The sequence below is a fragment of the Cynocephalus volans genome, chromosome 9 (genome assembly GCF_027409185.1).
Source record: "Cynocephalus volans isolate mCynVol1 chromosome 9, mCynVol1.pri, whole genome shotgun sequence".
Classification (NCBI taxonomy): Eukaryota; Metazoa; Chordata; class Mammalia; order Dermoptera; family Cynocephalidae; genus Cynocephalus; species Cynocephalus volans.
This window is the reverse complement of record NC_084468.1, coordinates 118,172,474-118,244,562: the sequence shown is the minus strand read 5'-3', so window position 1 is coordinate 118,244,562 and position 72,089 is coordinate 118,172,474.

The window sequence follows — 72,089 nt, the reverse complement described above, 5'->3', positions numbered from 1 at the left end:
TTTTGACACAGAGCTCCTAAAACCTTTATGATTTCTTGAGTAACGGGGGGTAATAGGAACAACTTACAAAGAGGTGCTTAATTTCTTTGAATTTCCTGGGTGATATGTTTTTTGTTCTAAGAGGCCACTCTTGAAGTGTTCTTTGGATAGCTTTAGGATGGGGGCTGAATATCTGAAAGACCAGGCCATGATTAGAACCTTGGAACTTTTAGCCCTTCTGTTTGGAAGAGAAAGGGGTTGGAGATTGACCTAATAGTAATCCATCATGCCTATGTCATGATGCCTCCAACAAAATTTCAAAACAAGGAATTTGGAGAGATTCTGGGTTGTAGAATGCATTCATTCACATTGTGAGAAAGTGCCACATCTCAACTACCCAGGAACAGAAGTTCCTGCACTAGGGACCCTTTTGGACCTCATCTTAAGAACCTCTTTATCAAGATGTTCATGTGCATCCTTTTATAATATCCTCTATTATAAACTGGTAAACATAAGTAAAATATTTCCCTAAGTTTTGAGAGGTATTATAGCATATTATCAAACATGAGGAAGGGGTTGTGGGAATACCTGATTTGTAACCAAGTCTGACAGAAGTTTAGGTATCCTAGGTACCCATGCTAGCAACCAGAATGTGAAGTGGGGGAAAGCCATGTGGGACTAAACATTTAACCTGTCGGATCTACACTAATTCTGGTAGTGCCTAAATTGAATTAACTTGTAGGACATCCAGTTGGTGTCCACAGAAAATTGAAGAATTACTTGGTGTGGAAAAATCACATATTTTGTGTTAGAAATATGAATAGAGTAACTGTTTTTCTTTACACATTTTTCCGTTTGAAAGTCAAGAATATATATATTTTCAAGTGAACCTACTACCTTTTCAATAATTTTTTTAAAAAATGAGTGGAGATATGGCAGGAGGATGCATCACTGAACACAGAGATAGATGATATGTTTAAGAGCTATTAAAAATAAAAACATCCCAGTATAGATATTATTTTCTTCTTTATGAACAAGAAATCAGGTCATATGACTTGAAATTCAGGTGAGCTAAAGTAATTTTACTTAAAAATGTAATAAGTAGAAAGATTATAGCTTTAGTTACATCTTATACAAATAGTAAAAAAAGAGAGAAACAGAGGACTTAACAACAACAAAAAGATAAAAAGAGCATACAAAATATTCTCCAGTACTAACCATACGTTAGGCTACAAAACAAGTATTGATAAATTTCAAAAGATTAAAATCATTCAAAGTATCCTGTGTGATCAAAATGGGATGAAAATAGAAATTAATAGCAGAAGAAAAACTGAAAAAAATGCAAATATGTGGAAATTAAACAACACCTTCTTAGACATCCAATGTGTCAAAGAAGAAAACACAATGAAAATTATAAAATAGGTTGAGACAAATAAAAATTAAAACACAACATATAATAACTTATGGGACACAGTAAAAGCAGTGTTGAGGGAATTTTTTTTACTTGAAAGCACTTACATTAAAAAAGAACAAAGTTCTGAAGTCAAAAATTGAACTTTACTCCTTCAGAAACTAGATTTAAAAAACCCACTAAGCTAGCAGAGGAAGGAAATAATAAAAATTAGAACACAGATAAATAAAATAGAGAAGAGAAAAACATTAGGGAAAATCAATGAAACCAAGAGCTTGTTCTTTAAGTAGATCAACATTGACAAATCTTTAGTTGGAGTGACTAAGAAAAAAAAAAGAGAGAAGGTAAAAAGAAAAAAAATTAAAATCAGAAATGAAAATGGGAATGTTATTGTTGATTTTACAGTAATAAAAAAGATTATAGGAGAATAATATGAACAGCTGTACACCAACAGAATGAATAACCTAGATGAAATGACCAAATTCCTAGAAACACAAAAACTATCCAAACAAAATCATGGAAAGGAAGAAATATAAAATCTAAATAGACTAATAACTAGTAAAGGAAATTGCATCAGTAATCGAAAATGTCCCAACAAGGAAAAATTCAGGACCAGATTGTATACTGGTGGATTCTACCAAACAGTTGAAGAAGAAATAACATAAATCCTGCTCAAACTTTTCTAAAAAATTAATATCAGGGAATACTTCCTAACTAATTTTATGAGGCCATCATTACCCTGATACCACAGCCAAACAAAGATACTACAAGAGAAGAAAACTAAAGGCCAGTGTTCCTGATGCATACTGATGCAATCATATTCAACAAAATATTAGCATACTGAATCCAACAGTACATTAAAAAAATTATATACCATGACCAAGTGCGATTTGTTCCCAGAAGGCAAGGATGGTTTAACATATAAAAATCAATGTAATACATAGCAATAACAGAATGAAGGGAAAATAATCCCACACAATCATCTCAATTAATGCAGAAAAGAATTTGGCAAAACACAACAACTCTTTCATGTTAAAAACACTCAACAAACCAAGAATGGAAGGAAACTGCCTTACACTTAATAAAGACAGTATATGAAGAACTCCATAGCTAACATGATGATACTCAGTGATGAAAGACTGATAGATTTTCCTCTAAGATGAAGAACAAGACAAGGATGCCTGCTGTTGCCACTTTTATTCAGCATAATACTGGAAATCCTAGTCAGAGCACCAGGACAAGAAAAAGAAATAAAAAGCACCTAAATTGGAAAGGAAGAAGTAAAAATACTTCCATTCACATGACAGCATCTTACATGTAGAAACCCTTTAAGATTCCACACAAAAAAGTTAGAAATAATAAATCCAGCAAAGTTGTAGAATATAAAATCAATACGCAAAAATCAATTGTTTCTATAAACTAACAATAAACAATCAGAGAAAGAAATTAAGAAAACAACTCCATTTACAGCAGTATTGAAAAGAATAAAATACTTAGGAATAAATTTAACCATGGAGGTGAAAGAATTGCACCCAGAAAAATAAATAATGTTGCTGAAAATAATCTAAAAAGACACCAATAAATGAAAAGATATCCCATGTTTTTGGCTTGAAAGATTTAATATTGCTAAAATTTCAGCACTACTCAAAATGCTGTACAAATGTATAATCTTTATCAAAATCAAAATGATGTTTTTTGTACAGAAAGAATAATTCATCTGAAAATCCATATCGTATTTCAAAGCAACAACAAATGCCCTAAACAATCTTGAAAGATGTTCAACCTCACTGAACTTTGGAAAAATGTTAATAAAAAGCACAATAAGATTCCACTTCACACCCATTAGGATGGCTGTTATCAAAAAAAGCAACAGAGTGACTTGTGCATATCCAGTGTGTGCCGCCCATGCCCTCCACACCATGCACATACCACCCCATCTCCTCATAGGCCCTCACTTGTGGTGTGCAGCTGGCTCTATCCCTCCCATGCTGTGCCCCGCCCAGTCATTTGGGGGCACACACACCTCCGTGAGTGGTGATTGGCCAAGGTTGTGGCTGTGCATCTGCCCTGAGAAACTCTGAGCAAGTGTGCAGAGTCCGCTTCCTGGATGGTGCTGGCCTGTGCAGGATCTGAACCATTGACCTTGGTGTTACAACACTGCATTCTAACCAACTGAGCTAACCGGCCCAGCGAAGTGCATGCAGAGCAGGGAGACATCCAGCAGGGGAGGCAGAAGCTCCACAGAGACCACATGCCCTGAGGTGCGGGCATGGAACCCAGGAAGTAGGCCTCACCACTGCCAAAAGACTCCATCCCTGGCCTGGCCAAGTGTGTGCTGACTAGAGAGGTGGCTCCACAGAGAGGCCCAAGACCTGAGGCAAACACACACACAAGGCACTAGTGGCCATCTGAGCAGACACTGAGGTAGCCATACCAAATTGGCAATCCCAACAACATCCTAGCCAGACAATAGTGTCAAACCAGTGGACTGTGAAACACCCTGCCATAATGACTAAACATCAAAGGAAAGATACCAGAAATATGAAAAATCAAGAAAGTACACCACCAAAGGGTAATAACTCTTAAACTCTAGATCCTATAGAACAAGAAACCCTTGAAATGTCTGACAAGGAATTTCGAGTGATAATTCTAAGGAAACTGAATGAGATACAAGAAAACCCAACAAGACAACATGATGATACAAGGAAAAATATACAGGACCTGAAAGAAGAAATGTACAAGGAAATCAATGCCCTGAAAAAGAATGTAGCAGAGCTTGCCGAACTGAAGAATTCATTCGACGAAATAAAAAACACAGCAGAGAGTCTAACCAGCAGGCTTGCAGAAGTAGAAGAGAGAACTTCTGACCTTGAAGATGGGCTGTTTGAAATAACACAGGCAGACAAAAAAAAAAAGAAAGAAAGAAAGAAAGAAAGAAAGAAAGAAAGAAAGAAAGAAAGAAAGAAAGAAAGAAAGAAAGAAAGAAAGAAAGAAAGAAAGAAAGAAAGAAAGAAAGAAAGAAGAATTAAAAGCATTGAAGAAAATCTAAGAGAGATATCAGACAACCTGAGGTACTCAAATATCTGAGTCATGGGTATTCCAGAAGGGGAGAAAAAGGAGACTGCATTGAAAATATATTCAACAATATAGTATCAGAAAACTTCCCAGTTATTTGAAAAGACACAGATCTTCAGATTCGGGAAGCTCAAAGATCCCCAAATGTATTCAACCCCAAAAGGTCTTCTCCAAGACATGTTATAGGCAAATTGTCAAAGCTCAAAGACAAAGAGAGAATCTTAAAAGCTGCAAGAGAGAAGCATCAAATCACCTATAAGGAAGCCCCAATCAGACTAACATCAGACTTTTCATCACAAACCCTAAAAGCCAGAAAGGAATGGGATGATATATTCAAAATAGTAAAAGACAAGGTTGCAAGCCAAGAATACTTTACACCACAAGGCTATTCTTCTGAAATGAAGGGCAAATAGTATATTTCTCAGAGAAACAAATATTGTGGGAGTTCACTATGACACGACCACCATTACAAGAAATTCTCAATGGACTACTGGGTTTTGTACCTGAAAAACAACTACCATTGCCATAAAAACCCAAGAAAAATCAAAACCCACTTGTATAATAAAAATGGCATTCATGAAGAGAAAACAAACAAACAAACAGGTTATCTAGAACCCAAGGAACCAACTAATACAGAAAACAAACAGTAAATCAGTTAGAAAGGAACAAAAGACACTTAAGACATCCAAACAAAAATCAATAAAATGCTAGGATTAAATCAACACTTTTCAATAACAACTCTTTATGTAAAAGGCTTAAATTCCCCAATCAAAAGACACAGACTGTCTGACTGGATTAAGAAGGAGGACCCAACTATATGCTGCCTACAAGAGACCCACCTCACCCATAAAGACTTACATAGACTAAGAGTGAAAGGATGGAAAAAGATTTACCATGCAAATAGAAATCAAAAACGAGCTGGAGTAGATATTCTTATATCTGATAAAATAGACTATAAACTAAAAATCATAAAAAGAGATAATGATGGCCACCACATCATTTTATCATTTACTGATAAAAGGATTCATCCCTCAAGAAGACATAACAATCATAATTATATATGCACCAAAAGTTGGAGCAGCCACATTTATAAAACAAACTCTATAAAACCTAAAGAAGGAAATAGATACTAATAACATAATAGCGGGGGACCCGAACAACCCACTGTCAATATTGGACAGATCATCTAAGCAAAGAATCAGCAGAGAAACACAAGATCTAAACAACATACTAGACCAATTGGACTTGGCAGATATCTACAGAACATTCCATCCAACAACCTCAGAATATTCATTCTTCTCATCTGCACATGGATCATTCTCCAGCATAGATCACATATTAGGTCACAAATCAAGTCTACACAAATTCAAAAAAATTGGAATTATCCCATGTATTTTTTCAGACGACTATGGATTAAAATTAGAAATCAATAACAAATGAAATTCTGGAAACTACAAACACATGGAAATTAAACAGCATTCTACTTAATGACATATGGGTAAAGAGAAAATCAAACAGGAAATCAAAGAATTCATTGAAACTAATGAAAATAATGATACATCATACCAAAACCTGTGGGATACTTCAAAAGCAGTACTAACGGGGAAATTTATTGCATTAAATGCTTACTTCAGAAAAATGGAAAGATGGCAAGTGAACAACCTAAAATATCACCTTAAAGAACTAGAAAAACAAGAATATTCCAAACCCAAATTTAGCAGACAGAAAGAAATCATTAAGATCAGAGCAAAACTTAATGAAATTGAAACCCCCCCAAAAATATAAAAGATCAACAAATCAAAAAGTTGGTTTTTTGAAAAGATAAATAAAAATGACAAACCATTAGCTTGGCTAAATAAACAAAGAAGAGAGAAGATCCAAATACCAAAAATCAGAAATAAAAAAGGTGATATTACAACTGATACATCTGAAATACAAGGAATCATTCAAGACTACCATAAACAACTATACGCCAACAAATTTGAAAATCGGGAGAAAATGGATAAATTTCTGGACACACACAAGCTACCAAAACTGAGCCAAAAAGATGTAGAAAGTCTGAACAGACCAGTAAAAATAAAGGAGATTGAAGCTGTTATCAGAAGGCTCCCCAAAAAAGAAAAGCCCAGGATCAGATGAATTCTTAGCAGAATTTTACCAAACATTCCAAGAGGAATTGGCATCCATTCTTCACAAACTATTCCAAAAGATTGAAACAGAGGCAAATCTCCCAAACTCATTCTATGAAGCAAACATCACCCTGATACCAAAACCATGTAAAGATACAACTAAAAAAGAAAAGTACAGGCCGATATCTTTGATGAATATAGATGCAAAAAATCTCAATAAAATACTAGCTAACAGAATACAGCAATGCATACGTAAAATTATGCACCACAATCAAGTGGGATTCATCCCAGGGATGCAAGGTTGGTTCAACATATGCAAGTCAATAAATGTGATACATCACATTAATAAAATCAAACACAAGGACCGTATGATCATCTCTGTAGATGCTCAAAAAGCATTTGATAAAATTCAACATTCAATCATGACAAAGACCCGCTATAAGTTAGGTATAGATGGAAAGTATCTCAACATAATTAAAGCCATATATGATAAACCCATTGCCAATATCATCCTGAGTGGGGATAAGCTGAAAGCTTTTCCTTTAAGAACAGGAACTAGACAACAATGCCCACTTTCTTCACTCCTATTCAACATAGTGTTGGAAGTATTAACCAGAGCAATCAGAGAAGAGAAGGAAATAAAGGGCATCCAGATTGGAAAAGGTAAAGTCATAGTGTCCCTGTTTGCCAATGACATGATCCTATATATCGAACAGCCTAAAGCCTCTACAAAAAAATGCTTGGAGTTGATAAATGATTTCAGCAAAGTAGCAGGATACAAAATCAACACACAAAAATCAGTATCATTTCTATTCTCCAATAGTGAATATGCAGAAAGAGAAATCAAGAAAGCTTGCCCATTTACAATAGCCACCCCAAATATAAAATACTGAGGAATAGAGTTCACTAAGGATGTGAAAAATCTCTATTATGAGAACTACAAACCACTGCTGAGAGAAAATAGAGAGGATAAGAGAAGATGGAAAGATATCCCATGCTCTTGGATTGGAAGAATCAACATTGTGAAAATGTCCTTACTACCCAAAGTGATATACAAATTCAATGCAATCCCCATCAAAATTCCAATGACATTTTTCACAGAAATGGAAAAAACTATCCAGAAATTTATATGGAACAACAAAAGACCACACATAGCCAAAGCAATGTTAAGCAAAAAAAATAAAGCTGGAGGTATAACACTACCTGACTTTAAACTATACTACAAAGCTATAATAACCAAAACAGCATAGTACTGGCATAAAAACAGACACACCAATCAATGGAATAGAATAGAGAATCCAGAAATCAACCCACACACCTACCTAGAGCCATCTGATCTTTGACACAGGCACCAAGCCTATACACTGGGGAAGAGACTGCCTGTTCAGCATTGGTGCTGAGATAACTGGATATCAATATGCAGGAGAATGAAACTAGACCCATACCTCTCACCATATACTAAAATCATCTCAAAATGGATTAAGGATTTAAATATACACCCTGGAACAATAAAACTTCTTAAAGAAAACATAGGAGAAAAGCTTCAGGAAGTAGGACTGGGCACAGACTTCATGAATACAACCCCCAAAGCATGGGCAACCAAAGGAAAAATAAACAAATGGGATTATATCAAATTAAAAAGCTTCTGCACAGCAAAAGAAACAATTAACAGAGTTAAAAGACAACCAACAGAGTGGGAGAAAATATTTGCAAAATATACATCTGACTAAGGATTAATATCCAGAATATACAAGGAACTGAAACAGGCAACCCAATTAAAAACTGGGCATAAGAGCTCAATAGGCATTTCTCAAAGGAAGATATACAAATGGCCAACAGACATATGAAAAAATGCTCAACATCACTCAGCATTCGGGAAATGCAAATCAAAACCACACTGAGATACCATCCCACCCCAGCTAGGATGGCTAATATCCAAAAGACTGTGAATGATAAATGCTGGTGAGGTTGCGGAGAAAAAGGATCTCTCATACATTGTTGGTAGGAGTGCAAAATGGTGCAGCCTCTATGGAAAATGGTATGGAGGTTCCTCAAACAATTGCAGATAGATCTACCATGTGACCCAGCTATCCCACTGCGGGGAATATACCTAGAGGAATGGAAATCATCAAGTCGAAGGTATACTTGTTCCCCAATGTTCATTCCAGCACTCTTCAATAGCTAAGAGTTGGAACCAGCCCAAATGTCCATCATTAGATGAGTGTATGTGGAAAATGTGGTATATCTACAGAATGGTATACTGCTCTGCTATAAAAAAGAATGAAATACTGCCATTTGCAATGACATGGATTGACCTAGAGAGAATTATATTAAGTGCAATGAGTCAGGCATAGAAAGAGAAATATCACATGTTCTCACTTATTTGTGGCAGCTAAAAATAAATAAATAAATACATTAAAAAACCGGGGGGAGGGGGGAGGGAAGAAGACATAATTACAATTCCTTGAAGTTGATACTGCAAGCAAACAGAAAGGACATTGTTGGGAGGGAGGGGGGAGAAGGAGGAGAGAGGGAGGTTTCAGTAATGGGCCACAATAATCAACCACACTGTATATTGACAAAATAAAATAAAATTTGGAAGAAAAAAAAAAGAAAGAAAAGCAGCAGAGACAATGTGGAGAAATTGGAACCCTTATGTTTTGCCAGTGAGATCTTAACATGGTGGAGTTGCTGTGGAAAACAGTATAGTAATTCCTAAAAAATAAATTAAAAATAAAATTCTACTTTTAGGTATATACCCAAAAAAGTTCAAAATAGGAACTTGATTAGATATTTACATGCCAATGTTCATAGCAGCATTATTCACAATAGACAAAAAGTATAAGTAACTCTGTTTCTATTGATAGATGAATGGATGAACCAAATGTGGCACAGTAGTCCTCCTTATCTTAGGGTATGTTCCAAGACATCCACGACCTTACCAAATCCTATATATGCTATGTTTCTTCCTACACATATATACTTACAATAAAGCTTAATTTATAAAGTGGGCACAGTAAGAGATTAACAACAATAACTAATAATAAAATAGAGCAACTATAACAATATACTCTAATATAAGTTATGTGAATGTGGTCACTCTCTCAAAATATCTTCTTTGCTATACCGCAGCTAACTCAAATCACAGAAAGCAAAACTGTAGATAAGGGGGGATTACTGTATGTACTTATAGTGGAATATTATTCAGCCTCAAAAAGGAAGACAATTTTGACACATTGTACAAAATGGATGAACATTGAAGACATGCTAAGTGAAATAAGCTAGACACAGAAGTACAAACATGGTCTCATTTCATTTAGATGAGGTATCTAGAGTAGTCAAATTCTAAGAGACAAAAAGTAGAATTGTGGTTTCTAGGGATGGGGTGGGGGAGAAAGGGAAATTAGTGTTTTGCAAGATGAAAAGAGTTAATGGAGATGGACTGTGGTGATGGCTACACAATAATGTGAATATACTTAATGCCACTGAACTGTACACTTAAAAATGGCTAAAAATGGTGTTATATTATACATATTTTAGCACATAAAATTTTAAATAGAAAAGAGAGAAAGAGATAAAAACGAAGTCAGAGCGAAATTATTATTTATAAAGATGAAGGGAGGGGAGCAGTAAGTTTAGCAGGAAAATGGAAAAGAAAAGCAAAATTAAGCCAGGGAGAAATGACAGGAGAGTGCATGAGTTAAGATTCATTTGGAAACAAATTACAGATAACAAAATCACAGTGATGTAAACAAAATAGTTTTCCCCCCACCTCTTAAAATTCGGAGGTAGGAATCTGGGACTAATACAAAATCTTTATTACACAACACACTCCGGGACCCAGGTTCCTTTCACTTTCAGTTCCAGCATCCCTGTGTGTGGCTGTAGCGCTCACGGTCCAAGATAAGTTCCATGCATTACACATTCAAGCAGCAGGACCAAAAAATTGGAGAAGATGAAAGGGACAATGTGCCTCAAATATCACTTCAGGAAGTTTCTCAGAAGTGCTACACAATTTCCACTTACATCAATTTGACCAGAAGTTAAATACATGTTCACACCCCTATGCAAAGGCTACTGGGAAAAGTATTTTTCTTCTAGTTGATCATGTGCCTACCTGACAATTCTGTTACTGTGAAAAAAAGAAAGAGCAAATTTCTGCCATATAGAAGTTTCAGAGATAAAGACAAAGAGGAAAGGATTCTAAGTAGCTTCAGAAACAGAGTTACTCTTGCTCAGTGTTACTCAGACACAAGGCTCTGCACAATGTGGCTTATTTTTTTTTCAGCTTCTCCTTCTTCGTTATCATCTAGCCCACTAACCTTCTTTCTGTTCCTTAAAGGTTACGAGTGCTGCACTCCTGTGAGCCCGTGCACACATGCATAATGCGTGCCATTGTCTTTCCTTGTTCTTTCCAGAGCTGGCTCAGGCCCATCTCTCAATTATCTGTTTCTCTGTGTCAGCTTCCTATTTTCTTTACATATTTTTTTTAAATGGGGTTGCCAGATTTAGCAAATAAAAATATAAGACAACCTGTTCATTCACATTTCAGATAAACAATGCATATATTGGGTCATACTTACACAAACAATTTTACAAAACTTAGCCAAAAAATTTTTTAAAAAACAAAACCTATTCATTGTGTATTTTGCTGGTTGTCCTTTATTTTATTTTATTTTATTTTATTTTTTAATTTTATTTTATCGATATACATTGTGGCTGATTATTGCTCCCCATCACCAAACCCTCCCTCCCTTCTCCCTCCCACCCCAACAATGTCCTTTCTGTTTGCTTGTCGTATCAACTTCAAGTAATTGTGGTTGTTATATCTTCTTCCCTCCCCCCCCCCGGTTTTGTATGTGTGTGTGTGTGTGTGTGTGTGTGTGTGAATTTATATATTAATTTTTAGCTCCCACCAATAAGTGAGAACATGTGGTATTTCTCTTTCTGTGCCTGACTTGTTTCACTTAATATAATTCTCTCAAGGTCCATCCATGTTGTTGCAAATGGCAGTATTTTATTTGTTTTTATAGCTGAGTAGTATTCCATTGTGTAGATGTACCACATTTTCCATATCCACTCATCTGATGATGGACATTTGGGCTGGTTCCAACTCTTGGCTATTGTAAAGAGTGCTGCGATGAACATTGGGGAACAGGTATACCTTCGACTTGATGATTTCCATTCCTCTGGGTATATTCCCAACAGTGGGATAGCTGGGTCGTATGGTAGATCTATCTGCAATTGTTTGAGGAACCTCCATACCATTTTCCATAGAGGCTGCCCCATTTTGCAGTCCCACCAACAATGTATGAGAGTTCCTTTTTCTCCGCAACCTCGCCAGCATTTATCGTTCAGAGTCTTTTGGATTTTAGCCATCCTAAGTGGGGTTAGATGGTATCTCAATGTGGTTTTGATTTGCATTTCCTGGATGCTGAGTGATGTTGAGCATTTTTTCATATGTCTGGCAACGATCTCTTTAGAGCACTGTTTTTTTCAATCTGCTATTATATTGTTTATCTATTGTCTGTCTTTCCTACTAAAGGCTTCATTTCCTAGGGGCTTGATCAATATAGCAACTCTTGGGCTTAATAAAAATAAACTTACTAAATACTTGTTGCATGGACAAAAAAAGCCCGTGCATATTACCACCATTGTATAACATTGCTCAGTAAGTTATAGTCAACATAATAAGACAATATAACAGAAGAAAAAATAATACTGAAAGATGATATTAATATTCTGTAAGAGAAAAATACAACTGAGGATGGCATTTATGTAGAAATCCAAGGGATTCAAAAATATTCAACAATTAATATATCACTTGCACTGATCACCGGCAAAGGAACAGGTAACCTTTATCTGATGTGAAGTCATCTTTAGATTTACTTCAAGTTACTTCCTCCCCCAGATTACTTGATTTTTAAGTAAAATGTACTCAAATACTTCTATTAAGGATTTCATGTGTAGAATGATAATATTTTCCCCTCAAAGTCTTTCTTCTGTTTGCTGTTTCTATCTAATGTTTTCTGTAGTAAGGTATCTAAAAGTGTTTCTGCAAAATTTTGGTAAGGATCATCTTGAAATAAATTTATTATTTTATTTTACTGAGTAGGATCATTTAAATATAATATACATTCAATATTCTAAATAGAATAATGGCTATGTGCATGGCCTGAATGAAGAAAACTATTTCACTTATCAGGATATGAAGGGAACTATTTTATCACATTCTACTTCAAATTATACGTGTCTATGAAAAATATACAGGATTATTAGGACTTTATTTTTGCCAGTTTTACCTTTTCTGTGAATTTTACTTATGCCAATTAAATAAAATTCAACTCAATGGGAAGCTACATTACGGTCATGTATTGGAAGAAAATTATTATATAATTTAAACTTATCTTAATTTTGTTTATTAAGTTAATATAATTTCCCCGAAACTCCAAGAGGATATTTATTAAACTCGAAAAGTATTTTCAAAATCCATCTGAAACAATGAACAAGTAACAATTACAAAGCAATTTATGCAGCAGAATAATGACCGAACTGGTACAATAAGTTCCACCAAGTAATTGTAAAGGTGTAATCATCATGATTTATTTATAGATACAGAATAGATAGATCAATGAAAGCAAATAGAAATTTCAGAAAGCAATGTTAGCAATGATATGAAATAAAGAAAAGATGTTTATTATGTATGACTTTTTAGGAGAAAATTTATGAGAGTAAGTAATGATTTATTAATTTTTTTGGAAAACCTGCATGCTTCCCTAGTCAAATAGAGAAGGAAGAATGAGTGTTCAGAAACTGTCATTAGGCCGATGAATGATGTTCTGAAAAGAAGCTCGAGGACATAAGGTGGGGATGCAGAGCAGAGAATAATGGAAAACATGAGAGATATTTTAGCCTCTACCATGAGGGGAAACATTTAGAAAACAAAAGAGCTAAATAAATAGAATGTTCTTTGAGAGTCCATAAAAAACATCTCTTTAAGATTTAGAGTAAACCTCTACATTCTTCATCAAGTTTTCTAGTTTTTATTGTGGTATATTTGAAACAACATAGAGATTGGATCATGAGGGGCTGAAAGTTTATTTATATTATATGTATTTAAAATACCACTATTAAAAAAGATCGTTTTCAAACAATGTGAGAAAATTAAGTATTCCTCAGGTGGCCCAAACATTGGGCAATCGTGAGGAAAAAATGAATTCAAATTTATACTTCATACCATCAATAACCACAAATTCCAGAAGAGTTAAATACAGGATGGGACATAAAGAGACAAAACCAAAAGTAAACACAAGTGAATTCTTAAAAGTTGTAACATAAGGCAATTTTTTCTAAGCATCACCAAAAGAAAATATAAGGTGGGAATGGAAGTGATTGATAGATTTGAGTAGGTACAAACTTAAATTGGCATTATTTAAATATATATAAATACCAAAATCAAAGAGTAATAGTACAGTGGGAAACAGTTTAGAACATGTGACTCTAACATTAAATATGTAACAAATAACCTCAATATATAAAACAATGAGAAAAGCTCTATGTTTCAATATAAAATTTGGCCAGAGAAAGAATGAGCATTCTATAAAAGAAGAAATACAAATAGCCATTATATGTATAAAAAGAGAACAAGCTTTTAGTAACTAAAGTCAATTTAAAAGTGCAAAAGATCAAAAAAAATTTAGAAAATATGAAAAGTCTATAACTCTGAGTATATATTAACGTATATGTTGAAAATAAACGTTATCTGTTTGTTATCTTCATGCTGAATGAGAGGAATGTCATAACCCATTGAGAAAAACTGGTACTACACTTTGGACATACTCATTGTCAAATTGCACTTAAAATGGTCAATTATGTTCTATACAGGAGCACAAGAAAGTGTTAACAACACACATTATTTTATCTCATGAATAACTGCCTTTAAATGTGTTCTGAAAAAAATAGGAACACATTTTTATATACAGCATTTTTATTAGTATATAGTTTATTATAGTGAAATCTTGGAAATAATCTAAATATTCTAGAACAGGTAGAGATGGAAACTTACAAACAGACAGAGCTGAGATCAGCTTACATGGAGCAGAAGCTGATAGTGTCACAAATTACTAGGGTAACTTAAATAGTTATTGTGATGAATTGCTGAGGGCTAAGTGTGGACTAGACTTACAGAGAAAAACTCCTGGGAACCACAGTCTTGAGGGAGAGTCGGGGAGGCTAAAATTTTGTGGAATTTTTCGTTCAGGAATCCTACCAGGTTCTCCTGGTGAAGAGCCAAACAACATTCCCTTATTTTTCTGGCAGAGTCAAGGGGAAATAACCACTTTGAAATATGGCAAGTTTTCTCTATAACAAAGGCTTACTGTGCAGGAGGAAAATATTTCCTAGAACCTTATGGATCTGAAAGAAGGGCAATTAGCCAGCACCAGCCCCATTGCCTTCCTGTCTCATCTGGCAGCTAAAAAATACTTGTAAGAGTAGCAGGCTTTCTAAAAAACTGAATTAAACATATGATTATAAATGTTATAATCTCTCCTCCTTCATACCTAACCATCACAACAATAGGGATCCAATGTAATAAAAAGGATTTGCAAGATGCAGGCTACACTTAAGGAGAAGTTCTTAGAAAAACTCAAAGACAACAACCAAGAAACAAACAAAAAAAGACACTAGAGAAATTAAGCTTCTGACATCTATAACTACAATAAACATAAACACAATCCAAGTCCTAGCTAGATAAACATAAAACCTCACATTAAAGCCTACTTTTACCAGTTTCTATTACCTAATAAACTATGTACAGCTTTCAACAACAACAAAAATTACAAGGCAAGCTAAAAAGCAGCAAAAACAGTCTGAAGAGCCAAGGAGGGACTTAAAATACTTTAAATAAGATAATTTAAAATAAGTGTGATTAATATGTTAAGGGCTCTAATGGAAAAGTATACAACATGTATGAATAGATGGTTAATGTGATCAGAGAGAAGGGAACTCTAATAGGAATCAAAAGGAAATGATAGAAATAAAAAATACTGTACCAGAAATAAAGAATTCCTTTGATGGGCACATCAGTTGATTAGACATGGATAAAGAAAGGTTCAATGAGTGTGAAGATTTGTCCATAGAAACTTCTCAAAATTGAATCCAAAGACAGAAAAGAATATCCAAGAACTGTGGGACAATTTCAAAATGTGTAACATATTTGTATTCAGAAGACTAGAAGATGAAAAAGAGACGAAAGCAGAAAAAAAAAATATTTAAAATAATAATGGCCAATAATTTCCTAAAATTAATAAGACATCAAACCATAGATGGAGAAAATTCAGAGAATAAGAAGCAGGATAAATAACAAAAAAATCTATATCTCAGCATATCGTATTCAAAGTGAAGAAAATGAAAGACATAGAGACAATGTTGAAACAAGCCAGAAAGCAAATACCTTATCTATAGAGAAATAAGAATAAGAATAGCTACTATGCAATCAGAAAAGAATGGAGTAAAATATTTAAAGTGCAGCAAAAAATATAAACTGCCAATCTAGAATGCTATGGTTTGCAAAATTATGCTTCAAAGGAGCAAAAGAAATAAAAATTTTTCTCAGGAAAGCAAAACCTTAGGGAATTCATCAAAGGGAGAAAAAGATATAGGTCAGAAACTCAGATCCACATAAAGTAAGAGCATTGGAGAAGGAATAAATAAACATAAAATTAATTTTCTCTTTTTTATTCTTAATTGTTCTAATAGGTAACTGTTCAAATTAACAAAAGTAATATATTGGGTGATATTAGCATATGGATATTGAAATGAATATCAACAGTGTTACAAAGGATAAGAGGGAGGATTTGGAAATACTCTGTCATAATTTACCTGCACTATGTGTGAAATGTTATAGTGTTATTTAAAATTGAACTTAGATTGCTTGTAAATGTATGTTGCCCATTCTAGGGCAATAACTAAAAATAATTTAAAAAGAAGTATAATTAATATGTAAGAATGGAGAGAAAATGGAATCACAAAATGGTCAATTAAACCAGTGCAATGGAATCAAACCAGTTATAAACATGGTAGATATTTTCACTACACTAATTAACATTTTTAAAAAGACCCAATGATATGTTGTTTATAAAAAGCACACTTAATATAAAGACACAGGTTAAAATAAAGGTATGAAGAAAGATATACCATGCTAACACTAATCAATAGAAAGCTGAAGTAGCTATATTAATGTCAAAGCATATTTAGAATAAGAAAGATTATCAGATATATAGTGGGGGATTCCAAAATGATGGTATCATGAAGACATGGCAGTCTTTAACATATATGCACCTAGCAACATAGCTTCAGATTACATGAGACAAAAACTAACAGAACTGTAAAGAGAAATAAGGAAATTCACTATTACATTTGGAAACTTTAACAGCCCTTGTAGTGAAATGAATTGTGTCCCCCCAAAATTCTCTGAAGCTTGAATTATGTCTCCAAAGTTTTATGTATTAGAAATTTAGCCCCCACTGTGACTGTTAAGAGGGTGGGAAATCCTATTTTGGAAACTAAAAAGTGAGGCCTTGAGGCCTTGAAGAGGTGATTAGATTATAGGGTCATAGCATAGTAAAGAGATTAAAAATGGTAGTCATGGGCATGGATTGGAGGGCTTTAATGGGGAAGCATGAAGAGTCTATTCTCTCTCTGCTTGCTCTGCTTCTACCATCTTGCACTGTGAGACCACTGGGTTGCTGTCACCACCACCAAATGGACTTTGCACTTCCCAGCCTCAGAAACTGTAAGCAATAAATTTTGTTTTCTTTACAAAATACCCACTTCCATGTATTTTGTTATAAGCAACAGAAACAGACTAATACAGCCCTTTCTTAGTAATTGATAGAATAAGCAGGCAGAAAATTAGTGGTATAGTTGACCTGAACAGAATCACTAATCAACTTGACCTCATGGACAGTTATAGAATACTCCATCTAAGAACAGCTGAATGCATATTCTTCTCTAACTCCTGTGGAACATTAAATAAGACAATCCACATTCTGTGCCTTTAAAAATATTATACTTGTATATCATATAAAATATGTTTTTGGACCACAGTGGAATAAAACTAGAATTTGGTAACTGAATTTCATTCTTTTTTATGGCAGAGTAGTATTCCATGGTGTGTGTGTGTGTGTGTGTGTGTGTGTGTGTGTGTGTGTGTGTGTGTGTGTGTATACACACACACCACAGTTTCCTTATCCAATCATCCGTCGATGGACATTAAGTTGGTTCCATACCTTGGCTATTGTAAACAGAGCTGCAATGAACATGGGAGTGCAGGCATCCCTTTGACATGGTAATTTCCATTCCTCTAGGTATATACCCATAAGAGGGATTACTGGATCATATGGAAGATTTATCTGTCATTGTTTGAGAAAACTTCATGCTGTTTTCCATAGTGGTCGTACTAATTTACAGTCTCACCAAGAGTGCAGGAGTGTTCCCTTCTCTCCACACCCTCGCCAGCATTTGTTATTCAACGTCTTTTTGATTATACACCACAGAATACTACTCTGACATAAAAAAGAATGAAATTCTCCCATTTGCAGCAACATGGATGAGCTTGGAGATACCTATGTTGAGTGAGATAAGCAAAGCACAGAGGGATAAATACCACATGTTCTCACTCATAAGTGGGAGCTAAGAGAGAAAGAAGGAAGGAACGAAAGAACTCAGTGGTGTGTTGCACTTGCAGAGGAGAGAGCATACCTTGGGAAAAAAGTGGTGTTGGGGGGGAAGGTTAGGGGGAGGGAGATTGGAGATAATTGGGTGGGGGACATGGGGTACAATTGCAATTTGTAATAATGGGCTTGCTGCCAGTATGGATTTGGCCTTCGCATCTTGGGCATGAGGGGTGACAATCAGCTTTGTATCTCATGAATATTCATAACGAATTAAAAAAAAGAAAATGGTACCAGAATTTTAATCGGGAAATCCAAAAATATTTGGATATTAAATAATAAACTTCTAAATAACACATGGATCAAATTCAAAGTCTCAAAGAAAAATTTTAAAATATTTTAAACAAATCTCTTATGCAGAAGAATTCCAAACAATTTATAATAATGATTCTGTTCTAAAGGAGAGAAAGCATAACTCCCACTCAAGTGGGGAAAGTACATAGTAATTTCCATCCGATGATTACGTTATGTAAAGGGGATCAAAGAGCAATGTCCCTGTAGAGAGAGCTTACAAACACCATCTCGGCCAAGTGAATACAGTAAACATCAACTGTCATAAATCATGTTGACAGTGTGTACCCTTGATACTATGTGATAAAATGGCATGCCATTTTACCTCTGTGATTGTTATCTCTCTCTCTCTCTCTCTCTCTCTCACACACACACACACACACACACACACACACACACGGCAATATAACCCCAGTTTAATCACAAAAAATCAGAAAAATTTCGGTAGATGGTCGTCCTACAAAATACATGAAGATTACCCCTCTAAACTGTCAAGATCATCAGACATGGGAAGTCTTAGAAACTGTCACAACCGAAAAGAAGCCTAAGGAAACCTGACAACTAAATATAATATGATAACCTAGAATAGACTAAAAATTAAGGATTTTTGAATGAAGTCTGACCCTTACTCAATAACAATGTATCAGTATTGGTTCATCAACTGTAACACATGTTACATTTTACCGATGTAAAATGTTAACAATAGGATAATTTGAGTACAGGGTAGCTGGAAACTCTTAATATTCTCATTTTTTCTATAAATCTAAAACTATTCAAAGTCTAAAACACACATTCTATGTGTGTTTATGACCACCATGGATCTAGTGGTCAGTGATGGCATGGTTTCACTGGTAGCCCTAAATGTCTGCTCATGTGATTAACATGATTTAAGGCTCAGGGAACTGCTTTTTCATCTTTTATTTTAGGTCCTTGAAACGAAAGGTGACTGAGTGCAAATGCCATGAAAGTTTGTGGATTATTCTGCTAACAACATCAGAAAAGACCCTGACAGAGATTGGGAACACGGGCAACAGAAAGACAAAGGTAAGAAAAAAGACTAATTAATTTGTCTAATTTCTTCTCAGATTGCACAAATGCAATAGAGTCCTTCATAATAAAGCATTATTTTCCAGTATTGCTGGCTATATATTTTCTTGCTACTATTTGAGTCAGTTTGGAGGCACTAATGGATGAGCACAGTATTCTCACAGGTTACACATTATGACTGAGGAGCATTTTGTAATATTAAACAGTTCATATCACTATTACATTTGTGTATGTGTGTCTACATGAAAAAGGCAGAAGTATGGTGTTGATTATTTATATTGCCAACTAGTTGGACACTAAAATCTAGATTTCCAAGTAATTTTATTTTTATAAAAATATTTAATTAAATTTAAATAAATTGCAAAATGTTAAATAATTTTCTTTTATAAATTTTAATTTAAAAATTTAATGCTTAATTATAATTTGTATTTCTTTAGATTATAGTAGCTTTAAAATATTTTAGAACAAAATATCTTTAAATATGCATGAAAATATATTTTTTAAAATTTTACATTTACTTATTTTACATTTTACCAAAGAAAATACACATTTTATATGTTTTGAATACAACTACATTTTATTTTTAATTCTTTTTACAGTCATGCATTGCTTAATAATGGGAATATGTTCTGAGGAATGTATCATTAGTTGCTTTTGTCATTGTGCAAACATCTGCAAATATCATAGAGAGTACTTACACAAATCTGGATGGTATACCCTTCTATATACCTATGCTATATGGTATAGCCACTGTCATATATGTGGCCCTTTGTTGACCAAAATGTTATTATGCAATGCACGACTGTATTATTGTTTTTAAAACAACACGAATTATATAAAAATATTATTTTATCATAAAAAATAATGGTTTTACTAAAATAAAGACCAATAAATTTAATGTTATAAGAAATATAATAATTTATGATTTACATGTCTTTATTTTATTAGTTATGCAAGTATCAAAGGCCCATAAACAGAATATCAAGCCAAAATAATTAATCATAATCACCTATAATCTTGTGAACTTCATTATATTAAAAATCTTATTTTGCACATTTTCCACCATTTTTATTGTTATGAGTGTATATTTCTCCAGGAAGGTAGATAGAGCATGTTTTATTTAACAGTTTTATAGTTAAATTTATCACTTTTAAATACACACATCAATGCCTGGAAGGTAATGCATTTTGAGTGCAATGGAAACATTGCATTTGAAACTCTCCCAGACTGTCTGTGTGGGAAGACTCTGTGTGTCTTCCCTTGGCTAACTTAAACACATCCTTTTTTTTGGTATTAAATGTAAATGTAAGTATAATAAGTTTCAGAGAGGTTTGTGAGCCTTTCCAGTAAATTATTAATACTAGGGTGGTTTGGAGAAACTCCCAAACTTGAAGTTGGTGTCAGAAGTGAGAGTCATCTTGTGTAGAATCTTCTCTCTAAGTTTCTGTTTGGACCTTAGCTCCTTGTAGTCAGGAGTCAGTAGTGTTGAGTAGACTTTGCAGCCTGGAGAACAGTGCTCTTATCCTCACAGTTTAGTTAACTCCAGGATAGGGTGTTCAACCTAGGCTCCACAAATGTTAGCAAGAGGCCTGGAGCAGAAAAACAAAGCATACATAGAAATTAGGCAGAGGAATTTCAACTGGATTGAAAAATTGCTTAAAGTGTTCAAGAAACTGAATGACAGACATTGGACTAGAAGGTGATGAGTATAAAGCAGAATTTTGTAAGATGTTTTGTCAGATCTGATTGATCTGATTTATATGTAAACAGTCACTTTTACTCTTACATGATATGGAATTAGATGTATGGAATAAATATGTGGCTCATACCAGCAAATATAAAGATAAATACACAAATTAGAGCTATATATTTTAGGTGGATGTGTAGGACTTTTGGAGGAAGGCATGGGAAAAAGGTAACAATTAAAGATAAACCCCAAGTTTTTGCCTTAAACCACCAAATTTATTCAATGTGCAAAGTTATCACATTACCACAGAAATAAAAATTAATTTTTTGTCCAAATTTCAAGCATGGCTAAGTGTACCCTCCCCTTCACATGATATTTTTCTACCACCAGAGCTAAATAGCATTTGCACACGTGCCAATAAATTTCCTCACTTTGGAAGAAAAGGAGGATTCCATGTTTTGGAAAAAAAACAGTGAGGGTGTTGAATACTTGCCTCTTGAGCATCTGGTATCTTCAGTGGCCAAGCCTTGATCAGTGAACACAGGTGTTCAGAGAATACATATGAACAATGATGATGAATGTATCTTCTCAGAGGTGTCTGGAAGCTCTACTTCTGCAATTACTCAGGCAGAAAGCTGTTCTTTGTGAGAAGAATGTCTCCATTTATGAATCATATGCAAGGCTATCTTCAACACTAAATGAGTGGATAAACTCATGGTCTTTTTTTTTTCATTTTTTGCCATGGGCAACTAAGGCTTTACCATTTCAGATGAATAAGGGTGTCTTCAAGTTTATAGCTTTCCACTTTCTGAGTTCTGAACAGTACAATCTGCAGTGTATTGGGAATATCAGAGAGCTAAAGGCACAGCTCCGCTCAGAGAAATCTTCTGCCTGGAGAGCTGTACTTCCACTGAACCACAGTTTCAACAAATAGAGACAAGCTTTACCTTTTGCAGGTGGACAACTTTGCATAGCATCTCTGAGTAGCCACTTGATATGACTTCTGGATGGTCTTTAATTCATTTATACATAAATTTATTTATTCATTTATTGACTCAGACAGTATTATAGACGCTGGGAGTATCATGGAAGAAAAGAAATCCTTTTCTCATGAACTTACAATCTAGTGGAGAAGACAGGACAGATGAGAGAGGGAGGGAGAAGAGAGAGACAGAGGGACAGAAGAGAAGAGTGGAAATGAGGGGAATGGACGAGAGGGAGGAAATACGTATAGCAATGAGTGATAAGGAGATAAAGTAAAGAAAGAAAGATAAGGAAAACTGTTGGAGTAGGGATGGAATATTAGAAAGATTGGGCCAGGAAAGTTCTTTATTCTCACTCTAATTTGGCTTCTAGTCCTTTTTGTCTGGATAGTCCATTCTAGGCCATCTTAGCTGGATTGACTTTGGCACTCTCCTCTATGACCCAGTTTTGGTTTTTACATTCCAGCAGTGAAAATGAGAAATGTTATTCTTCTCAGAAGACCCTTCCTATGGGAAGGACACGAAATGGAATTAGTTAACAGTTTTGAGATTAATGATGAGAAGAGAGGACAATATTGAGTAGAGATTTGTGGCGGTGGACTGTTGCTCTTATTATAAAACAATGGAGCTGCAATGAACAGCAAATGAAGATAGACGGGGAATTAGGCTAACCTCTGAAAACCTGAGAATACAAAAAAAGCACAACGGATTTCTAAGACATATAGGCTTGCAAAACCTTTTTTCCACGTCCACCTTTTAGTGCTAATTTTCAGAGTTGAGCATTAGAAAATAAAGGGGAAGAAAATCAGGGAAGGACCCTGGTAAACATGTTAGTTCCTGCACAGACCTGAGGACTGAGTCACAACATTTATGCTGTTAGGCATATTGGCAGAGAGTGAGCCAATTTTTAGAAGTCAGGAGAACCAAATAATTAGCACTGAGGAACCTAGTCCATTACACATCAAGGCATTGTAATAGAATGTATTAGATTTCTGTTGCTTATAACAAAATACACACAACTGGTTGATTTATAAAGAAAATGAAATTTATTGTTTACAGTTTCAGAAGCTGGGAAGTCCACAGTGCAGGGAACACATCTGGTGAGGGTATTGGTGATGGTGACAGTGACCCAGGGGTCTCTCATGGCAGAAAATGGCAGAACAGAGAGAGACTAACCACCTTTTAAAGCCCTCAGAATCATGCCCCTGACCACCATTATTATTACATTTACTATGACATAGTCCTACAATCTAATTACCTCCTCAAGGCCCCACCTTTTAATTACTATAATAGGATTGCCCACCCTCTTAACACTTTCACAGAGGGGGTCAAGTTTTGGGGGAACATTCAATCCAAGGCATATAAGGTGGCAGAGTTTGGTTATTTTTTAAGTTAAGTTTGAGACAGAAATCACAAGAAAACAAATAGCTGTGAGAACCAGCTGGATATTTCTAACCATATTTCTTCTAACCATGGACTTTCTTTTGACAGATAAGAATTATTAATCTGTCCATGTGGCAATTCAAAAAGATAATTCTGTAGATAAGGGAGGCCCTTAACTTGTACCTGAAAGAAATAGGCAAGCAATTGCTGACAATGTACTCTTTTAATGAATACTAGCTATGTCCGAATAACTATTTAATAACATGATTTTTTTTTGCCTTTCTAAAAGTAACACATTGGAAACCTCTGAGGCTAAGAGCACCAGATTGTTTTTACCTTAAGGCAATTTTTTGTAATGCTATTTTCACTCACTCCCTTAGTACATCTCAAAGTCACTATCTCAGGGTGGTCTTCCCTGATCACTGTATAATACACCCCACTGCCACTAACTCTTCACCTTACAAGTCCCCTTCCTCCACCACATCGAGCAGTATAATATGTGCTTATGTGTTTATTGGCAGCCTTTCCTCTTAGAATGTAAGTTCCATGCTGAGAGCAGTGCCCAACACCTAGCAGGAAAATATTTGTTCTGTAAATCAAAAAAAAAAGTACTCAGCAACTTCTCCCACATCAGTCACATAAGGAGCTTGAGATGTGCTTCTATATAGTTTAATCTAAGGATCATAATAAACAACAAATAGTCTATATTTCTCCTAGAATATCATGGGTCTCAGGAAAGGAAAATATTTCCAGACTGGTATTCATGCTTGGCGGGCCTTAAAAACTAACACCACCTTAATTGACATTATAAGCGGCGCCATTATAGGCCCACAAGGGCGTATTAATGTGGCAGCGTAAGACAGTGCCGGGAAGAAGTAGGGTGGAGGTGTCTGCGGGAAACTTGCCTTAGCCCTTATTGGCCAAATACGCGCTTCCACGCTCAAGGTTGCAATAGCTAGGCATTGAGATAGGATGCATGCTCTCTTGACCTTTAGGCTGATAAGATTATGTAAAAAAATCTCCCTTCCCCCTTTGCCTTTAAAAGCAAGTGCTTGTGTGATAATAAATGGAACTGCTCGACAGAACCCCTACCGTGTCTGACTGTACTTTATCTGGGCTGTTTTGGGGGCCGGCGGCTGTGCTCACCTCTCTTCACGGCTCTCTTCCCCTGTCTCCTTCCAAAAGGGGACAGGATAGAAAGAAGAATCCCAGACCATTCGCTCGCCCACCAAAAAGAATGAGGCTAGGGCTGTTTGGGTTGGCCGGCGGCAGACCTGACAGAGTGGTGCCCCGTGTGAGGCATTTTTTAAAACTCGTGGGTGAAAGGCGAGCGAGTGAGGCCCCCGGCTGCTCAGTCCTGAAAGAAGGTTGACTAAGGGTGATCAACCAGTGGAGTGGCCCCCGCAACCGCGGTACTCACTGTGAAGTAATCCGCCTGCGTGTCAGGGTGAGTACCACAACAGAGAAGTCCCTGCACTTCTCTGCCCTGTTGCTCCCTTTGTCCCTTCCCCCCGGGGCAACATGGGAGGCATGTGTGGAAAGAGTGATGAGACAGCTTGCAAGGCTTTAAAGTACATGTTAAAAAGCAGAGGCCTAGAAATATCTGACTCCACGGCCACCAATGCCTGGCGTTATGTGGTGCAGGTAGCCCCTTGGGCACCTTCGTCCAACTTGTTCTCGTATGAGACTTGGGACCGGGTTCAGACCCTGGCCAGAAAGAACGAGATTAGTCACGGGCTAGACCCCTGCTTAGGGTTCTACCCAACCATCTCTGCCCTAAAGCTTTGCTTCCGTCCCGAGCATCAGGAAGGGGCAGAAAGGGACTGGGCGCAGTTCAATGAGGAGAGAAAAAAGGAAACAAAGCTGCTGTTGCAAGGCCGTGAGCAAAATTTAGCCAAAGGAGAGAAAGCGGCACCTGAAGAAGTGGAGGAGGCTAGTCCACCTTTAAAAACATCCCCGGCAGAGCTGCAGGCTTTCCCTGTTATGGCTCACAGGGAACCCCCAGCCGTCCGCAGCCCATGGGGGGAAGCGGCCCCTCAGGCCTATCCGGTCAACGTTGTAAAAGAACTAAAAAAGGCTGTTGCCAAGGCCAGGACTTTATCCTCAGCCTTGCAGGCTCAGACACAAAACTTAACCGGAACCTTTAAGGTGTTTACCGCCCTGATCCCCTCAGGAAACAATACTTCTCCACCCTTCAAGGGACAATGTTTTGGTTGCAGAAGACAAGGTCATTTTAAAAGCCAATGTCCCAAGGCTGACCCCAGCACCCCCTTCATGCTCCCACTTGAGTGCCGACAGCTTTTAAAGTCAGTCCAAGATCTCCTAAACAGTGCCCAGTTGAAACGCTATGACCCTGAGTCCCCTATGGAGTTATGGCTCATAGCCACGAACACCACATACATGGCTGCCCTAACCCAAAGGGGGGAGCCACTCCAATGGGTACACTTATCCCTAGGAGGGGCCCCCCGGGTGTACACCACTCTGAACCAAGCTGCTGACCTAATAATGAAAGGAAGGGAATGCTCACTAAGATGTTTCGCAAAGGAACCACAGAAAATTGTCGTCCCCTTCTGCTTGGCAGATTTTACATGGTTAGCTCAATATCGAAACCGGCTGGCACTGGCTCTAGAAGGGTATCTCGGGGTTGTTGATTGCCACTATGGCAACAATAAATGGGTCTCCACCTTCAAAGAGCTGTCATGGACTAACCCACAGCTTTTTGTCGCCAAACCCCTGGTAGATGCCTACAATGTCTTCACAGACGGTGGCAAATCAGGGGCTGCTGTAATTATTTACAAACCCCCATGCACCACATCACAGGTGGCCCCTGCTACTCATTTTTACCCCTGTGATGGGTCGGCACAATACAAAGAGCTGCTCGCTATACTCCTTGCCCTGCAAAAGGTGCCAGACCCCATTAACCTTTTTACAGACAGCTTATATGTGGCCAATCTTCTCCCTGGGCTTCTGGGAACCCACATTCGCTTAGATTGTAATCCCATCTCCTCCCTTATGATACAAGTAAGGAGTACCTTACAAGACCACAATAACCCTATTTTTGTTCAACACCTTCGGGGTCATCAAGGGATGCCAGGATTTCTAGCCACTGGAAATGCCCAGGCAGACACTCTTGCCTCTCAGGGCCCTAAAACATATACAATAGATAGTGCCAGCCAACTGCACACTTTAACTCATGTAAACTGGTGAGGTCTCCATGCCAGGTTTCCAAATATAACTATTTCATAGCTAAAAAGGATTGTACACACATGCAAGTCATGCCTTCCTTACCTGCAAGTACCCCCCTTACAACCACCAGGGTTCAGTCCTAGGGGACTCAAGCCTAATGTGCTGTGGCAAACTGATGTAACTCACTTCCCACCTCTTGGGAAACTTAAATATGTTTTTGTGTCCGTTGACACCTATTCACACGCGTGTTGGGCCACAGCACACACAGGCGAAGCTGCCAAGCATGCAAAAAATCACCTGCTACAGTGTTTTGTCACCTTAGGGCTGCCAGCACAAATTAAAACAGATAATGGGCCTTGTTTTTCTAGCAAAGCCTTACAAGAATTCTTAATACAATGGAACATTAAACATACTACAGGAATTCCCTATAACCCCCAAGGACAAGCCATTGTTGAACGGCATCACCAATGCCTAAAAAATCAATTATTAAAACAGAAAGGGGGAGTCACCAGCCCTCATCAGCAGGTGGGACAGGCACTCCTAACTTTAAACATCCTAAATTTTTCCAAAAATGAACCCCTGTCTGCCTTCCAGAAACACTGGTCAGCTCAACCACCATGCCCGGAAGTCCAAGTGCGGTGGAAAGACCTCTTAACAGGCCAGTGGAGGGGCCCTGACCCGTTGCTAACTATGGGTCGAGGGTTTGGTTGTGTCTTCCCCCTCAGTGAGTCAACCCCTATATGGGTCCCAGCCAAAAATCTTAAGTTCTTGCCAGACACCCAGGGTACTGAGGACCCTGAGGAGTTTATTGTTTGTATGTTTCAGACTGCATTATGAACCCTTTGTGGATGCTCCAAGTGGCCGCCCTCCTCGGGTCAACAAGGACAAGGGCCTCTGCCACTGGGGAAGGTCCCCAGGGGCCAGCCAACCAAACCTGGGTGGTCATACAAGCCGATTGGAGGTGTATGTATCACATTTAAAAAAAAAAATTGCTAACATTACTTTTTGAAGTTGTTTTACAGAATCGACGTGGACTAGACCTGTTGTTCTTACAGCAAGGAGGATTATGCACCGCCCTCAAAGAAGAGTGTTGCTTCTACGTCGACCACTCTGGAGTGGTCAAAGATTCCCTAGCTAAGCTTAGAGAAGGGCTAGAAAAGCGAAAAAAAAGAACGTGAAGCTAATAGTAATTGGTTCCAAAGCTGGCTTTTAAGTTCCCCATGGCTCACCACCCTGTTGTCCTCCCTGCCGGGCTCCCTAGCCATTTTTATCTTGGGGCCTTACGCCATTCGCCAGGTTGTGTCCCTTATAAGGCACAACACCACTTCTCTCGTAATGCTCACCCAGGTGGTAGAGGAGGTGGCCCATAATGAAAGCCCTGACAGCCCTTGGGTCAATATGGCCCTTAAAGAAATCAACGCCAATCTCTAAGGCTCTGCCCCGCCCCCGCTTGGCTGGATAGTCAATGACGAGTAAGATTTCCAGAGGGAAACAACCTAAGAGAGGCACAGCCACCAGAGGGAATGGAGGCAAGGCTGGGAAGGTTAGCGGCCTCCAGCTGCCTTATTAAAACAAAAAGGGGGAGATTGTCGGGCCTTAAAAACTAACACCACCTTAATTGACATTATAAGCGGCGCCATTATAGGCCCAAAGGGTGTATTAATGTGGCAGCCTAAGACGGTGCCGGGAGGAAGTAGGGTGGGGGTGTCTGCGGGAACCTTGCCTTAGCCCTTGTTGGCCAAATACACGCTTCCACGCTCGAGGTTGCGATAGCTAGGCATTGAGACAGGATGCATGCTCTCTTGATCTTTAAGCTGATAAGATTATGTAAAAAACCTCCCTTCCCCATTTGCCTTTAAAAGCAAGTGCTTGTGTGATAATAAATGGAACTGCTCAACAGAACCCCCGCTGCGTCTTAGTGTCCTTTAACTGGGCTGTTTTTGGGGCTGGCGGCTGTGCTCACCTCTCTTCACCCCTCTCTTCCCCTGTCTCCTTTCAAAGGGGACAGGAGGGAAAGGGGAATCCCGGGCCATTTGCTCACCCACCGAAAGGAACAAGGCTAGGGCTGTTTGGGTTGGCTGGCAGCAGACCCGACACATGCTCTAGGTAGCTACCCATAATTCTGTAAGTATTACAGCAAACCTGTATTTTTCCCTCCAGGGAGCAGATTCATCTGGGTTTTCCAACCTGTAATGCAGATAATAAACAAAACTAAGACACACACAAAAAAGCCAACTCTAGGAACATACTAATTTTTCTTTTCTCTATTGTAGATTCAATGCTTGGGCATTTTCTGGTGTTTCAAGAATATATATAATAGTATTATATGCAGAGAAATATAATAAAACTAAACATTCTGGAAATATTACATGAGGCCCTCAAGTTAATGAATTTTTGTAAACTTAAGCATCTATAAATATTATCTTAAAATTTTAATTTATTTTTTATTCAAGTTTAGTTCTATTTAATAAACAATTATTTTCACAGACTCTGATAAAGTAATCCATTCTTACTACCTTTATTTAGAAAGATTTATAAATTGTTTTTCTTAAATCTGAAATAAATGAAATATTAGTATTTTCTAGTGTCATGTAACTATGGAAATTCGGTCAAGGTTATTAGTTTGAGGTAATCTGACATTCACTTATAATTCCTATAGCTTTGTATAACTTTAATTCCTACTCAATTATAAGTTACTTTCAGTTCACATAAGAGTGTTGCAGCCCTAAAGTCTCATTCCTATACACACACACACACACACACACACACACACACACATATACATATATGTGTTATGTAATATTTACTATATGTGTATATATCTAATAATGTTTATTATTGATATTATTCGTATATATCTTATCAATAATATATGAGTATATAACTTGTTAATACAATAGAATTGACATATAATAGTCTAATAGTATAATAGAACCTACATAATCTCTGAAGTTTTATAGTTAAGTCTTTTGAAGGAAATAGTCTTCAAACATTTCATTTGTTTATATGTGTACTTTCTGAGACGTGAGGTTTATGGTCTTTTATGGTACAGGACTCCCTCACTCCCACTCAATGTAAAGAGCTCAGTGAGCTGTGTCAAAAAAGTGTCTCAGTGGTAAAGAGAGAGCCACTGACTAGACTAGACAAAAATCTCACATTCAAAGCCCCGTAGGTACTGTGGTAAAACAAGTGAAACCAGATAGTAATAAATATGTTAAGGGCTATTACAAAAGCTTTGTGCTAGATTATTTTTTTACATTATTGTCTTTTCATTGTTATGTTTCCCATGACTGAACCAAAGCTTCCTGCTGAAGGAATTCTTACAGATGCAGTAAGAGGAATGTTTGTGTCTATATTAGAGAGATGGTAAATCACTTCCTCTCCTAAGTACTCAGGTAGCTTATATACCTCTTTATTATACCAGTGATCACTTGACATGCAACATTTTTAGTTGTTTATATGTCCTATATCTCCCATTAGAATGTAATTTCTTGACAACAGAGAAATGCAATATTAGTATTATTATTATTATTTTACTTTGAATACTGCATAGAACATTGCCCTACATATAATATAAGACCAATAAATGTTTCTTTAGTTGTGTTATTTTAAAATATAAATCCTAAGGACACTATGTAATTTGTCAGTTCTGATAATTGCCAAATAATTTATATTTTTGTGAATAACCCTCACGTGGATTGTAAGAATCTTAGACCATGTCTTGCCTGAATAAAATGTACCCCTTTCCCTTTCATTACCGTATGCTGGATGTCAGTCCTTACTTCTCATACATTCCCTTGGACAAATGGCTGTTCAAAAGAGATTTTTCTGAAAGATCAGCCAAAGTAGTTATTGTAGTTGTTGTTTTTAATAAATTCATAGTGTTTTCAAAGTCAATGATCTGCTACTGGAGAAGAACTACTGATCTTTGGAAAATCTGGAACAACTTTGTTCACTTGATATTTCTGAGAGCTTAGTGTGGCATATAGGTATTAGGTATTTTCTACTCATTTACATTACTACATTCATTTTTTATGAATTCACTCTTTTTCTTTTGCGTAAACATGAAAGGTGCCTTTCAATCCATATTGTCTATCTTTAGCTTTTAGGAAAGCAATTGTCAGTGTGAGAGAAGACAGATAAGCTAGACAGTTATTTTTCAAAGAAAGAAGTGGCAGTCTTTTGTTCTGGAATGCCATTTGCATTTATGAGATATTTTCTCATGTGTCTATCAAAGCTGTTTAGCAGTACAGTGCTCAATATTTCAGAATGTGCCTGCATTTCCTATCCTTGATGACCTTTTGACATGGCCTTTATGTGACTTAAAAGAAAGGCTCTTAACCTCTCCATCATCCTAGTGTCTGGTATAAATATGGAAACACAGCAAAAATAAAAGTGAAAATTGAGCATTTGTAACGTGACCTAAGGAAGAGGAAAATAATATGAATGAATAAGATTTAATTGCTTTCGGTTATGGTCTATACATGGATAAGGGAAACTGGGAAAAAAATTAAAAACGCAACAATAATTGCCCAAAACATGCAGATTACCCATCTCCAAATCACTGGATATTTAACCTTTTGCTGTAAATAGGCTAAATAGATTAATCACGACTTAATGTCACTACTGTTTATTTGATGAATGAAATCCTTATTTTTATGATATTTCTCTCATGGTTAGTGTGCCATTGTTATCTTGGAAAACTATTGCCCATGAAGGTAGAAAGAAGGAACACCCATTTTACTTTTTAATTTTTCCTCCCAGTTTGGCCTTTCAATTTTTTTGTAGCTTTATTATTGGGCATAAATTTTGTTTACGAGTTCTCTGTTTTCAAACAGGTATAGTTCCAAAAAGCCATAGAGATTAGTTTGTATCCTCTGTCCACAATGTAGGTACTGGTTCTTTGGGGCAACATGTCTTAAACTATGCATAGTTTGAGTGGTTTTATTATCTCTTATTTTCAGGAAAATTATGATCTCTGATGGTGCAATGTGGTTTGCTGTTAGCTCATTTCCTGCTTCCATGAGGAGAAATATCATATAAAACTGATTCTTAATAATATGCATATCTGAGGTACATCTTGAACTTAATTCTCAAAAGTTTTTTTATATTTATTTTTTATTGTATATATTTATGGTATATACACACTCTGATGCTTTGATATACACACACACACTGAAATAATTGCCACACTCAAATAAATTAATACATCCATCATCTCACGTATTTATTTTTTGTGTGTATGATAGAAGTATTTAAAATCTATTCTTGGTAAATTTCTATTATACAATGTAATATTATTAACTACAGTTCTCATGCAATGCGTTAGACTTCTAGGTTTATTCATCTTACTTAACTAGAACTTTGTACCATTGACTTCCAGGGTCAGAAAAGCACTTCAGAGAAAGCACTAAAATAGCCTACAATTGCTTTTGCTACCAAAATTATCTTTATCTCTTTTTAAAAACCTTCTTATGAACAAAGAATAAAATAAACACAGTGTAAAAACATATTATACGCTTTGTGTTTAAATGTATCACTATAAATACTTCCTAATTTTCATTTTACTATGATTAAAAATGTACTGTTTTATAAGAAACATCCTGCATTCTCAAGAAAACCAATTTTCCGTGCTGGATGAATGCTATGTAAAATTGTTCGAAACTTTTCACACCATAGCACCATAATTTTTAAAGTTCTTCTGAAAGAATAAAGGTTAAGCCCATGAAATATTGCTTGTAAAACATAGCCTTGCACTCTAATTATGTACAACTCTACATATATCCATATTTTTTTACTTAAATGATCCTTGAACAACAAAAAAGATTACTTGGAAGGCTTAACAGAATATAGTTATCAGATCTGCCCTTTGATTAATGAATAGATCCAGTGTTTTTAGATCTTGTCGCTATTTGTGACACTGCCCCTTCACTTGTAAGCTGGTTGACACATTTGTTCGATTACAGCTACCTGTTTCTAATTGCTGCATGTCACATTGATTGATTGTTGTCAATTTCTAGCAGTCAGCAGCAATGCTTCATTGCTTCATGTCATGAATCAGTATATGTTTATTTGATTTCTTCTGCCCACCATAAAGCAGCTGCTTGGAAATCCTGTTATTATCCTGAGCCACCCATTGTCTAACTCAGTTGATCCGAGATTCAATAAATATCACTTCAAGTTTAGGGAACCGGCCCTGATCTAAAGTAAGGAGACATTTTTCGCACAGTATTTCCAAAGCTAACTCCGAGTTGGGCAGTTAGCAAACTCCTGTTGAACGGATGAAACATATTCTGAGAAGAGGGTGATGGCGTGTCTTTGTGTTGCGTGAGCTGCTCTCCTCCTGTACTTTTGCTAAGCTCTAGAGCTCAGTAGAGCTTTTTCACATCTATGGGTGATAACTGTCCAGAGGACGGAAGAAGTCTTGTTTATACCACATGAACATAGGACTGAGTCTGAGAGATAACACGTACTTTGGAATACTTCAGAATTGAGTTGCAATCCTTGCTTTATAATTTAGTAGCTGCATTATTTTTTAATATTCTCTGTGAGCATCAACAACCTCATTTATGAAATATGACTCTATAGATTTTTTTTAGGGTTTAATGAGATTGTAAATGAAATAAGTTTCACATATTTTTTGCCATATATGAGGTGCTGAGTAAAACCTATTTTCTTACTCTCCTTTAGCAGCTATCTGATGATGGTCAGTTTGAATAGTTGGACAATAAAAATTTGATACTGACAATTCAGTATCTACAGCAAAGTTAGGTGTAGTACCACCACAAACCTGATTTAGAAGTTTATCATAATACCTGCCTTCAAAGAGAATTATAGCTCTTCAAAGAGCAAGAAAGAGACCACTATTACTCATTTTGAAGAACAAAAAATATTCAATATACCTAGTAAGTCATGGAACACATTGCTTACACACATACGGGATCCAACTCTGGCTGAAATGAAGCCTTATAATTTCAAAAGAATAAAATTTATAATTAGGAAAAATGATAAAGCAAAATGCATTGGACTAAATAGAACACACACACAACTTTAAAGCAGGGAATTCTAGATTCCCTACCACTGAAAAAGCATGTAGATCAAATTAAAATATTACGTGGAAAAAGTTCTGAAATGCTTCATTTCAACCTTACTAAAAAAACAAAACTATAGTTAAAAATTGCCATACTTTATTGGTACATTAGATTATTAGATAATCAGTGGAGTTACTAATTGGGAGAAACAAGACAGAAGACGTGTTCTTTGGAATATGGCACTCAGATGTCCTCTTAAATTGATTTTCAATGGGAATACTGTAGGAAAAGGGATAATTTCCTTTTATTTTATTTTCTTTTCCAATTGAGCAGGGCTTCCCAACACTAATACCTTTCTAATGAGTACATGGACTTATTCTTTTATTCATGTTCTAATACAAAATATTGTCATTAGCTTTTGGTAATAAAGTCATGAAGGATATATAGCAAGATCATTTTTTATTGAGGCATCATCTAATATGGAAAATTGTTGTTTTTTTTTTTTAAATTGCCCTTAATGCTCTTTTAGATATTGACTTTTATAATGCATTTGTTATTATCTTAACTATTTGAAAATGGAAAGCATCCACTATACATATATTAGCTTAGATGTTGTACGAATAAATGGAAAAAATATTTAGAGTAGTGGAATGGAAACAGAAATGGAATCTGTTACATGGGGACTCAAATCCTGGTTCTGTCTCTAATTAGCTATGTAATTTGGGAAATGTTTGTAATAACATGAAAGCCATAAAATATTCAAAGATTAAAGAGAGAAATAAGATGTATTTTGCATAGTGGGTATCAATAAAAACTCATTTCTTCATTATTGTAGAATGCCGGGGAATTAGTGAATGGAATTCTACTTAAGAGTTTTGCCAAATAATCTATTATAAAAAGGATTTAGTATTGAACTAAGAACATGTAATTCAGAGGCAAAAAATATGAAGAGCTATTGAGATATTTCCAGGTATAGAACTGATATACCTTCATGGCTAATTGGATGTTGCAGAGCAGCAAGAACAAAGAATCAAGTAGAATTCCAGGGTTTTGAACTTTGTGACTGGAAGGACAGTGATACCTTTACATTAGAACAAATGAAAAACAGGTTGGCATAAACAGTGATAATTAAAGTTTGGAAATTCAGGCTAAGAATGCTGTTTTTCATTGTGTCTCAGAATTTGACTTTTCTAATAACCAGTGAAATAACTGAAGTGTAATAAGATCAAAACAAAATAAAACAACTCAAGTAGCAATCAAAGAAAGGAGAAAGCATACTCTAATGTCTTATATATTACACTCTTAAATGCTGGATGTCAAAGAGGAAGAAGATTCTTGAGGAAAAGCACAGTACTCCACCTCTTGCTATCATAGAGTTGAGTTCACTGTGTCCTAAGGGTTCTTATTAATAGCCCCAAGTCTGCAGAGAAGGACATCCTTTTTTTTTTTTTTTTGGCTAAGAATTAGTGGAAACAGTTGCTGGGATTAAGTATGAACAAAGTAAATCCTCCAGAGCTATTCTTAAATGGGGTAAATAATCAGAATCACATAAAAATGGGTCTTCCTTCTTTGCCCTTGAAACTTATGGGAAAGAACCTCAGCACAGATATTTTCAAAACTGTCAGAATAAAAAGCACAACACATTTATTCTTAAATAGACTGCAGCTTTATCTACTCAGCTGGTATTTTCACCTCCTCTCACATCCATTCCAGGGAATACTCAGTCCTCAAACTGTAGCTCAGATGAGAAAACAAACTGTCCTCAGATACAGTGGAAGAATGAAAGGAATTCTCAAACAATAATCAGAGCAAATTTTAGTGTCAGTGAGAATTTGGACTTTATTGTTAGAAAGAAAAAGAAGAAAAGCCACTAAAAATTAAATCACTGTCATAGTGGAAATGCTTTATATGATCATAAGTGTTGCAAATACATTTAAAAACAAAACACTTAGAGCAAACAGAGGGATATCAAAATATATTTCTAAAATGCAGATATCTAAAATGGAGAATAAAATTTATTTTCTTAAAGTGAAGAAAACTGAATCTGAATATTAAAAAATAGCCCTATGCTCTTAGAAATTAAACAGGACAAAGACATATTCCAATACAGCAATTATTTTTCAAAAATGGGTAAAAGAAAAACAAATTTAATAATTCAGGTAAGAAGGCGAGTTGTTAACAGGTGAAAATGATCAGATTGGTCTCAGATTTCTTAAAAAGAAAACATGAAACAAACAGTCAAACAAAAAGAATGAATGTCAGAAAACAATGTAGTAATGTCTACACAATATGATGGAGAAAATATGTGGAGAAATGTATAATCAGCACACAGGACATTCAGGAATAAAATTCACTGACAGACCTGCTCAAATTTGAACAAACTCAGTAAATGTAGCACCCTTAAGCTCTTCTTAAGGGTAGGATGAGAGATCACCTACCTGACGACTACATCTAGTCAGATAAAAAATGAATTTAAATATTGAGCTTGGTAAAGGTGTGGCTGTGTTAAAGGACTGTGGTATGGTTTGAATAAATAAAAGTTCTATGCAGTGATACTCAGTGTTCTTGATTTGGGTCATAGGATTTGGCCTGATATATCACTTTCATACTCATGCTTTTTTAAATGTTTGAACTTTTTATAATAAGAGCATATCAGTTTTACAAAAATAATTCAGTAATTTTGCTTGAAAATATAAAAATGCGGTAGCACCTATATACTACAATATTAGCAGGGGTTAAATCAGGTGGTGGGAAAATGGGTATTGTTCTTTTCTTTCTTGTACTTTTTTAAAAAACATCCAAAAATTAAGAACATTTTTCAAAATTAAGTGGAGTATATGTTAAGATTGCATTTAAGATACTTTGATGGAGATCCTTCCAGGCATTTAGGAACATGAACTGAGGGTCAAGTTTTGAGATACAGATTTGATAAATATTTGACTGGAAATGATAAAAAAAAAAAAAAGAAAACCTAGAGGGTGGAGTTTGTTTCAGAATATACCAGCAATGATAATATGAGTACTTGAGGACAGAGACCTCAGAACAAGACTGCATTTAAAAGGCAGGTGGTAGAATAAAATCAGAAAATATTAGAAACCTTGCTCACTTATCCCTTTAAATTGGTGAATAGGCTGAAAATCATGAGCAGAAACATGAAAAAAGGTAACCGAACAAAGTTTCATTTTCTGGTGTGTGTATTTCCCACATCAAAGGATAGTATTTCTCATTTACTTATTTATTTATTTAATTGTGTCTTGCAAATGATTAGCCTAATTTATTGAGGTTCAATAGGTCTACTTCCCTTTCTGCAAATGTTTTATTGAAGAACATTCATATTTGAATTTTAATAAAAATATTTTGGTTGCTGATGCATCAACATGACCTTGATTTTTTTTTTGCTTCATATAATAATGATCTTTTTAGTAGTTTAACTTTCACAACAAACTATAGCATCCATATGTAGATTCTTAAACCAAGCCAAAGTTTATAGCAAAATGTATATCCAAGAATTCTGAATATAAACTTCTTCAAGGAGTAGAATTCATGCTACCCTTTAAAGAGGAGGAAGTTGTTGATTTTGGAAGAAAAAACATATAGAAGCACAAGTAGGCAAGCAACTACATAAAACGAGAGGGAGTAATCAGGTTCAAATAAAGAACTCTTGGTTTTTTCATCAAGGTCTTTCTTTCTTTCTTTTATTTCTTCTCTATTTAGGCAGAAAAAATGTGCAAACTTACTCAATATTTTATGATTACCCAATGTTAATACAGGTTGTATCTTTTACTCTTTATACTACCGACTCCTATATGCATAATAGAGGTATACACAATCCGATGGCTTATGTGGTCTTCCATAATATATATTATGATGTTGTAGTGGGAATGACACTATTTGGAATGCTTTTCATGCTTTGCACCCTTGAGAAACAGAAAAGCAGCCCTTCACTGCAAGCAACTGGCCTAGCATCAGTGAGGCATTGTTGCTAGGGGATGGCATGGCGCTCACAGCTAGGTCTTGGTACTCTCCTACTGAATATACGAATTTTGCAAAATACCATAATTATAGCAGAAAACTCTGAAGATGATGGATCAAAACAAAAGGAAGACAACTCCATAATCATGGTTGAACTTGGATAAGAGAAAGAACATTATCCAAATCCAAACATAACCAAACATCTCCTGCTGCCTCTGTACTTATCAAAGCTTTAGCCTCACTACACTCCTGCCCTGATTTAGGTAAGATTTAGTAAGATAGCCAACATAGAATTGCCCCTGCTTCTTGACTGCATCAAATCCAGAGGAAAGCATCACTTCTATAAACTCTATCCCAAAACCATCCAGTATAAGGCCAAATCATATAAGTACTCTTGCATATTTCTCACTGAGACATCCCATGATTCCCACCAGCATGTGTTCTTCCTCAATGCCACAAGACGATAAACCCAGCATTTTAAAATTGCAGTTGTGTTTTGGTAGTCTTTGGCTGGAGATCATTGATAACACTTTTGACAATTATGTTTAAAGGAACTATCAAATTATCAAATATTAAATATGCTCACATTCGAGATTTATTTTTTCCCTGTCTTCCTCTTAGGCATTTTAGAAAATTGAAATTATCACATTAAAAATTGAAAATAATGCTGGTCAAGCTTTGCTCGCAAGTCAAAAGATATTAAGGTGGATTTTCCTCTCTCTCTCTGTCTCTCTCTCTCTCTCTCTCTCTCTGTCTCTCTCTCTCTCTGTTTTTGCATTGTGGAAATTTGCATTTAAATATATAACAGAAATTTCTGTGGTCTACAGCCTATCCTCATTATCTATGGATTCCATATTTTTGAATTTGCCTATTAGCTAAAAGTTATTTGTAACCTCCAAATCAATACTTGCTGCATTTTCAGAATCATTTGCAGACAAGTGCAGAGCAAATATTGGAGTCACCTGATGGGTACGTTCCTGCCTAATGTCAGACAAGAGGATGCTCTGCCCATTTCAGCTCTCATGCTGTAAACAAGTGTCTTTTTGGTGGTCTATTTAGTGCCACGTTTTTGTCATTTTGGGGATTTTTGTTGATAATTTTTCTGTTTAAAATTGTCTCTACACATAGTTAGGAGGAGCTGTCTTGCAAGAAGCCTTGAACAGGTAACGCATGGGTTGGATAAGCTTTGTTCAGGCATTAGTTATTGTGCTCTGGACCATGAAGTTCAATGTCAATAAATCAACATTATATATTAAATAAAGTGCCTTTAAAAAGAAACACACAAAGAACAGGTTTATATTGATGAGAATATTGCAACTAGAGACTCAAAAGGACGTAACCCTATATTTCCCCAAGGAGTATTGGTTTGTATAGGCTAATTTAAAGTACGTAGCAGCTTTATAGAACATAACTACTGCAAATAATGAAAATTAGCTGTATATGGAAAAGTAAAAGCAATAACAATCTTAGTAAATATTTGAAAAATTATGGCAAGGAGTTAATATATGTGTATATAAACATTTGACAAAAACTTTAAACTATAAGAAAATAAAATCACCAATCCATAGAGAACAAAATATATAAGCAATTTGTAGAAGGGGGATATAGAAATTGAACACATGTAGAAAGATTTTTATCTGTATTCGTAATCAAAGATCTGCAGGTTAGAGAGAACTGGGAAAATATTTTACATTGAGTTTTCTTTTAATGATAATAACTAATGTCATTAGTTTGTTTTGAAATTAGAAAATACTTGCTGGTGATGCAGCTGAACATTGTTATACAATATTTAAAAAAGCATTTGGCCTTATGTAGAAAATAAAAATGGTGTTAATTTCTTTCGACTCAGTTTTCTGATTTCTAAGAATTTAGTGTACAAAAAACTGTGAAAGTAAAATAGAGAAATTTGTAATCCAAGAAATTCATTGTTATTTAGACTTTCAGCAGGTACAGTATAGAATTTAACAGTAAAAATTACTTTTAAAGTTATGATGAATGGACATATTGGATAATTTTTAAAATATTTTCTAAAATAATTTTCTGGTTACCTAAAATATGAAAATGCTACAGGAGAACATTAAATAATACAATCATAGTACCTAATGGCAGTTTTACTATGAGGCAGTATAGTCACGTACAAAGGAAAATTATTATTTTAGTATGGTAGAAGAAGAAAACTTAAATCCAAAGTTGATTTGGTAGAATAATTACATTTGTTCTTGCTCACCTGTCATTTCCTTTTTTGAAAAAAATTATTTATTAATATTATTTTTTTACATTCTAAAATGCTGCAAAGCAATTGGGGAAGTGGGGGAGGGGAAGAGGAGGGAAATAGCATAGGAAGAGGAGGAAGGAGGAGGGATGTGGTCAAGGTCCCTGGCACCCCCCCTCATAGGGGGCTTCCAGTGGCTGCTTGGTCATTGCTGGGCTGGATGTAGATGTTGGGAGGTGTGGCCGAAGCCTTCGGCCCTGCACCACCCTGGCTCAGGAGTCTGGTGCCCCTGTGGAGGCTTTGTGGTCATTGCTGGTCTGGGTGTAGTCATTGGGGGGGCAAGATTGAAGCCCACAGCCTTCCTCCATCCCTGGTTTGGGAGCCCAGGGAGCTTCAGGTCCTTCTAGGTTTTATAGGTGTTCTTTGGTGGTGTTTCTTTGGTGGTGTTAAAACTTTACTAGCTAATATCAAACTTTGATTGTGATTTGTGGGTATTTTGTTTTTTCTTTCTGTTCTGTGTTGGATTATTCACTGTTTCCAACTTTTAAACTTGCACTGGAACTAGTTTTTTGTCTTTTCCTTGCTTCTTAAATGGGGAGATTTCCTGCGGGAACCAGCACTTGAGCCCTGTAGTTGAATTAAATTGCTATTTTGCTGCTGATTTTCTGGGGAAAGCTTTTTGTGCAGCTCAGATTTTAACTGCTGGCCTTGTATGTACTTCTGGGTTTAGTCAGATCCTGTACACCTGGGTTGTGTGGAAACTCTCGTCTGGGCCTGAGTCTTTTCAGCAAACTGCACCCCCACGCAGTTCTATATTCCTGACCAGTCTCCACTGAGTGGTCCTGCACTGATTGTATGGGATATTAGCTATCCATGCTATGCCCCAGTGTTCCCTTGGTGGGCCCGTCTCCCCCACCACCCGTAATCTAAACACTTCCATGGGACGGGCCATGTTCCAGTCCCTTGTGATGACACACTGGCCTCTGACTGACTCTTTTTTTCACTCGTCTGTGGCCCCTCTCTCCTATGTGGATCCATGGGAACCCTGTTAGTGGTCTTGGCCTGGGGGCCCCCAAGGCCCTCTTCTCCCTGCAGCCTCCAAGCAGCATCATACTAAGGCCACAGCAGTGATTTTTGCCAGTTCTTGCTCTGTGTGCTCACCAGCTCAAGGCTTGAAGCAGCCAGTGTTCAAAATGGTGGGAGCAATCCTTTCTTTCTCTCATCGTGGATTCTCCTGCCTCATGAGCTCTATAAGTCTCTCCTTCTCTTCCCTTGAGCTCTAGTTGCCCCAGCTTGGCTGTTATTGCTTTTTTAATAGTTGTAAATTGGTTGATTTGTGGGAGAGAGTGACACTGAAGATGTCAACTCTGCCATCTTGACCAGATTACCTGTCATTTCAAAACTGAATCTTAACTGAATCAGTAATTATAATAATGACATTTGACCTTGATAATCAAAAACAAGTGAATATGATTTCCACTTCTGGATATGGTAGAGGAATTGTGTCAATCTAAACCTTCTGCTTGAAAACTACTGTTAAAATTGATTAAAATATGTAAAAAAAAATAAGTTTGAAGTTACCATAAGGTAAACAATTAAGATAGGACATAGAAGCCAACATTCAGTAATTAAGAAAAACACATCAAGGTAAACTTTTTTTTTAAATTTAAATTTCCTTGATAGGACATTTGTTGCTTTGCTGCACAGTGTTTTGAGACTGGGCAGATATTAGCTTCTGAAACAAATATGGAGTCCAGGCACACAATAATTATAAAGGCTCACAGTCCTGGAGAAAGGGAACTGCAAAGAAGTGATACAGATATGCAGCTTAGCTTTTGTCCTCAAGAAAATTGTTGAATTTTAATTTGTACAGGAGGTAGAGGTTGAGAAAGAAGGACAACAACAAAAAAAGCAGCTGCTAAGGGTTTACAGAGTTAAAGATTCAGCAGGATGAGTGAACTATGGGAAACAGACAAAAAGGAATCTACCATGAAAAATGGGTCCTGAAAACACCTCAGGTATTCAATTGAGACCAACAAAAAAACTATGTCCTAGGAAAATTCATAACTGCAAATAGACAAATATTTATAATCTTGAAATTCAGCTTTGAACCATCTCAACCTCTTTTTGGATCAATATGATTTGCTCTTTTTCTAACTATAGACAAAATTTCTGTAAAAAATTAGATGTTTTGGAAAAAGGTAGCATTATTCAGAGTTTCTACAATTTATATAAAAAATCAGCATTCAAAAAGAAATTACAAAACACGACAGAAAACATGAACTGAAAAAAAAAAACAATAAAAAGCAGATGATATAAACGACCCATAGTTAATTCAGATATTAGTTATCAGACTTACAAAATAATTGTTATTAATATTTTTAAGAAACGTAATGACAAAATTGAGAATTTTATGAGAAAACTGAGACATATAGAATTCTATAGAGTTAAGTATTCTAGAAATTGTTGAAATAAAATTATTGAAAATAAGAACTTAATAGATTGGTTTATCAGCAAATTAAACTAGTGGAACAGAGACTTTCTAAGTGAAATGTAGGACTTTAGAAAAACACAGAAGTGTTTTCTTCTACCTACTCATATGTAGGTAGAAGTGCATCTACCTACATATGAGTATGAACCAGCCAATATGTAAAAAAATGTCCAGAGCACTATTCAAAACATACCAAATTTAAATGATTACTACCAATGTTAGAATGAATTAAATGTCCACTAAGGTTAAAATGGTTTGAAAATGTGATCTGTTTATTCAGAGGGCAGCAATCAACATTTACAAAATACTGCTTCAGGAACTAGATTGATGTATCTCTTGTAATACATGTTAAGAGAAAGAAACGAAACATAGAAGAGTACACACCACATGACATCATTCAAATAATATTTTTTTAAAATATAAAGAATAAAATTAATCACTGGTAATAGAAGTCAGAATAGTGAATATATTCTGGAGAGCATGATGAGAGGAAGAGAGCACAAATGTTTCTGGATACTTGGAGTTGGTTGATACAGTGTATTGATTTGGGTGATACTGGGTGTGTTTGCAGGGTAAAAATTGTTAGTTCCGTAAATGAAAGATGATTTGTGCACTTTTCTTATTTATATTTTGATATAAGAAGATTACATAATTTCATAAAAAATAAATTGGTTTAATATTATAAGTAAATTATGTATCCTGTATGCCTCAGTTAATTTTTTTTATAAAAAATAAAATATTATTCTCTCTTCCTTTTCATAACATTCCTCCCCACATCCTGAAGGTCACTATTCTTTTGCAGAGTGAAATAATCAGAAATAATTATAGGAGGCCAAGGTAAAAAAAAAAAAAAGTGCAATACAAAGAACATAATTTCTACTAAAAAATCATTTAAAATTATATTGGTTTATATTCAGGAAACAGATTTCAAATGTAGCTCTTCCTTTAACTTGCTGTGTGCTATTGGGAAACCAATTACTTTCACTCATTTTTAATTTGTAAAATGAAGAATGGTACTATTACTCATTTCTCTTCCTGCTTTAAAATACATTAACATCTTGAATGTGTTTATGTGATAATACTTGTTTAAGAAACATACGATATGCCAGATTTTATAACTAGATATTTGGAAATTAAAGCATATACTTTAAAAAAGTAAAAATAGCACCACTAAATAGTGATTAATAATGTTAAGATTCATCATTGGTAAAACTGATTGCATTTATGTATAGTACCTTAATTGTGAGGAACTTAAACTATTTTAGCAAAAACAACACGCTATAAAACAAGAAAATATCATCTGATTGTTTTGAGATGCAAATAATTTACTTGATAAAATTCTCTTTAACCATATTGCCCCAGACTACATTTAAGGTGATGAATCATATTATGACACACAAGAGACAAGCATATTCTTTTAAAAGCAGATGGTAATTATCAACTACTAATTGAGAACTTGCCAGTCCACTGAAGCAAAGTGAAGAACACAGCTTTTAAATGGAAGGTAGAAGTTAAGGAAATAAAGAACAAAGAGAAAGACTTTTGTGAATTCTAACACCAACATATGGAATCCAGCTTCAGAAAAACCAAATTTTAACATATCAGCAATAAGAGAAAATTGATTTTTTGCCTATTTGTTTGAAACTTTTGGTCAAACAAGATAAAAATCAATTTTTTTAAAACCTGGCAATCTAAGTGTTGTTCTAGACTATCACTGACTCCTTCTACAATCATAAAAATATCACTCAGAAAATTACATTTTAAATCAGTTAATTTTAATTTCTCCTTAATCAAATAGGCAGCCTATATAGCCATGAAAATGGAATGTGCTATCCCACATAGACCTGATGAGCTATAAAACTTTATCTGTGACCAATGCTGAATTGTTCCTTGACTTTCCAGGGCAAGTTGAAGCATCATCGTCAGCAACTGGGCAAGGTCTGGAATTTTAAGTTACTGAAAAGTGGACAAGCCAGATTGTCACTGTTTCATGGGAGCTGGCAGAAGGCAGGACACTATGTATCAGAGACAAACAACTTTGTTACTTGTGGCAGAGTAAGCAACAGGAGCATCATGTTGCTGGCCCCATTTCTTTAGGCATTCTAAGTCCCAGTGGGGCAACACAGGTTAGCCTAGCTGAATTCCTGCACATGTGGTAGACTGTATCATAGGAGGGGAATGCTGGGAATGGCTTATGGCAAGCAATGGCAAACCCACTTTTACCTTAATGGGAATCATAACTTCATCCCTCATCATTGCTTGCTGTAAACACAACCCTAGACAATGTATTCCTGGCGTACCCAGCAAGAATGATCAGGGATGCTTTGGACCACTGCCTCTCCCAGCCACCCTCTAGGCTTGCCAAAGCATAATGTGTTTAACTCTGTTGTACTGTTCGCACTATGGTGTCATTTTTTCGTATATTATTTTTTTCTTCCAATTAGAGTGTGAGAATGTTGGGAGAAAGCCATTCGTGTTTGGAATCTCAGCCTCTGTGAACATTGACATCACCTTAGTGTCTTCTCTACTTCTCTTTTTCTGCATACTAAATCGCCCCAAATTTAGTGCCTTAAAACAACAATAATTTCAACTCTCATGATTTCTATGGTCAGAAAGGGCTTGTCTGAGCAGTTCCGGCTCAGGATCTCTCACATCGTTGCTATGGCTAGAACTACGAAAACTTAGAGAAGATGGGGGCTTACCTGGGTCTTCCTCTCATTTCATGTAATATCAGGCTTTTCCACATGTTCTCTCCTCATGAGTAAGTTTTCAGTTTTTGCTGCCTTAAGATACTAATACCCAGTGCTCCCAAGGTGGGTGCATGTAGTAGATTTAATTATGTCCCCCCAAAACTCAATGAAGCTTGAATTGTATCCCCCAAGTTTTATGTATTAGAAATTTAGCCCCCACTGTGACCGTTAACAGGGTGGGAAATCCTATTATGGTAATTGTAAGGTTCGGCCTTGAAGAGGTGATTGGATTATAGCACCATGCCATAGTGAATGGATTAAAAATGGTGGTCAGGCGCATGGTTCTGAGGGCTTTAAAAGAAGAGGAGAGTCTGTCTTTCTCTCTCTGTGCTCTCTCTCTGCTCTCTCTCTGCTTCCACCATCTTGTAATGTGAGACCCCTGGGTCACTGTCACCAACACCAGATGGACTTTGGACTTCCCAGCCTCAGAAACTGTAAGCAATAAATGTCGTTTTTCTTTATAAATCATTCAGTTCCAAGTATTTTGTTACAAGCAACACAAAGTGGACTAATACAGTGCCCCAGAAGTAAGACAGAGAAATTCTGTTTCTCTGTCAGCTAGCTTTAGAAATCACTTTCCTCTATGGTCAGCAGCTTAACTCAGACACAAGGGATTGAACACAAGGGCACCCTCACCATGGCAGGAGTGTCACGATAACATTTTACGAAGAGAATACGGAATGAGAGATATTGTCATGGCTCTGTTTTAAAAATACAATCTGTCACATTGTTTTATACATTATTGTTGATGGAAGGGAAGATAGAAGACAGGAAGGACAGGAACAAGAAAAAAAAAGGAGATAATGGTAACAACCAGAAGATAATAGAAATAAACATAGAAATGTAACTTTAGTCACAAGGCAAAACTATAAAACATACAGATATCTTATTGTGGATGACATGCATTTAATTATTTTATTCATATGTTAAGATTATAATTTTGAAATACGTTTATATCAAATGAAGGCACTAATGAATGAATATAAGATTGTAAAAATATTGAAGTCTGACTGATATCTGATTGGGTTCTGACTGGGTGGTTTAAATATAAAAATAAGATATGAATCTCTTAATTTTAAGATAAATTTATGCATCTTAATATTATTATGTTTTCTTCCATCGTTAGTAGTATAGTATTATTTTGTTCTTGCATAACACTGATTGACATCAAATAGTAGTGTGAGTAAAACAAAAATAGTTCTTTTATTCTTATCATGGATATAAACAAACAAATAATTAAATGGAACCACACAATCATAAATTTCATTTGGTCAACAGGTTAAGTTTTTCGCCCACACTAGAGAGGATTTTGTATTTATTTCTGAACTAAGGAACTTGTGGAATTTCTAATATATTTTTTAGTACTTGAAAAAAATCTCAGCAATAACTTAACATAAATACTATGACTTGGCACATTGTTGGTCAGTGGGCTTTTTATTACTTTTCTTTTAACTTTTGCATTGTTTCTTGAAGAGTTTCTACTGTTGTGGGCTGAAGGGCAATTTTCTTACATAAAATGTGACTCTTCCATTTGGTCCTATAATTGTAAACTTCTTTGAATGCTTCTAGTAGCTTCTGAAGTGGGTGTGAGTGATAAGTGTGCTGATAATTGAGGTCATGCCATGCAGAGGTGATGTGTTCATGATTTACAGTCCTTGTTGCAGCTTCTGCCTATTAATTTTTCTTTGTCTTTATTTCTGTGTGTGGGACCTTCTGCATATGAGCAGATAAGTCACTTATGCTACAATTATATGTTTATTTTTCAAGTACAGTATGTTCCTTTTCCTATGCAAATACCTTTAATCCATTTAATCAGTTTACAGTCAGCACGTAATCTTTTTATTATCTAATCAGGGAAAAATATTTTTAGTTATTTACTTATTTATTTATCTATCTATATATTTATTTATTTATTTATTTTTAATTTTATTTTGTCAATATACATTGTGGTTGATTATTGTTGCCCCTTACCAAAACCTCCCTCCCTCATCTCTCTCCTCCATCCACCACAACAATGTCCTTTCTGTTTCAAGTAATTGTGGTTGTTATATCTTCTCCCCCCCCATTTTTTTTTTTTTTTTGTGGGTGTGTGTGTGTGTGTGTGAATTTATATATTAATTTTTAGCTCCCACCAATAAGTGAGAACATGTGGTATTTCTCTTTCTGTGCCTGACCTGTTTCACTTAATATAATTCTCTCAAGGTCCATCCATGTTGTTGCAAATGGCAGTATTTCATTCGTTTTTATAGCTGAGTAGTATTCTATTGTGTAGATGTACCACGTTTTCCGTATCCACTCATCCAGTGATGGACATTTGGGCTGGTTCCAACACTTGGCTATTGTAAAGAGTGCTGCGATGAACATTGGGGAACAGGTACACCTTTGACTTGATGATTTCCATTCCTCTGGGTATATTCCCAGCAGTGGGATAGCTGGGTCATATGGTAGATCTATGTGCAATTGTTTGAGGAACCTCCATACCATTTTCCATAGAGGCTGCACCATTTTGCAGTCCCACCAACAATGTATGAGAGTTCCTTTTTCTCTCCAACCTCGCCAGCATTTATCGTTCAGAGTCTTTTGGATTTTAGCCATCGTAACTGGGGTGAGATGGTATCTCAGTGCGGTTTTGATTTGCATTTCCCGGATGCTGAGTGATGTTGAGCATTTTTTCATATGTCTGTTGGCCATTTGTATATCTTCCTTAGAGAAATGCCTACTTAGCTCTTTTGCCCATTTTTTAATTGGGTTACTTGTTTTTCTCTTGTAAAGTTGTTTGAGTTCCTTATATATTCTGTATATTAATCCTTTGTCAGATGTATATTTTGCAAACATTTTCTCACACTCTGTTGGTTGTATTTTAACTCTGTTAATTGTTTCTTTTGCTGTGTAGAAACTTTTTAGTTTGACATAATCCCATTTGTTGATTTTTCCTTTGGTTGCCCATGCTTTTGGGGTCATATTCATGAAGTCTGTGTCCAGTCCTATTTCCTGAAGTGTTCCCCCTAGGTTTTCTTTCAGAAGTTTTATTGTTTCAGAGTGTATATTTAAATGCTTAATCCATTTTGAGTTGATTTTAGTATATGGTGAGAGGTATGGGTCTAGTTTCATTCTCCTGCATATGGATATCCAGTTATCACAGCACCATTTGCTGAAGAGGCAGTCCCTTCCCCAGTGAATAGGCTTGGGGCATTTGTCAGAGATCAGATGGAAGTAAGTGTGTGGGTTTATTTCTGGATTCTCTATTCTGTTCCATTCATCAGTGTGTCTGTTTTTAAAGCCAGTACCATACTGTTTTGGTTATTATAGCTTTGTAGTATAGCTTAAAGTCAGGTAGTGTTATGCCTCCAGCTTTATTGTTTTTGCTCAGCATTGCTTTGGCTACATGTGGTCTTTTATTATTCCATATAAATGTCTGGATAGTTCTTTCCATTTCTGAGAAAAATGTCTTTGGAATTTTGATGGGGATGGCATTGAATTTGTATATCACTTTGGGTAGTACGGACATTATCACAATGTTGATTCTTCCAATCCAAGAGCATGGGATATCTTTCCATCTCTTGTATCCTCTCTAATTTCTCTCAGCAGTGGTTTGTAGTTCTTGTTATAGAGATTTTTCATATCCTTGGTTAACTCAATTCCTAAGTATTTTATTTTTTTGGTGGCTATTGTAAATGGGCAGGCTTTCTTGATTTCTTGTTCTGCATGTTCACTATTGGAGAAAAGAAATGCTACTGATTTTTGTGTGTTGATTTTGTATCCTGCTACTGTGCTGAAATCATTTATCAATTCCAAGAGTTTTTTTCTAGAGGTTTTAGGCTGTTCGGTTTATAGGATCATGTCATCTGCAAACAGGGACAGTTTGACTTCATCTTTTCCAATCTGGATGCCCTTTATTTCCTTCTCTTCTATGATTGCTCTGGCTAGTACTTCCAACACTGTGTTGAAAAGGAGTGGTGAGAGTGGGCATCCTTGTCTAGATCCGGTTCTTAAAGGAAAAGCTTTCCTCTTTTCCCCATTCAGGATGATATTGGCAGTGGGTTTGGCATATATGGCTTTAATTATGTTGAGATACTTTCACTCTATACCTAAGTTATAGAGGGTCTTTGTCATGAATGAGTGCTGAATTTTATCAAATGCTTTTTTAGCATCTATAGAGATGATCATATGGTCCTTGTGTTTGACTTTATTAATATGGTGTATCACATTTATTGATTTGCGTATGTTGAACCAACCTTGCATCGCTGGGATTAATCCCACTTGATCGTGGTGAATAATTTTACGTATGTGTTTCTGTATTCTGTTTGCTAGTATTTTAGTGAGGATTTTTGCATTCTATATTCATCAAGGATATCGGCCTGTAGTTTTCTTTTTTGGTTATATATTTACCTGGTTTTGGTATCAGGATGATGTTTGCTTCATAGAATGAGCTTGGGAGATTTGCGTCCGTTTCAATCTTTTGGAATTGTTTGTAAAGAATCGGTGTCAATTCCTCTTTGAATGTTTGGTAAAATTCTGCTGTGAATCCTTCTGGTCCTGGGATTTTCTTTGTTGGGAGCTTTCTGATAACAGCTTCAATCTCCTTTATTGTTATTGGTCTGTTCCAATTTTCTACGTCTTCATGGTTCAGTTTTGGGAGCTTGTGTGTGTACAGAAATTTATCCATTTCCTCCAGATTTTCTAATTTGTTGGCGTATAGTTGTTTATAGTAGTCTCGAATGATTCCTTGTATTTCAGATGAATCAGTTGTAATATCGCCTTTTTCATTTCTAATTTTTGTTATTTGAGTCTTCTCCCTTCTTTTTTTTGTTAGCCATGCTAATGGTTTGTCAATTTTATTTATCTTTTCAAAAAACCAACTTTTTGATTCGTTGATATTTTGACTTGTTTTTTGGTTTTCAATTTCATTTAGTTCTGCTCTGATCTTAATGATTTCTTTCCGTCTGCTAACTTTAGGTTTGGATTGTTCTTGTTTTTCTAGTTCTTTAAGGTGAAGTGTTAGGTTGTTCACTTGCCATCTTTCCATTCTTCTGAAGTGAGCGTTGAATGCAATAACTTTCCCCCTCAATACTGCTTTTGCAGTATCCCACAGGTTTTGGTATGATGTATCATTGTTTTCATTAGTTTCAATAAATTTTTTGATTTCCTGCTTGATTTCTTCTTGGACCTATATGTCATTGAGTAGAATGCTGTTTAATTTCCATGTGTTTGTATAGTTTCCAGAGTTTCATTTGTTATTAGTTTCTAGTTTTAATCCATTGTGGTCTGAGAAGATACATGGGATAATTCCAATTCTTTTGAATTTATTGAGACTTGATTTGTGACCTAATATGTGATCTATCCTGGAGAATGATCCATGTGCTGATGAATAGAATGAATATTCTGAGGTTGTTGGATGGAATGTTCTGTAGCTCTCTGCCAATTGCAATTGGTCTAGAGTCTTGTTTAGATCTTGTGTTTCTCTACTGATTCTTTGCCTAGATGATCTGTCTAATATTGACAGTGGGGTGTTCAGGTCCCCTGCTATTATGATATTAGTGTCTTTTTCCTTCTTTACTTCTAATAGAGTTTGTTTTATAAATCTGGCTGTTCCAACATTGGGTGCATACATATTTATGATTGTTATATCTTCTTGATGGATCAGTCCTTTTATCATTAAGTAGTATCCCTCAATGTCTCTTTTTATGGTTTTTGGTTTAAAGTCTATTTTGTCTGATATAAGAATAGCTACTCCAGCTCGTTTTTCTTTTCTGTTTGCATGGTAAATCTTTTTCCATCCTTTCACTCTTAGTGTATGTGAATCTTTATGGGTGAGGTGGGTCTCTTGTAGGCAGCATATACTTGGGTCCTCCTTTTTAATCCAGTCAGCTGGTCTGTGTCTTTTGATTGGGGAATTTAAGCCTTTTACATTAAGAGTTGTTATTGAAAGGTGTTGATTTATTCCTAGCATTTTATTGGTTGTTTGGTTGTCTTAGGTTTCTTTTGTTCCTTGCTTTCTGATTTACTGTTTGGCTTCTGTGTTTGTTGGTTCCTTAGGTTATAGATAGCATTTTTGTTTGTTTTTTTTCTCTTCATGAAAGCCATTTTTATTATACTAGTGGGTTTTGATTTTTCTTGGGTTTTTATGGCAGTGGTAGTTGTTTTTCAGGAACCAAACCCAGTACTCCCTTGAGGATTTCTTGTAAGGGTGGTCATGTGGTAGTGAACTCCTGCAGTTTTTGTTTGTCTGAGAAATATACTATTTGCCCTTAATTTCAGAAGGATAGCCTTGCAGGGTAGAGAATTCTTGGCTGGCAATGTTTGTTTTTTAGTATTTTGAATATGTCATCCCATTCCTTTCTAGCTTTTAGGGTTTGCGATGAAAAGCCTGATGTTAACCTGATTGGGGCTCCTTTATAGGTGATTTGATGCTTCTCTCTTGCAGCTTTTAAGATTCTCTCTTTGTCTCTGAGTTTGGCCAATTTGACTATAACATGTCTTGGAGCAGGCCTTTTTGGGTTGAATAAGTTTGGAGATCGTTGAGCTTCCTGGATCTGAAGATCTGTGATTTTTCCTATACCTGGGAAGTTTTCTGCCACTATTTTGTTGAATATGTTTTCAATGCAATCTCCATTTTCCTCCCATTCTGGAATACCCATGACTCGGATATTTGAGCGCTTAAGGTTGTCTGATATCTTTCTCAGATTTTCTTCAAAGTCTTTGATTCTTTTTTCTTTTTTTTGTCTGCTTGTGTTATTTCAAACAGCCCATCTTCAAGTTCAGAGGTTCTCTCTTCAACTTCGACAACCCTGCTGGTTAAACACTCCGTTGTGTTTTTTATTTCGCTGAATAACTTCTTCAGTTCAGCAAGTTCTGCTACATTTTTTTTCAGGACATTGATTTCCTTGTACATTTCCTCTTTCAGGTCCTGTATACTTTTCCTCGTTTCATCATGATGTCTAGCTGAATTTTCTTGTATCTCATTCAGTTTCCTTAGAATTATCACTCGAAATTCCTTGTCAGTCATTTCAAAGGCTTCTTGTTTAATAGGATGTAGAGTTTGAGATTTATTACCTTTTGTTGGTGTAATTTCTTGATTTTTTGTATTTCTGGTATCTTTTTTTTGATATTTATTCATTGTGGCAGGGGGTTTCACAGACCACCAGTTTGAGACTATTGACTAACTAAGATGTTGCTGTGGTTGCCAATTTGATATGGCTACCTCCGTGACTGCTCAGTTGGCCTCTAGTGCCTTGTGTGTGTGGTTGCCTTGGGTCTTGGGCCTCTCCGGGGAGCCACCTCTCTGGTCAGCTTGGACTCTGCTGGGCTGCTGGATCACAGGGCAGTACCACTGGGTGTGTGGTCTCTGCTGAGCTTCCACTTCCCGTGCAGGACTTCTCCCTGTCCTGTGCGCTCTGGACCAGGCTGTTGGATCACGCAGTGGCGACCCCACAGGGTGTGTGGTTTCTGTCAAGTCTCCGCCTCCCTAGCTGGATGTCTCCCCGCTCTGTGTGCATTGGGCTGGGCTGGGACGTGTCTTCTGCAGCCCTCGTCTATCAGCTGGGCCTTCAAGACCCTGCTCGGCACCGCCTCGCCCAGGAAGTCTACCAGGTTTCTGTTAGGCACAGACGACCGTTCGCTTTGGGTGCCTTTGTAGCATTGTGTAGATCTTTCTCAGGTCATATCACCTTCCTGCTGGTATCGCGGTTATTTGTGTACTTGTCTTATCTCCCACACCAGAGCGTGAGCTCCTCGGGGGAGGAGCCCGCGGCACATGGTTCACCTTTGAATCCCCCCAGCATGGACCGAGTCTGGTGCCCGCCCATAGTCAGCTCTCCGGCAGGTTCAAGCGAACTTGGAAACTCTCTGACCACACTATTCCTAACCAGAAATCGGTTAGGCATTTTTCCGAACTGGTGGCCGCAGAGATGGTATCTGCCTCCCGGTAACAGGAAGATTACCGGGGGCCAGAGCCCAGGGTGCGGTGGAGTGACAGTTGGCCCAGCCCGTACTTCCTTGCCCTCCCGACGCTGGCCGGGGACGCCCCACGCCACCAACCCCACCAGAGAACCATGGAGGGAGTGGGAGGGGTGGCCAGCCCGCAGGCCTCGGGAAGCCCAGCGCCGGGGCAAGCAAGTGGGAAGGCTCAGTGAGGAGCCAAGCCGGGTGAGGAGGACAGGCTTGGCCGAACCGGGCCGGAGCCGCCACCACCTGAGAAAATGGAGGAAGCCCCAGGGCCGGTGAGTGGCCTGGTGGGGCAGGTGAATGCCAGGTGGGCGTCCGCCTCCTGAGCAGGGCAGGGCCTGCGGTCACTCACGGGGCTGTGCTGGGTTGGGCAGCTCCCTCTCTGTCTCTGCGTCGTCGCTGTCCCCGTTCTCGGCCGCCACCACCTTGGGCTGCTCACTCGGTCCCGCGGCGTGGCATGGGCACTCCCAGGAATCTTCTTTAATGTCGGCCTGAAACCTCAAATCCTGAATAGGGCAGCTAGCTGCCTTCAGCGCGGCCCCGGCCTCTGGGATCCTGGCTGCATCCACAGCAGCCCTGGCGCCGTGTTCCGTTTAGAGACTCGCTTTTGCAGCTATGAAACAGTTCTTTTCCTGCTCCATTCTTCAAAGCTGTTGCCTGTAAATGAGGCAGCCTCTCCTGCCAAGGGCAAAGAGGCGGTCAGCCCCCAAGACCAGCCACCAGCAGCGGTCCTCCCTTAAGAGACGGCAAGAGGAAGGTCCACAAGTTTCCCGGCTGCCTAAGGCCCAGTGGCTGCCTTTTCCACCTCAGCTTCTCCGCGCCAACTGCCACAGCCACCGCCATCTTAAGATCCAGGGAAAAATATTTTTTATAGAAATAATATTTACTTAATTCTATAAAAATGCCACTTTTTATCCTTCCTCTTCAAGTCAGTTTTATATTCCATATATTCATAGATGTGATAATAATTGGAAATATTATTCTAATTCATACGTTCTTTCTTAAAATAGGGTTTTACTTTAAAGTGTGTCTGGGAATCACTATATGATTTTTAATATATTGTTTTTCAGTACTATCACATTTCTGGCATACTTGACAGCAGTGACTCACTCTTTCTCTCGCCCCATCATTTTTCCAGCCAAACTGAACTTCTTGAAAGTTTTCATATCCTCTTCTGCATTTAAGGAAGTCCTTCCTTTATATATAATTTCATTAACAAGGCAAACTATAAAACATACAGATCTGTTATTGTGCATGCATATGTTGAATTATTTTATTCTTATGTTAATATTATAATTGTCAAATAAGTTCATTTCAAATGAAGGAACTAATAAATCAATGTGAGATTGGAAAAATATTGAAATCTGATTGGGTGGTTTAAATGTAAAACCACCCAAGAAACTCTCCTCATAATCTAAATCTTCTCCTAAACATAATCTCCTCTGTGAATGCTGACAACTCTCACTGTATGTTAGGTTCCTATCATATGATCCTATCCTAGAAAGAGAGATGCATAGAGATCCAGTTTCTCTCTCACTCTGTCTTGCTCTCTCTCCAAAAACACACACATCACTTCTTTAATTGACTGTCTTACATGGTAGGCTATAAGCTTAATGAGAACAGAGACCAAGTTTGCCTCATCACCACTTGATCACTAGGACCTTACACAGTTCCTGGCCCATTGTAAGTGCTTAATGAACAATGAATGAATATATTCTGAACTCTGAGGTATTGTATTAATCCCTATTCTTAGCCTGTATCAATCATTTGAAAACATGTTCTCTGGAAAAGAGAGAAAAAGAGGAGCTCAGTGAATATAAAGGGAAAGTGAAGAAAGAAAGGACATATCAGCAAAGGAAGGGATAGTAGAGATGAGAAATGTTAACGGAGACTTAAGATGATTCTGCTCATTCCTTCCCAAGATAAAGAAAACGAGCTATAATTAGAATTAAAAAAAAAAAAAAAAGTTCTGTTCCTAATATCCAGGCAACTGTCTTCTTTCTGAAGTTTTGCGGAATAAATACACTCCAATTTTTGATAAGAAAAGGATGGATATTACCTTCACTATAAAAGACAAAGGGGATAATTCATTTTCATGAGAATAAGTCTAAGTTTAATAAGATTAATACCAAAGATATTTATAGTTTTTTTATTTTGCAAGCTGCTTTGACACATCTATTTTGTCCTCACATGAAAATTTGAATGAATTTCACATTCTTTATCTGTGTGGTAAGTATGAAGAGCGTCCCTGAAAATGTTCCCAACCTGTGCTTGTGGAAAGCCATTCCTGGTGATCGCCTGAATCCACCCTCTCCTATGATCATTTTCCCGTTTAGCTTAGCAATTTACTCTATTTCAAACAGAAGTTTCAAAAAGCTTCTGTATATCTCTCCACTTGCTTTTTGCACACTCCATATCCTCCAAAGTGCTTCCAGAGTGATCTCCTAAAATTTAAAATTTATCATAACACCCAGCTTTAAATCTTTTGATGGCTTCCCATCATACTCAAGAAAAGGTTGAGCATAACTTGTTACCTGTCTTATTTATATTCCTTTTTCTATTATATCTCCCTCTTTTGTCTACATTTTAAATTATATATAGATGCTTTAAAATGACTTTCTCTCTCACTCCTCTGGGCCTTTATAGAGGTTTCTTCTGTCCAGCATGACTTTCTCCCACATTTTGCTTTTGGTTAAATGCCAATTGTGTTGAAACATACAGTTCAAGTGTCAGCTCAGGAGTCTTTTGTAATCACTTTAACTGAACGGGTTACCTTTCTTTCTTGTATTTGCCAAAATATGCCTTTTATATCTTGCATTATAATATTTTTGGTTCTTATTATAATACTCTATGGTTGTACTACACACATCTATTGAGAATAGAGACATTTCTCTCATTATATATGTATTCTGAGTACTTAAATCTGGATCTGGCATACCATATGCATCACAGAATATAGGTTGGATACTATGACTTTAATCCAGATTTTTTAGGTTGCAAATGATAGATATTAATTTCAATTTTGCTTGAGCAAAAGTTTTTGTTTGTTTGTTTGTTTGTTTGTTTGGAGAGAGGTGAATTAAAATATCCAATAGTATACAGGTAAAAGTCAAACAAATAGGAACTTGGAGTGCCATTCTTCATTTTTCTCTGTTCCTTTTTCTTTTTTTTCTTTCTCTTTTTTTTTTTTTTTTTTTTTGTCTTTTTTGTGACCGGCACTCAGCCAGTGAGTGCACCGGCCATTCCCATATAGGATCTGAACCCGCGGCGGGAGCGTCGCCACGCTCCCAGCGCTACACTCTCCCGAGTGCGCCACGGGTTCGGCCCTCTCTGTTCCTTTTTCCCTCCTGCCCTACCTTCTTCCTCTGGGATTTTTAGTGCTTCTAAGGGCATATGGCTACTACAAAGCTCCCAATTTACACCACTTCATTGGTACTAACATTTATTTGCTTTCTCTGAATTCCAATTCTAAATTCCTATGAGAATAAATTACTATGAAAGTTTCAAAGAGTTTAGATTAGGTGTCATGTGGCCACCCTTTGCTCAATCACTAGCTCAACACCAGTGATTGAACAAAGGAAGGCCACGTGACACCAACAATAATTACTTGAATCATAGTACTTACTTGGATGGAATCCAGTTGTCGTTTGCAGTAACAACTCTCTTAGAGAAAAAGGATTACTATAAACTAAGTATATAACTTCAAATTGGTCACTATATTGATGTGTACAACTTAAAATCACAGAGAACTTGCTAGATTGTACCAGCATATGGAGTACAGAAGTGAAAAAGGAGAAAATAGTCAAATGATCAGTAAGATATATTACTTTTGCAAAGAAGGTAAAACTGTTATGAGATGAAATGCAAACCGCTTTTTAACTAGTATTTTTTATTTTATTTTATTTTTTATTTTTATTTTTTGTGACCGGCCACACCGAGCACACCAGCCATCCCTATGTAGGATCCGAACCCGCAGTGGGAGCTCTGCAGCGCTCCAGCACCACACTCTCCCAAGTGTGCCATGGAGTCGGCCTTTAACTAGTATTTTTTAAATTAGAGTTTGAATGTATGCACACTTTGCACATTTATTTCTATTTAAATTTTTTTATTGGTTATGCATATATCTATTTCATTTTATTTTAGTTTTTACATATATAAAATTTTCAGCCTAATTTCATTTGGCTTCTTTTATTTTTAGTTTTCTAAATGTTAGAACCTGTTGTAAAACTGTTTTGCTCTTTTTTTTTACTAATGAAAATATATTTCAATGTATATTTTTTCTTCTGAGTACAGTCTTTGCCCTTTTGTATGAAATGGCAATTTTCAGTGCTTCTTGTATACTTTGATATGTCATATTTGATTTTCTTTATCTTTCTTATTTCATAATTTCCACACCATTAAGAACTTCTGGTTACCTCTTCATAATTATTTAGAATAGCATAGAGATTTGAATCACAAAATCTTTGATTTAAAAGTTTTATCAAGATTTTCTTTGTGGCCAATGTAATAGTCAGGGTTCTCCAGAGAAACAGAACAAACAGGATGTATATAGATGTAGATACAGATATGTATGCATGTTTCTCTGGAGAACCCTGACTAATACATCTCAAATACCAATGTATAGTATTGCATGGTTTTAATGTTTCTGTCCAAAACTCATGTTGAAATGTAATTCCCAATGCAACAGTATTGAGAAGTACAGCCTTTGGAAGGCAATTGAGTCATGAGGGCTCTGCCCTGATTAATGTGATTAGGTGCCCTATAGAAGGACTGATGAAGGGAGTTTTCCCCTTTTGCCCTTCCCTCTTCTACCAAGTCAGAACAGAGTGTTCCTCCTCTCTGGAGGATTCAGCATTCAAGGAGCCATCTGGGAAGAAGAGACTGGACTCTCATAAGAAAACTAAATCTACCAGTGCCTTGATCTTGGACTTTCCAGCCTCCAGAACCATGACAAATAAATTTCCATTCTTTGTAAATTACCCAGTCTCAGGTATTCTGTTGTAGTAGCACAAACAGACTAAGATAAGTGTATATATTACACAAGTGTGTATATATGCACATATATACATATAGTGTGTGTGTGTGTGTGTGTGTGTGTGTGTGCGTGTGTGTGTACAGTCATGCACTGCATAATAACATAATGACATTTAGGTCAATCATGGACTTCATGTATGACGGTTTTCCCGTAAGTTTATAATGGAACTAAAAAATTCCTATCACCTCATGATGTCACAGCCATCATAACATCATAGTGCAATGCTTTACTCATGTGTTTGTTGTGATGTCTGCATAAACAAACCTACTGCAAAATATGTTCAGAAGGAGTGCTAATTCAGTAAAGTGGCAGCTCCCAAAGGTAGCTCAGATCTTTAAGATAGAAAGTCAAGCATTTGACACATTAGGTCAAATGAAAGGGTTGTTCTCCGCTTTATAATTCTTGCATTTTAAATGATTTCCACCCATCCCCATAACAAAGTAATGGCTAATAACAATTAGCTAACATTCACTGTGTGTTTTCTGAGAACCAAGCACAATCCTTACCCATAATTTAATTTTCATAACTTTGTAGGGGTGGTATTGTTTTAATCCCCATTTAACGGATTAGGAGAGTTAGGCACAGAGTGACTTAGAAACAGTTAGATGGCTCACGCTCATGCAACTAGTGGCTAACGTAGATAATGAGAAAATTCAAAATTCACTGCTGTTTCCTTTCATAATACACTTTCACACAATGACAAAATTGCCTAATGATGCATTTCTCAGAACATTTCCTCCTTGTTAAGCAATGCATGACTGTATATATACAAAGACAGAGAAAGAAGGAGAGATAGAGATTTATTTAAGCTGAAGGAATTGGTTTACACAAGGCTGCAGGCCAACAGCAGAGCTGATGTTACAGTCTCATGTTGTCGGGCCTTAAAAACTAATGCCACCTTAAGTGACATTGCAAGTGGTGCCATTATAGGCCCAGAAGGGCGTATTAATGTGGCAGCCTACGATGGTGCCAGGAGGAAGTAGGGTGGGGGTGTCTGCAGGAACCTTGCCTTAGCCCTTATTGGCCAAATACATGCTTCCGCGCTCGTGAACACTGCGTGATTGCAATAGCTAGGCATTGAGACAGGATGGATGCTCTTGACCTTTAAGCTGATTGGAGGATGTAAAAAACTTCCCTTCCCCATTTGCCTTTAAAAGCAAGTGCTTGTGTGATAATAAATGGAACTGCTTGACAGAACCCCCCCTGCGTCTGAGTGTCCTTTAAACCGGTCTGGTTGGGGCCGGTGGCTGTGCTCACCTCTCTTCACGGCTCTCTTCCCTCGTCTCCTTCCAAAGGGGACCAGAGAGAAAGAGGAATCCGGGCCATTCGCTCGCCCACCAAAAGAAATGAGGCGAGGGCTGTTTGGGTCGGCCAGCGGCGGACCTGACAGGCTTATTTGTGCACATAAGTATATGTACTTTTCCCTGTGCTTGATAAATAAGGGATATCGGAAAACATGAACAGGGATAATGTCACTAAACTATATTTTATTTAAAATTAAATTATCATTTACGTTTTTAATGGGCTTGAAAATTTTGGAAGTGTATATGAAAATGGTCTTTATTTTATTATTTAAAATATCTAAATTGTTTTCTTAAGTTTTAATATAATAAATTTATGAATCATATTTCTTCCATTAGAAAAGTGTGATTTCAAAAACAGAAGAAATGCGGGTGGGAATGATGAGAAATTGTTGTTTAGTGGGTACAGAGTCTATGCTTAGGATGATGAAAAAGTTTTGCAAGTAGAGGTAGTAGTCACATAGCATTGTGAATGTAATTAATTCCACATAACTGTATGTTTAAAAATGCTTAAAATGGCAATGTTTATGTTATACATGTTAACCACGATAAAAAAAATTGGGGTAGAATGAAATTATATGTCTTTAGGATTATACAGATTTTAAAAAGCATTAGAGGCTATATTTAGATGGAAATTATTTAATATTTAATGTTAAGAATACTTAAAGGTTAAGGTCAAGGGTTCAGATCCCCTTACCAGCCAGCCAGCCAAAAATTAATTAATTAATTAATTAATTAATTTAATTTAATTTTAATTTAAAAAAAAAAAGAAAGAAAATTATATTTAAAACTTAAGTTGAAGTAACGAATCTTATTAATTAAACATTTGGAATTGAGAATCCATAGTAATGTATCAAAATTATGAGCTTTTAATAGAGAGATACTTGAATTAAGACTATGCCATTTATAAACTAAATAACCTTGTATAATTTTTTAATTAATTAGATGCTTTGTTTTCTCATCCCTAAAATTAAGTAGATGCTACCTACCAAAGAAAGCTGTTGTAATAAAATAATGAAGAAAAATTCTTGGCTAACAGATGGTACTCAGTAAATTTAGTGAGTTTGTCTTTGCATCTTGTTCCAACTAGGAGCAATGCCCATACTTTAATGTTCACTGTGCATCTAGTTTTTACATGGCATGTTATGGAAATGTTTTCATTATTTGCTTTAATTAAACCAGCTTGAACTAAATTCAAATTTATTATTTTATTACCTATGAATAAAATGGTTTATTCAGAAAACTAATAATGTAATGTTAGCATTCTTATACGAGTGAAGAAAATATTAAAATAATAATAATATTCTAGCTTTAGAAGGATCCTTAGAAAACAAGTATCTACCTACTTTATTTTGTAGATTAAGAAACAATGGCAAAATGATCCCTCCAAATTAATTTTACTAAATCATTAATACATATTTATGATTTTTGTATTACTCTAAGTAAATCTTTTTAGCTCTGCACAATAAAAAGGAAAATAAGTTAACTAGGAAGACTGCTATGAAGCTAAAAAAGGATGCAGTATTGCAATGTGAGTTAAAGAATTTAAGTCACAAAACTAATAGGATATTATCAATGAATGATAGGTTTTTCTACTAGGTAAAATCCTGCACAGTTTAATAGACTAAGCTACTTACTTAGGCTTGGAAGAAGTACCGCTAAATCTTTGCCAATGCTCTATATGCCTATTACATAAATAGGCTAAAGAGGGCTCCTATATGTTGACCCTATGTTGTTTATAGCAGTCCAGAACTTTTAGATCATAAACCCAAAGTTAAATTTTTACACATCTAATATTTTAAATTTGGCTTAAATAAGTAGATTTTTTTAGACATTAAAGCTTTTCTGCTTTTCATACCCACAATCCACACCCAACATCTGCTAGGCATAGATAGGATAAAACTTACTGTGAAAGATCCCAAGCCATTGCTGCCCTTCATAGTTCTCTGACCCAGAATCTCTCTACCTGGACACATAAACTCCCTCCCCATCCCCTCTCCCTGCGGGTTGGGACAGAGGGAGGAATCCATTGCAATCTTCCCCTTTTGGGAGGTGACCATAAGCTGTTGTCTCTGGAAGATCACAAGCTATAAGGGATTTTCTCTCATGTGCAGCCTCTCAAAGCTACACCCAAATAAAGCCTGTTGTGTGCTACCACCACTTCTTGTCCTTACATTTGACTTTGATCAGTCCTGAAATCTCTGAAACTCACTACCAAGTCAAATTTAAAGTCAATTTACCTGGATTAATAAAATGTTTTAAAATGTAAATGTTATTTCATTTTATTTTTTTAACATGGAAAACTAGTTAAATCTGGATGAAGAGTCATAGGTCACATTATTTTTCCTCTGTTTCTGTAAACAAATACTCTCCTAAAACCACTCAGATTTATGCTCAAATGAAAGAAAATAAAATCTGTCTTGATGCTACTGCTTATAGTCGGAAAAACAAAGTAGCAACAATGTACTTGTCTCATAAATATTATTTTAGAGACAGAGCAACATCCCATAAAATAATTTCTTATACAATCATCATCCTTAACCCTATTACTAATTCATTGATACACCTGAGGTATATGAAATTGAAAGATTCTATGATGACAGTATAAGAAAAAGGAGCAATCTCCTCCCTAAACCCCTAAATAAAGCTTGCACTTTTTTGAGTATCAGAGAAAATCAGCCTGAAAAACAGTCACATTAATTCCTTCTCATTGCATAAGTCTCATCATACATGTTAACTCCCTCAGAAATCTTCCTTGCTGTCCTTTATCAGCCCTTAGTCTTGGTTAAGTTCCTTTTCTACTTATTTCATGCTTTTCTCCCTCACCGATGGTTAAGTTCAATAAAGTGAATGATTATGTCTTTTACGTCTTTAGTCCTCTGATCTGTTACATTTCCTTTTATTGTTTCTGACATAGAGTACTCCATTCTTTTTCTTTTCCTTTTTTTTATTGTATGGATTAATGAACTGGTTTTCTTCACCTTTTTCTTTTCAAAATTAATTTGAGTTTTATTCATTAGAATAATTCTATACAAATATTTAATTATCAGGCACTGGGAAAATACAATATGCATCACAATGAGGGCGGGTGAGTAGGTATCATATCAGAACACCCTAATTTTTTAAGAAAATTAAATTTAAACCAAAGTTACAAGGCTTGATCAATCATGGTTTCCAGTAAAGATACTGATTCCAGGCTATGGTTATTAATCATTAATTATTAAATGTTATTATCAGTTATAATAGAACAGAGTCAATGAGTCAACTAAGGACCGTATCTGAAGAAGCAACAAGATGGGAATGGTGTGGTGTATTGATACAGACAATTGTCAGAGTCCTGCCAATGTAGCCAATTGTCTGGCCAGGGATAGGGCTAGGGCTCACAACCCTTCAAACCTGTTGTACAGACTGGGTGACAGACCCCTCATATGCCAGGCTGGGTCACCAGACCCCTCACACACCTGGCTGGGTCACCAGACCCATCAAATACAGGTTGATGAGCTAGGTAATTGGGAAAGATCCCAGGAGCCATTGGGAGATGACACAAGTTCAGTCCTCAGCTTCCTCAGCAAGAGTGGCAGCAGCAGCAGCAGCTTACAGAAGCCTCCAGCAGCAGGGGTGGTGGCCTCCTGGAGGGTCCTGGGGGCGCTGACAGCAACGGCTGGCAGCAACAGCCTCCAGCAGCAGTAGTGGCCTCTTCAGGGCCACCTCTCCCCGTTGGCATCCTGGGGGGTTGGGGCCACCATGCATCGGAGCTGTTCATCCTTTATACTCACGTCCAATAATCCAGGAACACCTGGGCATGAGTCAAACAACCCAAGAACACCTGGGTTCCCACGTGCATCCACAGACAATAGCCAAAGAACACGTGGGTGCATGTGCCCAGTTATCATTTACATCAAATGCTCAGCAAGATTCTGAAAATCTGAGGGAGCCCTGACCATTTTCTATATTTTCCCTACGTATGGCTTTGGTGAGGAATTGCATCACTATCTAAAAAGATTATAAGCAGGGAAATATAGAGTGTGTTCTTTCTTTTGATTATTACAGCTGTCAATTGACAAGTCTCCTTCTTGACTTTTAATTGTTTAAAGGCTTCTTCATCTTTTCCTCCAAAGTTAACTTTTCAAAACAAAGGTCACATAATTGTTCCTTTCAGTAAATTTTTATGACTTACCATTGGTTACAGAATAAAGCCCACTAAAAACTTTCTACTGTCTACCTTTCTGGTTTTAACTCGTTACATCCTTTGACCTTCAAGTGTTGAAAATTGTCTTTTCTCTGTACTTTGCTAGTAACAAAGTCCAGCTGTATTCCAGAAGTGAACAACTTCACTTATCCTATTTTCTTTTCAATGTGTGTGTGCATTAAGAACACAACTAATTAAATCTTCTAAAAACATAAATTAAAATTTTAATATTCAAAACTTTTTCATTCAAAAAAATGTCAGCATTTGATATAAAGAAGGCATGTTTGTAATATGGAATATTTTAGTTTTGTAGGCCATGTACAAATTAATCAACATATATAGAAAATACTTTATTAAAAATTTTAATATTAATATACCTATTACTTTAAAATTTCATTTTAGGATAATTTTCACTTGTTTTGTGATATAGCTATGCACGTTTCAAAGATTAAACTATTCAATTTCAGAATTTCAAATCCTGGACTATTATTATGGGAAAGACTTTATTTGTTATGGAGATATATTTTAAAATTGAAGTGTGTACATCTCTGCAAGCTGAAAAATTTTTTTAATATGTAAAGAGAAATGTTCCAGAATCTGACGATATTTGCATTTGATTTTCACTAACGACCTCATTTTTCACTCCTGCAGGTAAATTCTAGAATAGTCCTGTCACTGTGATTCATCGATAGACCCACTTAATCACATGGTTGTATTAATAATTTCTTTTACACTTTATACTTCACTGATTTTAAGAAGTCAGCATTCATCATTCTGTATCTTGTTGGGCAGCACGTGTCTGAGAAAAACTAAAAATTGAATTGATTTCTCAACTTTATTAAGACATGAGCACACTGGTAATGTGTAATGGTCATGCCTTCCTCTTATTTGCATTTACCTCTCTGTGTTTTCTTTTTTGCAGTAGATACTTTTGCCATAGTTATTTGGTAGATATTTTTGTGCAGTAGATATTCTGTAGTTTGGTGTGGATATTGACAAGTTAGAAATCATGTAAAGGAAAATGGCTGAGATTTGACGATGTCTAGGAACCATTTTATGAGAGAAATGGTTGAAGGCACTAAAGAAGTTTGACCTGAGAAGATAATAATTAAATGAACATGATAGTATTTTCAAATATTTCACATATCTTCAGTGTGTGCTTATACCTGTATTGTAACCAGTTGGGAACCTAGGGGTTAACCAACAGAGTTGGGAGAGGTACTGAGCTTCAGAAGAACATAATAATCCTTCAAAGATTAGAGTTTTCCAAACTGTAATGTGCATAGGAAATCACCTGGGTGTCTTGTTCAAATGAGGATTCTGACTGATTACGTGTTGGGTGGGACCTGAGATTTTGAATTTCTAACATGCTCTTAGACTATACCAATATTACTACGCCAAAGAAAACACTTAAATGACTGCCAGAGTTACTGCCTTTGTTAACCTGATAGTGGGCAGGGTTAGGAAAGGTATAGGTGGAAGCTCTTATTGAAGATCAGCCCTCTCTGTTGATGCCTGTCCAGAAAGTTCTATTGAGAGGAGGACAGCTGGGGAGCTTCCAGGGTAGTTTGAGGCTACCTAGAGAAATTCCTATTTATGAGACACTGATGGCTTATTTGATTCTGACTTGAAGAATAGCTAGAATCAGAATTCATGAAGGTTATTTAGTGGATTAGCAGAAACTTGCAGTTTAGCTTTGAATGGCACTGATTTAAAATGGCACTAGCTATTAGGGAAAATATGGAAAACAAGTGCCCAAAACATCCAATCAAACCAAATGAAATATACATGTGATCTGGATAAAATTAAGGTGGGATTAGTATTGGGTGGGAAAAAAAAGTGATCAGAAAGCATCACAGAAACAAATTGCACCTAATGACAAACAAATGGGAAGGCCTAAATTTTGAAGCATCTAACAAAATTAATTGATCCCCTCCCTCTGCTCCTCCCAAGCACTCCACTATTTGATTGTTAAATGAATTATACTTCAACATGCTTTGGTATTGGAATACATCTATTAGAGCTAGTCATAAAAACGGCAGAATTAGGACCAATACAGAGAAAATATAAGAAAGTATAATTCATCTCATTATAAGGAATTCTTTTCTTAAAGCATAATTAGTTTACCTAAAAACAAAACAAACAAAAAAAGACCGTAGTACATGGCTTTACATTGTAGTATATGCTGCAATTTTTAAACACTGTAGAGCCCCTCTACCTTTCGTAGATGTTAGACAGAGGCTTTCTCTTTTAGATAAAATAAATAAACTTCATAAGTCTTTTGGAATTTACAGTTCTATGGTGCTGAGGTTTTAAAGGAAAGTTATACATTGTGTGAGTTCTTATCATTTTATGGGACCCAAGTGATCTCCACTCATGCACAGTGCCACATAGGTTGATATAAAAACCTCTCTAAATTGAGCATATCACCCTTGGATTCTGAAATCTCCATTTGTTCTCCTGCTGACACTGACAAAACATGTCATATTCTGTAATTATTTACATACAATAAAATTTATCCTTCTGGAAATATCCCTAAGTGTCATTATCTTATCTAAACCATCTTTTAAAGACATGCATTCCGTTATTTCTTTACACTCACTTTCTTCTCCAGCTTGACTATTTGTTCTTCATTCTCTGCAGTGATTTAGGATTTTACACTTCTTTACTTTATGAAATTACTTTAAGAAAAATTTAACAACTACTGTCTTAAATGCCAATTCCCATGCTTTTTCTGAAAATGTTTGTCTCCCAGTTCTAATTATATGGCTATCTGTCTGATTATTTATTTTCCTTTATCTGCTAGTTGTGTGCTGAGATGTGCCCCAATATTCATATAAGTCCTAACTCCCAGTACCTCAGAATGTGACTACATGGATCTTGAAAAAGGTAAAGTTAAAAAGAGATCATATTGGTGGGCCCTAATCCAATATGACTGGTGTCCTTATAAGAAGAGAAATTTGGACAGGGATAATACCCAGACCTAGGGGCAACCATGCAATGACACATGAAAATAAAAAGGCTGCCATCTACAAGCCAAGTAGAGAGGCCTCAGAAGAAATCAGACCTTCAGACACCTTGATCTTGGACTTCAAGTCTCCAGAACTGTGAGAAAATAAGTTTCTGTTTTTTAAGCTACCCAGTCTGTGGTATTTTGTGTGTCCTAGCCAACTAATAATACACTACTCATCACTGAAAAAAATATTTAAAAACAAAAATATAATTTTCATGAGTCTCTGGCATTCTCTGCTACTCTTTGGTAGTGATACCTTAGCTAATGAACATTAGCTAATGATACCTTAGCTGAGCAATATAAATGTGGTATAGAACATATTCTATGGAATTTTAAATCATAATCTATGTTTATTTATTTATTTATTTATTTATTTTTATATTTATTTTTAAAATTTATTTTAATTTTGTCAATATACAATGTTGTTGATTGTTGCGGCCCATTACTGAAACCTCCCTCCCTCCTCCCTCTCCCCACTCCCTCCCAACAATGTCCTTTCTGTTTGCTTGTTGTATCAACTTCAAGGAATTGCAATTGTTGTGTCTTCTTCCCTCCCCACAGTTTATTTGTGTATTTATTTATTTATTTTTAGCTCCACAAATAAGTGAGAACATGTGATATTTCTCTTTCTGTGCCTGACTCGTTTCACTTTATATAATTCTCTGTAGGTCCATCCATGTTGTTGCAAATGGCAGTATTTCATTCTTTTTTATAGCAGACTAGTATTCCATTGTGTAGATATACCACATTTTCTGTATCCACTCATTTGATGATGGACATTTGGGCTCGTTCTAACTCTTAGCTATTGTAAAGAGTGCTGCAATGAACATTGGAGAACAGGTATACCTTTGACTTGATGATTTCCATTCCTCTGGGCATATTCCCAGCAGTGGAATAGCTGGGTCGTATGGTAGATCTATCTACAATTGTTTAAGGAACCTCCATACCACTTTCCATAGAGGCTGCACCATTTTGCAGTCCCACCAACAATGTATGAGAGTTCCTTTTTCTCTGCAACCTTGCCAGCATTTATCATTGATGGTCTTTTGGATATTAGCCATCCTAATTGGGGGGAGATGGTATCTCAGTGTGGTTTTGATTTGTATTTCCCAAATGCTGAGTGATGTTGAGCATTTCCTCATGTGTCTTATGGCCATTCGTATATCTTCCTCTGAGAAATGCCTATTTACCTCTTTTGCTCATTTTTTAATTGTGTTACTTGTTTTTTTTATTGTAAAGTTGTTTCAGTTCCATCTATATTCTGGATATTAATCCTATGTCAGATGTATATTTTGCATGTATTTTCTCCCACTCTGCTTGATGTCTTTTAACTCTGTTAATTGTTTCTTTTGCTGTGTGGAAGCTTTTTAGTTTGATATAATCTCATTTGTTTATTTTTCCTTTGGTTGCCTGTGCTTTGGGGATCATATTCATGAAGTCTCTGTCCAGTCCTATTTCCTGAAGTGTTTCTTCAATGTTTTCTTTGAGAAGTTTTATTGCTTCAGGGTGTATATTTAATTCTTTAATCCATTTTGTGTTGGTTTTAGTATATGGTGGGAGGTATGGGTCTAGTTTCATTCTCCTGCATATGGATATTCAGTTATCCCAGCACCATTTGCTGAAGAGGCAGTCTCTTCCCCAGTGTATAGGCTTGGTGACCTTGTCAAAGATCAGATGGCTGTAGGTGTGTGGGTTGATTTCTGGATTCTGTATTCTATTGTGTTGATCAGTATGTCTGTCTTTATGCCAGTACCATGCTGTTTTTGGTTATTATAGCTTTGTAGTATACTTTAAAGTCAGGTAATGTTATGCCTCCAGTTTTTTTTTTTTTTTTCCTCAGAATTACTTTGGCTATGTGTGGTCTTTTTTTATTCCATATAAATGTCTGGATTGTTCTTTCCATTTCTGAGAAAAATGTCCTTGGAATTTTGATGGGGATTGCATTGAATTTGTATATCACATTGGGTAGTATGGACATTTTCACAGTGTTGATTCTTCCAATCCAAGAGCATGGGATATCTTTCCATCTTCTTGTGTCCTCTTTAATTTCTCTCAGCAGTGGTTTGTAGTTCTCATTATAGAGATTTTTCACATCCTTGGTTAACTCAGTTCCTAAGTATTTTATTTTCTTTGGTGGCTATTGTAAATGGGCAAGCTTTCTTTTTACTTTTTTTTTTTTTTTTTTTTGTCGTTTTTTCGTGACCAGCACTCAGCCAGTGAGTGCACCGGTCATTCCTGTATAGGATCCGAACCTGTGGCAGGAGCGTCGCCGCGCTCCCAGTGCTGCACTCTACTGAGTGCGCCATGGGCTCGGATGGGCAAGCTTTCTTGATTTCTCTTTTTGCATGTTAACTATTGGTGAATAAAAATGCTACTGATTTTTGTGTGTTGATTTTTTATCTTGCAACTTTGCTGAAATCATTTATCCACTCCAAGAATTTTTCTGTAGAGGCTTTAGGCTGTTCGATACATAGGATAATGTCATCTGAAAACACGGACAGTTTGACTTCATATTTTCCAATCTGGATGCCCTTTATTTCCTTCTCTTCTCTGATTGCTCTGGCTAGTACCTCCAACAACATGTTGAATAGGAGTGGTGAGAGTGGGTACCCTTGTCTAGTTCCTGTTCTTAAAGGAAAAGCTTTCAGCTTTTCCCCATTCAGGATGATATTGGCATTGGGTTTATCATATATGGGTTTAATTATGTCGAGATACTGTCCATCTATACCTAACTTGTAGAGATTCTTTATCATGACTGGTATCTCTGAAATAGAAGGAATCATTAGGGACTACTATAAACACCTATATGCCAACAAATTTGAAAATCTGGATGAAATGGATAATTTTCTGGATACACACAAACTACCAAAACTGAGCCAAGAAGATGTAGAAAATTTGAACAGACCAATAACAATAAAAGAGATTGAAGCTGTTATCAGATTGCTCCCGACAGAGAAAAGCCCAGGACCAGATGGATTCACAGCAGAATTCTACCAAAATTCAAAGTGGAATTGACACCAATTCTCTACCAACTATTCCAAAAGATTGAATAGCCGCGATTCTCCCAAACTCATTCTAGGAAGCAAACATCACCGTGAAAGCAAAACCAGGTAAATATACAACTAAAAAAGAAAACTACAGGCCAATATCCTTGATGAATATAGACACAAAAATCCTCAATAAAATACTAGCTAACAGAATACAGCAATACATATGAAAAATTATACACCATGATCAAATCAGATTCATCCCAGGGATTCAAAGTTGGTTCAACATATGCAAATCAATAAATGTGATTCACCATATCAATGAAATCAAACACAAGGACCATATGATCATCTCTATAGATGCTGAAAAAGCATTTGATAAAATTCAACACTCATTCATCATAATCTATGTTTTAAACTTTGCAGCATAACTTTAAGGATGTAAATAATGAGCCAGGCCTGGCTGAATTTCCAAGATTAGAGGAATGTCAAATGTGCAGACCAGTTTTTAAGCCTCCCACATGTAATTGTATAAATAAACAATGTAGAAATAACATAATGTGTTAACATATTTTCAAAACTATTTTATATGTGTCCTATATGTCTCACTATGTATCTATATGTAGATAGATAGATTCCATATCCAGACAGAAAGGTAAATGGACCGATAGATAGACTCCTTTATACATGTGCTCACAAAAATATATAGACATATATACATACATAAAGTTTGAATTCTGTCTTTTGCTTTTTTTTGAAAATCATTATTTGCTTTGCATTTTGATATCTTTAAATTATTTGGAAATCCTGTTATATGAGAGATAAATCAATTAAAACTTTTACCAAAATGTTTAACTGATTATTTGAGTTGTTCCATGACTGTCTATACATCTGAACGTCTTATATAAGTGCTTTCCAGAGTGGAAATCCAAACCCATCCTTCTTCCTTTGAGACAGAGTTTTCCAAACTGGCTGGATGTTAGAATTACCCAGGGAACTTTCTAAACATTGTAATTGTCAGGCTACACATCCAGAGATTCTAATTTAGTTGTTCTGGAGTGTATCATGTACATCAGCATTTGTTGTTGTTATTGTTGTTGTTTTAAAGTCTAAAGTGATTCTTATAGTCAGCTAAGGTATAAACCTGCTTTATAAATTTTGAGAAGCAGTTGGGATTTTTAGTTACATATTTCTTTTATGAACTCAGTTAAGGTAGTGACTTATAACATCATTATATCATTTCATTTACCTTAAAGATCATTTTGCTTCATCATATCTAAGTAAAATAAAATGTATTTTGCAGAAAATCATACACCAGACTTAGGGACTACTGAATGGAGTAAAAATTGTTTTATTTAACTACTTAGTTAATGATAGTGTTTGTCACTGCCATTTATGTGCAGAGGTGTGGATTACTCCACACCTAAGGGACAGCTTATCAAGAGAGGAATGGTGTTAGTATTTGTAGGAACAATAAAATATTTCAAGTGAAATTAGATTTGTATGAGCTGAATTATATTTGAGAATAATTTAAACACAGCTTTGGAGATTCCAAGTTAAAGAATTTTAATTCTATAAAATGAAAAAATGTCCATCTGAGTACCAAATGTTGATATGTCATAAATTAGAGCATGGGTCAAAAAAAAAATATGTACATTTTATTTTATAACATATAATCAGATTAAGGGATACTCTACTTTTAGCTATGATAGAAGCATTACCTTATATTTATTTGGGACAGGATTTATTGGCCTTGTTTCATACTCTATCCACACATGCACTGAATAAATGGTACTATTATAATTCTACCAATCTATCTAAATACTCAAATGACTGAAAGCTGCCATGAAAGAGGCTACTGCTGCTTTTTTTTTTTTTTTTTTCTGATGTGGTTGGTTGTTAATTCCCAGAGCTGTATAAAAAGAAAAATGTTGCCTATAATCAGAAATTGACATTTTTGTGTCTTTATGAGAGGTTTTTTTGGAAGAAAGGTAGAAAAGATACCTTTCCCATGTATAATTTTTCAACTTTTCCTATTCAAGTAAAATATCTGTGACAACTTTAAATGAATCGAAGGATAAAGCTTCTTACAAATAAAAAGTCTTTCATCAATCAGAATTTGTAACGTTTGGGCCGGCCTGTGGCTCACTTGGGAGAGTGCGGTGCTGATAACACCAAGGCCATGGGTTCAGACCCTATATAGGGACGTCCGGTTGGCTCACTGGCTGAGCATGGTGTTGACAACACCAAGCCAAGGG